This window comes from Ixodes scapularis, unplaced genomic scaffold, assembly GCF_016920785.2.
Source record: "Ixodes scapularis isolate PalLabHiFi unplaced genomic scaffold, ASM1692078v2 PGA_scaffold12__126_contigs__length_90152505, whole genome shotgun sequence".
Classification (NCBI taxonomy): domain Eukaryota; kingdom Metazoa; phylum Arthropoda; class Arachnida; order Ixodida; family Ixodidae; genus Ixodes; species Ixodes scapularis.
Window position 1 is genome coordinate 60,271,349 of NW_024609838.1, and position 72,089 is coordinate 60,343,437.

At 45.8% G+C, this 72,089-nt stretch overlaps 1 protein-coding gene and 1 pseudogene across 1 annotated transcript; both read right to left on the bottom strand.

The window, feature by feature from the left end:
- Positions 1–15,307: 15,307 nt before the first annotated feature.
- LOC115331274 lies at positions 15,308–16,403 on the bottom strand (annotated as a pseudogene).
- A 21,178-nt stretch (positions 16,404–37,581) lies between these two features.
- On the bottom strand, positions 37,582–39,725 carry LOC120843266. The gene is made up of 2 exons (XM_042289212.1): positions 38,442–39,725; positions 37,582–37,740 (listed from the first exon to the last, which is right to left on the bottom strand). The coding sequence occupies exons 1-2, from the start codon at positions 39,723–39,725 to the stop codon at positions 37,582–37,584; spliced, it is 1,443 nt and encodes a 480-aa protein (XP_042145146.1).
- Positions 39,726–72,089: the final 32,364 nt, after the last annotated feature.

Consider the following 72,089-nt stretch of genomic DNA (forward strand, 5'->3'; position numbering starts at 1 on the left):
ATACCAATAACCGCATACTATATCGGGATATTGTGCTCCGATATGAATTCCCATCGTGCGTATTGGGTTAATCGGATAACAATAACTTTTTATTGGTTTCCATCATCTTAATTGGAATACAATATTTTTAATAAGCCGAGTTCATAATGACCTTTTTCAATATGGATGCCATTAGAGTGTGGATTTAAGTATGTAGGACAAACGTCACGCTGCATAAATGATAGATTTAACGAACATAAAAGAAATGTAATGAACAATGCACAAAACTCGGAAATAGCAAAACATATTCATGAATGTAACAACTGCACGGCGCACTGGTCGGAGACGGAAATAATACACAAAGAGAGGAACGATGTAAAGAGAGTAATAAGGGAGACCGTGCGGATAAAGTCACTAGGCAACTGCGTAAGTCAGGCTTCACTACACTTTTGAAGAAACTCAAAAAGCTTTCTAAAAATGTATTTTTTTTATTTAGGTTGTTTGTGATTTTTCTAAAAACCTGTAAAACTTTTTGCTTTGTGGTTATCCACGTGTTTTGGCCCAGCTATCGTTACAGTGTTTTTTTGTGTTTTTTTTTTGTGGAGAGGGTATATTATGTTTTAATATAATGGCACTGTGTAGAAAATAATAGAGGAAGAGATCCTTTCGTTCAAGTCTGAAGGTGGATGAATGTTGCCTTATCGCGTCGACCTGTAAACGTTGTCGACGTTCTTGCATTGTTTCACGAAGGCTGTGGCTCTTGAGCTGTTTAAACTTCATCCTTTTGTGTTGGTGGAGATGTCCTTGAGGTTGGGACTATATAAGGAAGTGGACAAAATAAATGAAGTTAGCTGAGTTTGAGACATTGTCTTGTCTATTTCCTGTCCCTTCTACGCTTTGATGCCTCTTCTCTGCCCCAGTCTCAGGTTATTTCAACATGGTTACGATGAATGAGCATTTCTTTTTGTTGCATTTTATGACCTTCTATTTCAGCCTCTTCACATAAAAGGAATCCTTAGAATCCCTGTATTGGTGGTTTGGGCAACCTAGGTAATAAGGAGAGAATTATGTTACTAGTTCATTATGTTTTAATTGAACAAGGCAGAAACAGCTTGTGCTGCAGTGCCGTCACATGATGCCGATTGCACGTGACATGCGACGCATTGACGATGCCTCATAAATCAACAGCGATGGGTCAGACTCTTCTTTAAAAAAAATGAATATTATAAACGGGGAGCTGCACCAGTTCTTTATTAAGGTAGTTTTTATTTAATAGCGCGGATACACGAGGAACATCTAAAGTTATGAAGTATGGAATTATTAAGCAAGGATGACATGACATCATACACACACGACATGAAGTGGTGGAACAGGGGGCGCACCAGTGCACGGCTGGTGGCAGTAGCTCTCAGCAGTAAAAGCACTCTTGAACAGTTGTCACAGCTGTGCAGTGGCGGCAATTACACCTGTGTGATTGCAGGAAACATTGCTTAGAATCAATCTCCTTAATTTTGTACAACAGGTGGTAATGGGACTAACTGCAACAAATGCTCGTCAATCTGTGCCTTCGACTTGCCGGGCGCTGTAAGTAGGCGTGCTCGGAACATTAGCGTGGTCTTGGTCGTCTTATGCTGCCCCTGATACCGGCTGGAGCCAAGAGGCTTCGCCAGTGCGCGCTTTAGACGCTTACAAGGAGTATGGGCAAGCGCCGCGGAGGGCGAGCCCTCCACGGCGCCAAGGGCATGAAAACTGCAGAGAATTTTTACTAACCTTATACTGGAACGGTGCTACTATTTTTCAGACACCTTGGCGGTAGCAGCTACGATGATCGTGGTTTACAATGTCGAGGAAACCATGGCACTGTCACATATGTCTGTTGGAGAGGAGGTAAGCTCTCAACTATCTTTCCTAGCATAGGTTTCAGAATATAACCTAGCACTTTTATGAATTTCCTTGCGCACAATCTTTCTAAGCAAATATTTAGGCAACATTGGTGCACATCTGCGATTGTGAACGTATCCATCTTATTAAAGTTTTTCTTTTTTTTTAATGGCAGCCAAGCGTTTAGTACATTACAAACTAGCACCTTTCTTGCACAACAGATAGAGCCATGTTCCATGCTTGTAGTTAGTTTAGCCTTCATCTATATCAGAGTTTAGCAAACTTATGCAGTTGGAGGTGATGTTTAGGAGTCGCATGGTCTCAGGAGAGCCAATACGGTGCCTATGGCACTGCTTCACATGTTTGTCTACAACGTCGACAAGCAAGCTTTCTATTCACTGCACGGCACACTTTTCTAGAAAGGTACAAACAATCCAGTGGCTGTCTTTCCTGACACACTGATGGTTGGAAATATCATGGCCAAAAGTAGTTTCCACAAGATTTCTAACCATCTAAAGCAAAATATTTTTGCCCAGATATTCATGGGAGGTGAAGTAATTGCAGATCTGGAGATCACACAAGGAGAATGTGGGCTCCTGTTGACTGATTATGGCTTTTTAGAGCGCAGCTCTTAGGGGCTTGTTTCCGGCTTGAGCGGCGTCGGCGTCACCGTCGCCGTCGGCGTAACCGCGCGGTGCATCATGGGAAATGTCCCATAATGCACCGCGCGAGCCCCCCACCGGGGTCACGTGACCTCGTGGGGGGGCACGTGACCCCCCGAGGTCACGTTACCCCCGGTGCATCATGGGAAATATCCCATAATGCACCGCGCGAGCCCCCACCGGGGTCACGTGACCTCGTGGGGGGCACGTGACCCCTCCCGAGGTCACGTGACCCCCCGAAGTCACGTGACTCCCCTGAGGTCACGTGACCGCCGCCGATGTCGCGTGACCCCCAATGACGTCATCGTCACTGATGACGTCACCGGCATCCACATCGTCATCGTCATCATCACTGATGACGTCACCGGCATCCACATCGTCATCGTCATCATCACTGATGACGTCACCGTCATCCACATCGTCATCGTCATCATCACTGATGACGTCACCGGCATCCGCATCGTCATCGTCATCATCACTGATGACGTTACCGACATCCGCATCGTCATCGTCATCATCACTGATGACGTCATCAGTGACGTCACTGATGTCGTCACCGGCATCCACATCGTCATCGTCATCGTCACTGATGACGTCACCGGCATCCGCATCGTCATCGTCATCACCACTGATGACGTCACCGGCATCCGCATCGTCATCATCACTGATGACGTTACCGACATCCGCATCGTCATCGTAATCATCACTGATGACGTCATCAGCGACGTCACTGATGACGTCACCGACATTCGCATCGTCATCGTCATCATCACTGGTGAAGTCATCAGTGACGTCACTAATGACGTCATCGGTACCCGCATCGTCATCGTCACTGATGACGTCATCAGTGACGTCAGTGATGACATCATCGGCATTGGCGGTCACGTGACACCCCAAGGTCACGTGACCCCCCCTGGTTAGTTTAACCCCCCCCCCCTGTGCCCTTCCCTCCTCCTCAGAGAGCTGCGCTCTAATTCGGCGTTACAGGGAGTTGTAAGCAGCTTTCACTTTTTTTTTTTGCAATGAGCAAGCCAAAGCAACGTTTACGTCTCTATATGAAACCATACTTCTGGCTAGCATTGCCGAAATTTCACTAATCGTAGAGAAAATGCAGATGTCCCTGTTGCACTGATGATCTTGCATATTTCTCAGTGCTGGGAAAGCATGATTTACTGTCACTTGTCTAGGCTGCATTGTGTACAAGTAAAATCAGACCTGCAGGGGGTGGGGGCATTACATGTTTCACGTAGATCGAGTAAATATAGCAAATAACACTGGACCAGCTTGCTGGTAGATAGTGATGCGTTAACTGTGATGATATAGAGAAGACTATCACACAAGGTTCCTGCATTACCAGTGCATTGATTTTGTTTGCTAACACAGGAGCAAGACATCCCGGCAATGCTGTCCGTCGCGTACTCTGGCAATGACGCCGAGGGGTCTGACTTTTTGTACCTCGCTGTCGATAGGCAGCGGTTTCTGTCCGTGAAGAATGCAGAGGACGGCATTGTTGCCATCATGGTGGCTTACTGGCTTTTTTTAATATAAAGTACTTGAAAAAGGCAGCAAACACAGTTGCTGTAATAGAACGGTTGTTTGTCGCCTTCAGCAGCAGTACTCCGAGGCCAGTTGTGACGAAATTCCTGAACAAAGTCGCACGATAGTAAAATCAATGAGGCCGACAAACCACCGTTTTAGTACCAAAGGGATGCTGAACCGAGATTTGGATGGCACGAAACCAGGCAGGAGCACTATATGGGATACTGCAAACCTTAGAACATAACTCATATGACGGTATCTTGTACAGATGGCAGTAGTTTTTGGAAAATATGAGCATGATTGAACAAAGCTTGCGACATCTGTATTCTCCTCTTCCCTTCTTTTTCGAAAATATAGCCATCCAGTTGAGATACTGCTGCATGAGTGATGTTTTGGGGTCTGTAGCATCCCACTGTGTGTTTCTGGTGCCGTGTTTTATGAAGTCAATTTTCAGTACAGTACCCATTTAACTGTCTAACTCTGAACTAAGATAAATGTACCATACTTTCTAGACTATAGTGCATAACTCTCCATGTCTGAAAGTTTATATTTTACAACGTACGGTCTATCTACAGGTGTGGACTCTACATTTTTTGTTTCCAGATTTTTCATTATTACAAAACTGGTTAGGCCAGATTGCCGTGTTTTGGATATTTTACGCTGGAGTAAAGTAATCAAGACAACCTCTTACTGTCAGTCTGTTTCCCAGGCTTTCGATACCTCGCACCTGACTTGTTGTTTGCTTGGGAGCCCACCAGCAACCAACTTGGGTCAAGCTTAATCTTGAGGAGCTCTGCGATTGGCTGACGAGCGGATTACAGAAAGCCCCCTGACATTCATCCACAGATATCCCTTTTGTGGAGTTCTCCAGTCTGAAGTTTTCCCTGAAAACCATACACCGAGTGCGGACTGTCTAAGAAAATACTTTTTCTTTTTAGCCGAAATTTAACCTTGCGCATTATTCACCGGGTTGTGTACTATAGTCTAAAATATGGTAGCTTATTTTATTGTTTTAAGCCCTCAACTAAAAAAATTGTTGCTTGATTTTTATGCAACTTTAGGTCCTAAATGAAAGTCGCATCTGCAATGGAACAAAAAGTATACACTTGAAACGGAAGGCATCTAAGTTGTTCTTCTGTTCTAGACATTTTATCAAGAAACATTGTGATAAACAGAAATAATCTGTATTGATTTTTGTTTTTTTTTTCTTCTTTTTGCTAGCATCTTAAGCCTACGCTGTGATATTTAAAAAAATATATTTGATTTTTTTTGCATGGAGGACATAGCTGGTTATTTTGTTGTGCTCGCATAATAGTTCAATAAATGATTATTCATTTATTTTGGCTTTTATTGACTCAAACCCTCCAATTTTTTGCTCGATTTTTGCTAGCTGTGATATTTGATAGATGCCTCAAGTATTGTATTTTGATATGTGTGTGGAGGACATACCTCATTATTTTTTGTGGTTACATAATAGCTCAATAAATAGTTATTAATTTAGTGTTCCTTTCGGTTTTGCTTCTCATTTTATAACAACTTTTATTTACTTGCAGCTTAATCACATGCTGTTTCTATGATGCTGATGCCACTCGCCATGCTTTGGGCGAGTGACATCAGCCACTCGCACAAAGCATGGCACCCTACAGGGTCTTTAAGTGGCGTATTACTGTCCAGGTGTGATAGAGGCAGAGCCGGAAAATTAGGGAGTGACATTATCCGTGTATTTAGGTACGTAGATGACTTTTTGGTGTTGTTCTGAAATGGTTCTGGCCGGAACAGAGAGGGTGTGGTTGCATACATGTCGGACGTGTTGAAGTTCACCAGGAAAGACCCTGTTGGGAGTGTTCTCCAGTTTTTAGACATTAAACTAACTTTCTCGGACTCCCACGTATGTTGGTGCTACTGTCCTAGGTCAAAGCAAGGTGTGCTTCCGCTCCACTCGAGTCATTCAAACATAATCACTCATCAGGTCATGTCCTCAACAAACGACGACGAGTTTTCGTAGCCAGGCCAACAAACTTTTGGAGGGCGGCTATCCTGGCAATCTCCTGGTAGGTGTGGCCGAGTGCCTCTTGATGAGGGTGAGAAATCCGGAGGTAGTTATGGGTAGGAAGTCTACCAAATATCAGTGGTGGAGCCCCATATCCATAAGGTGGCGCATAGGTTAAAGAAAGTAGAGCAACGCCACGATGTTCCTGTCGTTTTCTCAGCACCGGCCAAGCTGGGACGTTTAATGTGCGAGGGTGGAGGTGATCGGATGTCAGGGCCGCATGTGATAAGAAGCATATAAACAAGTTTGTCTTATAACTGCGGGGGGTTTACAGTATTCCCCTGACTTGTAAAAAAGTTTACATCGGCCAGACCGGGCGCTGCATTAATGATAGATTACGTGACCATGCGTGTTCGATTACGGCATCTCCGTCAGGAATCTGGCGGTTCACTGTGACAGATGTGGCTGCTCTCCGGTTTTGGAAGATACCACAGTCCTGGGAAGACACACTCACAACGAACGAGGCAGACAACTGAGGCCTTTCACATTTCCAAGTTCAAAGACAAATGTGTCAGTGCACCTTCGATAGCTCTTTATGATTGTGAGTTGGCTTTTCTGAGGGACTGTAACTTGTGACGATCATGTGACGGTCATGTGTCGTGGTATAATTGTTGTTTGGTGTGACCACGCTGTTCGGCGTTTCTTTGAGAATAAACAGTTGGCAGAAAGCGCTCCGTCTGTCTACATCTTCTCTCTCCTGTGGCCTTGTTCCTGCTGTTTTACCCGTAAACATACAATGAGCTGTCTGCGTCAAGAGAAGAGCAATCTCGATAGCCCAAAGGGTAACCTGCGGTTGCGGGGAGACTTGATGTAAACGGACCCAGAATTCGTGAGTTTGGAGAGAGGTACAAAAACTATGTGATATTAAACAGAAAAGTCGATAATCTCAAATTAATATCCTATTTAAGCCCAAATTTTATGATTCGCACATGCCTATTTTTTCAGTATGAAGCCAAAGGCAAACCAGGTAGTAGTCCGTTGAATTTATGGCCGAATAGAATACATTTTGAGTACCAAACTCGATGCTTTGCTTATGTTTGAAAGGTTGCGAAAAAAATGCAATACTTCATTTGGTGAAAAGCAAAGCTTTGTAACAATTATGTGCATGATTACATTCTACAACTCGTTTTACATGTAGACACAGCATTCTATTTGAAAGCTAAAAGAAATTTTAAAACAGGCCATGACAGTTATGTCACTGTCTTCTTCACTGTGTGTTCGTGGGACTCCGCGGACATTAGTAAAGGGTCTATCCGTCACAGTATGTTGACTAATTGATTAAAATCTGTTAGCTTTGTAATTAATGGCTTTATGGGCCATGTTGCAACTCCAGCGTTAAACGCCAGTCAGTATTAAAGGCTATCCCGATTTAAACGATTCACGAAAAGCCAAGCGGCTACGAGATAGTCCAACTTTTGCATTTTTAATGTCAGATGCAAAAATCGCGCTCTGTTTGAGCTCAAGGATTCGTGCCGTTAATGGTGGGTAGAAGAGTGACAGTCCTACCAGGCACGTCGTCACTATCTCGACAGTGTACCCTTGGTGAATGCATCGGCGTCATACTTCCAAGATAGAAAGGTGCGTTCGAAGCCACCCCATCTGTACAACATCCTGAGGTGCTCTGAGGGTAAGATTTTGGAATTGGGTGATGAAAAGGTCGATTTTTAGCATTGAATATCTCGAACCTTATTGCCATTCGCAAATTGTGTCAATTGGGTGAGTCTTTATTATTCACCGCCTTTGAAACTAAAATTGAAACATGCCATATAAAATCATTAATTAAAAATATTATTAAAACATTTTGGTAGATCAGCTTTGATTAACATTCTGCAACGGTTATCCCTTTATCTAATGTCTTCCGAGCCCTACAAACACACAGTGAAGGCAGCATCCAGGTAACAGTTATGCCGTTTTTTGTTTTTTTTTAATTTCGTTCGAATCAAAACAGGAAGTTTTATATATATATATACATAAATACCGAGTGTATGCGCATGCAGCCCAGCACCATCCTACTATAGAGGTCCACTTTTTATTACGTAACACTGGATCAAACTGGACAAAGTCAGTTTTACGTAAACCCCCACCACGGCATGTACCAATGACCGCCAGAAATGATTGCTCACCTCATAGAGCACTCTGTGCGGCTTGAAGAGTGTAGCCTGCGGTCTTTGACGGTGGGTCTACCCGTTTGGTTCAGCTGGGACCTGCAATAAATTTAATACAGCTTGCCATATACCACAAAGTAACAAAGAGAAAGCCAGTAATATATGAGACTACAGCACGGCATGTCCCAAGGGCTGCTAGAAATGCTAGATCATTTCATAGAACACTTCTGTAAGGATCGACGAGAGCTCCGCGGGTGGGCCGTTAGCACCAGGGAGATTTGGCTGGGGGGAAAGCGCTGTTGTAAACACTTCCCCTGGCGGGCGACCTCGAGAGACAGGCGTACTTTACGACGCGAGGTTCGGAACGCGCGTTTTCTGCCGAGAGAATCGGAGCGTGCGTTCCGGGCCGGAAAAGTAAAGTTACACCACCACCGCCACCAGAGCGCAGTGGCTCTGGCCGGCGCTGTTTACACGGCGCGTTTACATCGGTTTAGTCTTTCTCGCCCGAGTGTGGGGGGTCGCGGCAGAACGGCAACGTCAGACCGCCTCTGGCAGAATGAATTGCGGCATGGCTCACTTAGTCGGCGCTATCTACACTGGGGTCGGTTGTCCGCTTTGCCATGCGAGAAATGGCTTTGCTTGCATCCGAACCGGCCCCACCTTTGACCGTGAGATGAACGCAGACCGCGGGTTTCCACCCGGGAATACAGGCAATTCCCACGTGGCGAGAAAGTGAGCCGATTGGTTGGCGGTGGGAAACGCCTGTCTCACGACGCATCGAGGATTCGCCGGTCCACTAAAAGGGGACGGACCAACGAGTAACTTGGATTAGAAACTCAGGGAGTGAGTTTAGTTCGTGCTGGGGCTCGAGAGCTGCCGCTCCGTAATCGAGTCAGGTCGTGGGATTCCGAGGGACCTCTGTCCCCGTAATCGGGACGTAATCCCACGAGCCAGCCAACTCCCGAGCTTGGATAAGCTAACACCCGACCACCTCCTTCCCGACCCCGTACAGGGGAAGTTATCATTTCGCAGTATTGTTTATCTTTGTATTTTCATTCTCTACCAAAGTATTAAATTGTCTATTGAAAAGTAATCCCCAAATTCAACTGAATTAGTCGTCGACGGCTAAGGGAAGCAACTTCGTCTCCGACAAGACCCGCCCAGCTTCCCACAACGAAGCCCGTCACCCCATCCGGACCTGGCAGTCCGGACGGCGCAAGGTGACCGAGCAACGAAAGAACCCGTACTGGCGCAGTCGACAGGATTGGCTTCGACGACATTAAAATTCAAGAAACATCATCGAGCGGCAACAGAACGACTACCGCAGAGAGCCCACGCATCAGAGACCGACTAGCGTTAAGGGAGCCCACTGTCACCCCGTTCCATCCAGTCCAAGGGAGACTCCGCGGCGCCGGTGAGTGGAACCTTCACGTTCCTTTGGTGTGAGCGCAGACGTAGGAGTCAGTCGGCAGGAAAGGATGAAGAAATCAGGGGTTAAGGTGAAAACTGCGGAAAAGGACAAAGGGACCGACGAGGGGCGGAAGGGTCAGAAAGTCGGTCCGCCGACGAGCGCGCTGCCCATGCGCACGCGGAAGCCATGCGGCGCATGGAGCACGAGCACGAAATTGCCATATTAAAACTCAAGCTTGAGAGCGAGGAAAGAATCGCGGCAATGCGTGGACCGAGCTACCGCGACGACGGGAATGGGCAGGCTGGACCCTGTTTCGCAATGCGCGAAACTTCTTAAAAGCCAGAAACTGCCACCTGACGCGGAAGTTCCTGTTTCGTTCGACGGTGTCGAAAAGGTGTTCGCGGCCTATGGAGTGCCGAATGAGAGCCGAGTACATCTGATAATGCCGGCGTTGTCAGAAAGAGTGAAATATCTTTTTACGAGGTTATCTGCGGAGGAGATAGCTAGTGTAGTAATCTCCTCTACACGGCGGTACGAAAGGAGAGGACGCTAACAGCACTCACATGATGTGGCCGGGTAGGAAGCCGCGGCCCCGCGCGTTCGGGGCTTACGAAGAATGAGACAAAGACATGTTGCCTGCTGGGTGTCCCGTAGTTCTCTGACGTCGCTGAAGGACGGCGGCTCTTTTATTAACATATGTCACGTGACATCATAGATGCATAAACACACATAACAACAAGATAAGACAACCCGATAAACTCACCATCAAAGCATACTAAACAGAACACACGTTGCGCCATCTGGTGGCAAAATCACTTATCACAGATCACTACACACTTCCCTCCTTAAAATTTTTAAAAACGGAGGGAAACAAAGCACAAAACACAATTCGAATTTCACCACAATAAAGACAACGCTTTCCCCTTGTCTGTTAAAAAAATTGTAACATATGGAACCGGGTATCGGCTCACAGCGGCGTTCCTGGCAATGAGACGGCAGATCGTCTGATCGACGCTGAGCAGTACCGTAGCTCTTTCATCCATGTCGCCACAGTATGACAAAAACCATGGACAGTTTCTACATCAGATACAAAAACAGTCTCCGATTCCCTATAGCCTACCTCGAGTTGCTACAGATTTGGACTGAAGTTTGTTTGCCTTTGTTTTCCTGTTTTGATGTCCATGACACAGGTGTAGTGTATGTTAGTAATTGTTAGTGGTTAGGTGTTGTCAAGAGTTGGTGTTTGTCATGGACATCTTTTTACCTTGGCCAAGGATACCTAAAGCATTTTCATTATTACATGCTATGACATAGTGCTATGTAAGGATGCAAAACAAAGACTCATTGAAGACATTTGGAGGAATATAAGAAACACATGAAAAGACATCTCCAAAAACAAGCTCTTGGACCTGAAGACTACACTCCACACGGGAACTCCAAACAGTCTCCAAAACAACAACTATGCGTTAAACAATGTCGATAAATGAATTCTGTTCACTTTCCATATTTGAGTCATCTGAAGAAATGAAAGACATGACATAGTCTTTCAACTTTGCTGGGAGACGTTTCTTTCGTTGTGGTCGTAGGGGAGTACTAGTAGCCAATGGGGTTGCCAAAGTCACTGACGGCTGGGATACGAAAAAAAAATCACGGCTTGAAGGGTCGCACTGCACAACCACTGGGTCACAGGGTACCTCCACCTGCTGGGGAGCCCAACTTGGTTCGCCAGGACTTGGTTCCTCTGGGGAAGCAGGCTGCACGGAATCTCCGAGCGCAGCCGGAGGCTCGGTGTCGGGCCACCAGGAACATCCAGGTTGCCCAGGCGTCGGCCCAGACTCGCCAGTCAGTGGAGATTGAGGAGGCCCAGGGTCAAAAGCACCGGGGACGAGCAGTGGCCCCCTGATCAGGAACTGTATGACTTTCAGGTATACTGTGTGGAATACTATCATTTTGATCTATATATGGTGCGAGGACATTTGGAAGCGGAAGTGAAGGAATACTATTGGAGAGTTCACGAAAATCTTCCTCGTCCGAGTAGATGTCGGAATCTCCCTCACGAGGCCGTGCAGACGCCTTCGTCAATTTACTGACATTCCAGGTCCTTCCATCATCGAGCCTGTACGTGGCTGACCCCAGCTGGGCTTCAACCCTTTTCGACTGTGTATACCTTGATTGAAGTTTGCCACGATGTGTGGGCTTGAACACGCGCACGGCTTGACCGGCGGAGAACTGTGGCCGTTTGGCAGCCTTCCGGTGATCCCAATATGACTTCATGTTTTGTTGATAACTTTGAACCCTCTCGGGGAGAAGAGCACGTTGTTGTAAAACGAAATCAGGAACCTGCCTTGTAGGCATCCCTTAGAGGTTTAGTTTAGACCGGTGGATCCGGCCATGCAATAAAAGTGAAGGGGCAAACCCCGTCGCAGGATGTACCGTACGGCGGTACGCTTCGAGATGGTCTCGAACAGCGTCTATAAGAGGACGGCCTTGAACTATAGCTGCCTGAAGGCACGTCTTGAGAACACGGTTAAATCTCTCCACCTGACCGTTACATTGTGGATGATACAAGGACGTTTTCAAATGTTTTATGCCATTTTCACGAAGGAAGTCTTGAAATTCTTCGGACATAAACTGTACCCCGTTGTCTGTAACAAGCTCACAGGGAAGTCCTTCATGGGCAAACACATTTCTCAAAAAGGAAATGACAGTTGAAGACGTTACTGCTGCGGCAGACTGCACCTCAGGCCACTTCGAATGATAGTCTATCAAGACAATAAAAAACCGTTGACTCTGTGGCGCCCTGTCGATAGGGCCTACGATATCGACAGCAAGTTTTTCCCAAGGCTGGTCGGGGAACTTTATAGGCTGCAACGGAGCGGGTGCGGCCTTTACAGGTTTATCAGTCGAATGACACACCGCACAATTTTCCACTTTTGTTTTGATGTCCTGGTTCATGCGGGCCGCCAATAGTGTTCACGTATGAGGCTTGTTGTTCGTGATATTCCTTGGTGTGTCTCGTGTGCAAGATGGATGATGTCACGGAGTGTTGATGGCGGCACGAGCCTTCCTCCACGGTACAAGATACTTTCATACAGTGAAAGTTGCTCACGCACTTGAAAGAACGGTCGTAAGTCGGTGTGGATGTCATTACCCTCCGGCCAGGACGTGGTAGTGTACCGGATTACAGATGGAAGGATAGTGTCATTAGCCGTAGCCTGTTGAAATGCGAGTTTGGACATGGGGACTGTGATGAGAGAAACGACCTCCTCGGTAAATTCCATACCATTCTCCGTGTCGTTAACGGGTAGCCGTGAAAAAGCATCGGCAACCAGGTTCGCAGATCCCTTCTGATATTCAATAGTGAAATTATAATTAAGCAGTCTGGCTGTCCACCGGGTGATCCTCAAAGGGCGGATCCCAGACCCCTTGCTAGAAAGCAGGGCGACTAGAGCTTGGTGGTCTGTTCGTATCACAAAGGACCGACCCCACAGATACACATGCCACCTCTCACAGGCCCACAAAAAGGCCAGCGCCTCCTTTTCACCTGTTGAATACCTCTGCTCGGCATCAGTCAACGAGCGCGAAGCGAAAGCGACAGGACGCAATTGACATCCGTACTGTTGTTGTAACACAGCCCCAAGACCATAGTTAGATGCATCCGTAGCCAAAACGATAGGAAGTGTTGGATCAAACATCGACAAAATCGGAGCACTTTTTATGGAAGCCTTTACATTTTGGAAACTGGCCTCGGCTTCCGGGGACCAGTGAAAGCGAACTCCTTTACGGAGAAGACGACGCATGGGCTCTACGACAGTTGAGCAATGAGGGATAAATTTACTGTAATATTCAACAAGTCCCAGAAATGCTTTCAGCTTTGCTGGTTCGGTAGGGGTTTCAAAATTCAGGACTGCATCTACCTTAGCGGAAAAGGGTGATAGTCCTTCCGCGGAAAGATGATGTCCCAGAAACGAAAGTTCTGTAACTCGAAAAACACCTTTACGATTTAGCTTCATCCCGGCTCGGGAGATACAAGAGAGGACCGGACGCAGATTCTCGTCGTGTTCTGCCTGCGTAGCACCGTAGACTATTATATCAACAAGGTAAAACTGGACTCCTTTGCAATCCTTCAGGATTTTTGACATGATGTTTTGAAACGCTGCAGGTGCCGAAGCCAACCCGAAACAAACGCGCTTGAATCTGAACAGTCCCTCATGCGTGATAAAAGCAGTGAGATCACGACTCACCGGGTCGGGACGAACTTGGTGGTAAGCGGACGCCAGGTCCAGCTTGGAGAAGCAACTGGCACCACGCAAGGAACCCAGTAGTTCATCGATGTGGGGTAGCGGGAAAGAATCGATGACTACCGCTTGATTTGGCGCACGGAGGTCAACACACATCCGGATACGTCCGTCAGTCCGCCGAACGACGACGATAGGTGAAACCCACTCGGAGGCATCCACTCTCTCGATCACACCTTCTCTCTCCAGTCTGAAAATCTCTTCCGAGACAGCATCCCTCAGGGTCATCGGAAGACGGCGCAGCTTGGACTGTACAGGTGGCACGTTGCAACGCTGCTTGATAGTATGGGTGGAATTCTTGACCAAACCCAAACCTGGACTAAAGAGATGTTCAAATTCTTCGAAACCTTTGGGCAACTTGGACTGATCTGGAAGAAAAGGACTTGAAACTTGAGATGCATTTGTATTTTCATGGTGTAGCAGTTGTGCTGTGATTTCATGTCTTGCATTCTCAGGACTTGTGTTTTCAGGAAGATGTGGTTGATGGAGCCCATGGCTCTCAGGATGGCGTCGCGGAATCGCGGCTGTCGACGAATCGTGGTCAAAGTCCGCGGGAACTTTCGGAGTGGTCTCTTCCGAGACCGATGACGATGTAGACACGTTGGCACCCGAAGGTACAAAAGAATATGACCGGGACCTTGCATCTCTGGATCCGGCCGCTTGGCGGTTTTGGCAGGACGTGATGGTGAACGGCCGTCGCTGCAGGGGGACCGCCGACTTCACATACTGCCGTGGAACTCCTCCTCCCTGAGCTGCATCAACATGTGAACAAACATAATCATTTTCATCTCCTGATAATCTCATGCGCAACGCTCGGACGGCGTCGACGCCAAGTAGCGATCGTCCAGTCCGGGTGACAAAAAACTCCAACGGTGCATAACGATCCTTAAAAACAACTTGAGCGGTGAAGCATCCAAGCACAGGGATAGTGTCTTGCATGTAGTGAACGAGAGTTTTCGAGGGCGGACATAGTCGAATGTCGGAACTCCGTTGTACTTCATTAAACTCTCGTTCATTCAGAATGGACACAAAAGAGCCAGTGTCGACAAGGAGACGAAGAGGGGTTGTATTTACCTTGATGTCAGCCATGAAGGCATCCCGACGATAAACACCTCTTGCTGCTTGCTCGGCCGACTCAACGGGGACGCTCGGCAGCATCTCCGGCACCGGGGGTGCTATGCTGCGCTCTTCGGACTCCCAGGAGACTTGGAAGAGGGAAGTGACGTCAACGACTAGAGCAAACGCAGATTGGATGTTGACAGAAGAAAACGAAATCAACACCCAATCTGCGCTTGCTGTGTCGTTGACGTCACTTCCCTCTCCCTAGTCTTCTGGGAGTCCAAAAAACGCAACATAGCACCCCAGGGATGGCCCAACAATGTTCACAGGATCGTTACCTCCTGACGGCACATTCCGTGAAAACGGTCGGGCAGCGAAGTAACGGCCGGAGCCCTGGCCACGGCTCGGGAACGACGTTCGCCGCGGGTCACTGACGAAGGCCGCCGACGGTGGGCGGCGACTCCGACAAACCACCGCAAAGTGGCCCGTCTTTCCACACAAAAAACATGCCACACCAGACGCTGGACACTCGTTGCGGTTGTGGCCGCGTCGACCACAGAAGTTGCAGGGAACACCAACTCCTTCATCTCCGTGCCTTGAAGGAGGAGGGTAGCGCAGACGCTGGGGTGGGTGGTGTTGTAAAGTCCGGGGCACGTGACTGAAAGTGAGGCCGGACCGGCCATCTTGCCACCGACTTCGGGAAGGAGCCGGCCATGGACCTCCATCTTGGACGTCCGGCGTTCCAATGGGCACGTGCGCAAAGACGCGCTCAACGGCTGCCGGCGCCGCACCGCTAGCACTGGGAGCTCGCAGGTTTAAGCTTTCTGTGGTGCGCGCAAGTTGCTCGTATTGCAGAGCGAGCTGAACGACACGGGTTAAAGTGGGTACCCCCGTCCCCACACACTCTCGAAGGATGCGGTCTTGGACCCGCTTAGAGTCCAACCCCTCCAAAAAGACCTCAGCAAGCCTCTCTTCCAAAGCGTTTCCATAAGAACAAAAAGACCCTTGGCGTCGCAGAGCGGTCAAGTACTCCGAGACGGTTTCTCCTGGGCGTTAGACGCGAGCGCGAAGCTTTTGGCGTTCCAGCGCGATACACCCAGAAAACTCAAAGTGCTTCTCGATAGCACTCAAAAAGACTTCAAAAACATCGCCTTCCTCGGAAACGGGAGTCTCATCGAGCTGAAAAGCGTCAACAATTCTCTGGCCCTCAGCCCCAAGCATGGAAAACAAGATCGCCTTTTTTCGACTAGGCGCAACACTGTCCAAGCCGGACGCCTCAAGGAACATCAAGAAAGCATGTTTCCACGTGGGCCATGCACGCTCGGGCTTGCCCGGAACTGGCAAGAAGTCGGGCGGTGATGAAACCGGCGCGAGCGCTGACGTGCCGGCAGCTACAGGAGGCTGTGTTCCATTATTCATTATATATATGTTGTAGAAGGTTGTAAGAAACGATGCAAAAACAGTGCAAACTCACATCTTACGTTGTCACGAGAAGCATGCTGAAGGGAAGCAGCTGTCAGGGCCCATTCTGACTAGCCATGGAAAGTGTTCCAAGTGAAACGAAATGGATCGAAGAAGAAAAAAAAATCGCGTCGGCTCTCACGGCCAGTGCACCGAGACGCGGAGAGAACTACGGTTAACCACCTCGTCGCCAAAATTTGTAGTAATCTCCTCTACACGGCGGTACGAAAGGAGAGGACGCTAACAGCACTCACATGATGTGGCCGGGTAGGAAGCCGCGGCCCCGCGCGTTCGGGGCTTACGAAGAATGAGACAAAGACATGTTGCCTGCTGGGTGTCCCGTAGTTCTCTGACGTCGCTGACGGACGGCGGCTCTTTTAATAACATATGTCACGTGACATCATAGATGCATAAACACACATAACAACAAGATAAGACAACACGATAAGCTCACCATCAAAGCATACTAAACAGAACACACGTTGCGCCATCTGGTGGCAAAATCACTTATCACAGATCACTACAGCTAGCTACGACACGGTCAAGGCCGCCGTCCTGGACGAGCTCCGACTCACCCCTGGCGAGTACCGGAAGCGGTTTGCCGGCGCGCGTAAGCAAAAAGACGAGGGGTGGGCGCAGTTCGCCTCGAGGACGGTGAGCTATTTCAGCTACTACCTGGAGGCGCGCAATGTAGAGAGTAAAGAGGACCTGATTCATCTGATGGTCGCAGACCAGGTGAAGTCGAGCCTCAGTGAGGAGTGTCTCCGGCACGTCACGCTGCGTGAGGAGACAAAGTGGCTGCAGCGCACGAGCTAGCTAAGGTGGTACAGATGTACGAGGAGGCAGAGAGAGACGGACGAACGGCGAGGGGCATAGAAGTCAGAGGCGACGGCTCGAAGCCAGAGACGGACGCTTCTAAGCAGAGCCCTCTTCGCACTTCGCCTCGTTGCTTTGGCTGTAACCAAAGCGGTTGTAACCAGAGCAAGACAAAACGGCTCGAAAGCCACTCGTACAGGGAGTGATGGTAGGGGACAGACCTGCCGTTTTGAGTTTCCCTCAACAGCCAACGGCTGCAGTAGATAAGAATGACAAGTGGGGACCCAGAAGTTCAGGGCTGATCCTAGTCGAACTTTTCTCCGGCGACCAAGAGCTAACGGCCGTGCTAGACACCGGAAGTGGAATAACAGTCGTCAGAGAGAGCGCGGTTCCGCCGGAACTGGTCGAGCATAGCGGCACAGTTCGCCTTGTTTCTGCCTTTGGGCAACAGGTGATAGCAAAACTCGTGCGCTTGCCGCTGCAGGCCAGGCTCCGGGGAGGGGTTGCTCAGAGTGATCCGGTCACCGTACAGTGTGCGGTTACCTATACACTGACTATCACGGCAGATTGCTTACTTTCATCGTATGACTGGAAGTTGCTGAACCGGCACAAAGACCAGGATTTCGATGGGGGTGAACACAGGATAGCATCACCGAATGCTTTCGTGGCGGCTTCAGGTCCTGTGACTCGGGAGGGCGGAACCAAAGTGGTTCGTGCGAGCCGGCTGAGAAACAGCCGTGCTCGAGTGGGACATGTGCGAGTCATGCTTCACGAAGATGCTAACTTTGGAGAGGTAAACTGCGCGCCCCCCGAAAACGGCGCGACTGAAAAAACAGGTGAGCTCATTCACGAGGAGTGTCAGGTTGCCGGGGGGTCAGTCACCCTTCCCGGGCACGTCGTGGGGTCTGGAACGAATAAACACGACCCAAATAAGGACGCCGCGACTGAGGGTTTAGATTACCCGCGTAATAAAAGGGAACCGCAGAGTGTCCTGGGACCGTGTGGCTACTTCCGAGAGTACGCAAAAGGCTACGCTGCTATCGCCGAGCTCTGCACGGCCCTTGCCAAAAAGGGCGAACTGAACGAAATACCTAGGCCGGAGGGGGCGGAGGGCGCATTCCCGCAGCTAAAGACAGCACTCTGTGAGGCGGCGATCTTTTCGACCCCGAGCTTGCAGGAGCCTTGCTGGCTTTTGACAGACGCGTCAGCAGTGGCACCAGGGTCGTGCCTGGGCCAGATCGGGAGTGGCGGAGCCGAGAAGCCGATCGCGTTCGCCAGCCATGCGTTCACTCCTACTCAAACACGCTGGTCCACCATTGGGTGCGAGGCGTTCGCTCCCGTCTGGGCGCTTGTCACATTTTATGGCGGGCTCTTGGGCGCAAAAGTGCACATCGTCTCGGACCACAACCCTCTGTCCTTCCTGACGTCCGGCAGACCGCATGGGGCAAAGCTATCAAAGTGGGCTCTAGCGCTACTGCGCTATGATGTGATCATGACCCGCAGAAAGGGGTCCGCTAGCGGTAACGCAGACGCTTTGTCTCGCTTGCTGAACAGATTTTGGGGTACCACTGACTCAGCGCTGCGCCCACCCGAGAGCATAGGTGGTTCCGCCTACCGCGCGGCCTGACTTGTACAACCCAGGTGTGTGGTCTTGCTGCTGTGTCCGTGCGTGAAGAGACTTCGTCGAACTTCGTGGCTGCTGTGACTTAAGATTTTCCACTGCACGAGCCTAGAGACAATTGCTTTGCGAAGCATTTTTTTTTTTGTGTTCCGATGCGCGGTTATTGCAGCAGGCGTGTTCCGTTCAGCGTTCTTCTTTTTTTTCTTGTTCCTGGCGTCAACGTTGATGCCTGCATTGTGACATGTGCGCGTATTTTCTTTTATAGCGACGTACTGTCATTCAATATGGTGACATTGCAGGGCGCGTGTCTAATGGCGTTTTTTTTTTGTCTTTTTGGTTTTGCAGCGTTGAAGAGCTCGGTCATGTCACTTGTATACGTATTCATCTTCAGTATTATGCACTGATGTTTACGAAGATAACCTTTTTTTTTTACAACGCCACTTGCGTTTTTTTTTTTGTGCATCGTATGTAGAAATGCGACTGATGTCTTCGATCCTTTTTATCATGTTTGACTCTTAGATGTTCTTTCAGTATAGCATGAGTCTTAAGGGGGGAGGTGTAAGGATCGACGAGAGCTCCGCGGGTGGGCCGTTAGCACCGGGGAGATTTGACTAGGGGAAAGCGCTGTTGTAAACACTTCCCTTGGCGGGCGACCTCGAGTGACAGGCGTACTTTACGACGCGGGGCTCGGGGCGCGCGTTTTCTGCCGAGAGAATCGAAGCGTGCGTTCCGGGCCGGAAAAGTAAAGTTACACCACCACCGCCACCAGAGCGCAGTGGCTCTGGCCGGCGCTGTTTACACGGCGCGTTTACATCGGTTTAGTCTTTCTCGCCCGAGTGTGGGGGGTCGCGGCAGAACGGCAACGTCAGACCGCCTCTGGCAGAATGAATTGCGGGATGGCTCACTTAGTCGGCGCTATCCACACTGGGGTCGGCTGTCCGCTTCGCCATTCGAGAAATGGCTTTGCTTGCATCCGAAAAAGCCCGACCTTTGACCGTGAGATGAACGCAGACCGCGGGTTCCCACCCGGGAATACAGGCAATTCCCACGTGGCGAGAAAGTGAGCCGATTGGTTGGCGGTGGGAAACGCCTGTCTCACGACGCATCGAGGATTCGCCGGTCCACTAAAAGGGGACGGACCAACGAGTAACTTGGATTAGAAACTCAGCGAGTGAGTTTAGTTCGTGCTGGGGCTCGAGAGCTGCCGCTCCGTAATCGAGTCAGGTCGTGGGATTCCGAGGGACCTCTGTCCCCGTAATCGGGACGTAATCCCACGAGCCAGCCAACTCCCGAGCTTGGATAAGCTAACACCCGACCACCTCCTTCCCAACCCCGTACAGGGGAAGTTATCATTTCGCAGTATTGTTTATCTTTGTATTTTCATTCTCTACCAAAGTATTAAATTGTCTATTGAAAAGTAATCCCCAAATTCAACTGAATTAGTCGTCGACGGCCAAGGGAAGCAACTTCGTCTCCGGCAAGACCTGCCCAGCTTCCCACAACGAAGCCCGTCACCCCATCCGGACCTGGCAGTCCGGACGGCGCAAGGTGACCGAGCAACGAAAGAACCCGTACTACTTCATACGACAAAACCCTGCATTAACGACCGACTGAACTTAGTATAAATATTGCAGGAGGATAAGGATCTGTATTCAGCTGTGTCAAAGCACGTGATCTAATGTAATAATTTGTGTCCTTATAGAACACTAAAATAATTTTGACTAAAGAGAATGACCACAAGTACATACTGAAAGAATCAGTAACAACTATAAAACCTAGAAATCTGTTGAATGCCTTCCCTGTGTTTCGCCATCGAGTGGAAGAAGCTTCGTGGCCTATATTTATTTTAAAAACAGGCGTGATTTCCATGTGTTTTTGTTTATTTTTTTAGCTTGATGTTGTGCGTATTTTTTATTTCCTAGGTTGAAAGCTCAAGGGCAATTCCTGTTGTTTGTTAAATCACAATTACCCAGATGTTAGTAGGTTGCTTTGCGTTCTTTGTCTTTGGGTATATTAGGGGTTGTGAACAGTGTAACGCTGTAATGTCCAGGAAGAAATTCCCTTCGTAGAAAAATTGTAAGCAGAAAAGAAATTGTAAAGAGTAACTTTCTGTCTTTCCGTACGTTTCCTCTTTTAGGTCGCCTATTCATTTTTTTTGAACATGGTTAAAATGGCGAACGTATAGAAATGAACATAGAAGAGGGAAGAGAGAAGAGACAAGCAGTTTGCGCTTGTCTCTTCTCTCTTCCCTCTTCTCTGTTCCTTTCTATTTGTGCGCAATTTTAACCATGTTCTATCATTACCAACTCGCCCAATTAACCACTTTACTTCATTTTTTGTCTCCTATAACTCAGCTGTGTTTCACACTTTTCTGCGTGTGTGTCATCTTTCAGCAAACCAGTCTTGAAAATTTTTTTTGTGTTTAGCCTGTATAGCTATCTTGCACCCTTGTTTCTGTTCATTAATAAATGCCTGTAGGATTCAGCTGTAAGCACAGTGTTAATGCAAACAAATAAATAGCAGCATAGTAGTGTTGACTAGTGCTGATGATTGAACCAGTTGGTAGTCAATATTTAGTAAGAGATCATGAGAATATCAGAACAGAGGATACGAACGCAACACAGCGCTGTGTTGTTCTCCTCCTTGTCCGTGCAATTCATATTCCATGTTTTAATAATACAGTTTTTAATATTTTCTGCTTGGTATCATCTATATAGGGGTTCACTGGAACGACTCACCTGTCACTGTATTCACCTCAGGGCAGCCTCCCCGTCCTCATGGTGTCATCGTTGAGGAGGTGCTGGCCGAGTGTCACTCTCACTCTTGTGGTGCAGTTCCCCAGGTTCCCATAGGTTTCAAGCTGCTAGCCAAACTGAGTCGGGCCTGCCAGCCCTGCAGGAAATGTCAATTTCACTCTTTGTAGACACCCACATTTTGTCGAATACCTGAAAGAAGCTCTATCAGAGAGGAAACAATATGATTGGCCCTTTTTGAATGCATTATTTTCTTTCGCTAAGGACATATATACAGGTCACACGCTATTGTACGTTCAGTGGTGCGGCTTAATTTATGAAGAACACTTTTTTTATGTAACTTCGAGCTCTTTGAGAAACGATTAAATATAATGGGTCAGACATAAATGGCTGCTATGAACTGTCTTTTACATTTACACATTACCTGATATCATAAAAAACAGTAAAGCATAGCATGGCCGTACTGCATCAACTACGAAATTGCAACAAATTAATAGTTGGCAGTTGTTTATTTATTACTCTTGGCGATTAGCCTTTGACAGAAAGAAGAACCGGGCGAGTTGGTAGGGTGGTAGGTTTTCAATTCCATCGAATATTCAGGTTTGACATTAGCGTCTCAGTTAATTTGTATTTAATTTTTTTATGTTTTTGCTCTTTCTAGCTGCTCTGCTTTTTGTAAGGGCATTCGCCACCACTAAAAAACGTAACATCTAAACTTTTTTTTTTTATCAAACGATTGTAAACTTGGAAAGTGTGCCGGTTCGGGAAACGCGAAGAGACCGCGCGTGTGTACGGCACAGGCCTTAGCTCAGGCAAAAAATCATGCTGCTCGCTCTTGTACCGGTTTTCTCGCTCCCGCTTTATGAAACAAATCTGTCGCGAGCGGCTGATGGTACAAGACGTCAGAACTAGCATGACCTATGATTAACATTTTTGGACGGCGACTGAATGCTTGAACGTCCATCAGACGGCACTTGAAGGTTCCGCAAAAGCGCCGTCGGAGGAGCGTCGTGTGACGGCGGCCGGAACATGCCCAAGGTTTCGCGGCACGGGAATCTTCACACAGCGGAAAGAGCCGCAGGTTTTAAAGAATATACGCTCTTTCCAAGTAACGAGATCACACAGGGCAGAAGCATAGCTTAGCAAGCACACGGTACACAACAAAGTTTGAAACAGCCGCCTACTTTGAAGAAAAAGAAAATAAAGTTGCTTACCGGCGTTTGCACGAGTCGTCCATGCTGTCTTGAAATTACGGGCGTTGGCAAGACGCAGCGACTCGCAGCTCTCAGTCATTGCTTGCTATTCTTGAACACGGTATTCATAAGGAAGATATCTAAAATATCCGCTAAAACGTCTACAACGAAAAACGAAAAAAAAAAAGATTTCCAAAGCATCTGGAACTCTAGCGGCCATTCAACCGCAGCCCAACTGGCCCAATGGAAGCTGATTGCAATAGCGATGGTCTTGCGCAGTTTTCAAGAGTCTCGTTTCCTTTTTTTATTTTTGAGAGCGATACTAAGGAAATCATTATTATATTAGTAACAATAAGAACGTCACTATAATAATAATGTAAAAAATGATAAAAAGTTAGTATATATTAGGTTTTATTTAAACTTTAGGTTATTGCTTTTCTGTGTGAAACCGAAACTAATCGTTCGGAGTAGTTCTCCACGCAGCTTTTCTCGCAGGAGTGCGATCTGTAGTCACTTGCAGCATTTCAGTTTCGTTATCACCGTTCCTATGGGGAAGTGAAGTAGTTTCGCGGCTTTCTTTGCTTCGATTGCTGGGCGAGCTCTCTTGCTGTGCTTGCTTTCGTCCCTTTCGCCATGGCCGACTCTCCCGAGTATACTGCAGTGATGACTGCGTTGCAGTTAATTTCAGGAGAACTAATAAAACGCAGTGACAGAGAAATAAGCTACAGCGAAAAAGATCGCTTGACTCCAGCTCAGTGACGTGACGACGAGGCAGCCGTGCTCAGCGAAGTGTTTCATTTCATTTCATTTATCGACGTCAAAAGCATCTATTGATGCATTACATGAGGGGGGAATGACAAGAATGGGGGAGGAGTCGTGACTGACACATATATAAGAAACTTTGAAAAAAAAAAACTTATTCACCAATGCAACAACAAAAACGCCAAATGTACAAAAAGGAATACGTGCAATGAATCGCACACGCATTGTGGAACTCGGACAGTACAAACACTGAAGTTAGCAATAATACAAAAACCGTCATAGACCCTAGCATGTAAACAAAACAACTCTTCACAAATCTGTTTAAACAATATCGGGTCAGATAAAACCACAACATCACTGGAGAGAGTGTTCTATTCTTTTATGGCTAAAGGGAGTGGAGAAAACATGAACAGGTTAGTACGTGACTTAATGGGCTCAATTTTGAAAGAATGAGATATGAACCGTGCCAATGAGCAGGGAAATGTTTTGAACAATGATCCATCGTAGTATATTTGTTGAAAAAAACATAAACCAGCATTTTACCGCCGAATCTCTAAAGGGTCTAAGCCCAAGCTTCTCTTTAAGTCTGTTACACATGTGAAGGTAGAGTACTCGTGGCTAATAAATCGCGTAGATTTAGTCTGCAGAGCTTCTAGTTTTAAAGTTAAATAGCTTTGGTGCGAATTCCATAGAATAGTGGCAAATTCGAGTTTGGAAAGGATGATTGATTTATAAGCTAGTAGCTTCGTTGTTTGTGGAGCGGAATAAACGTTAAGTTTTAAAAAACCGAGCTTCTTAAATGCGTTAGCGAGTGTGCTCTCTGTGTGTTTTCCAGGACAAGTTGCTGGTAAGATGGACCCCTAAATTCTTATATACAATAGCGCATTTTCAATAACCTGGATTAAAATTGAGTATTGGATAGATGATAATGTGTTTTGTTTGTAACTGTTAATACGCGACATTTACTAAAATTTATTTTCATTTGCCAGGTAACACACCACTCGCTGAATATGTTCAGGTTATTTTGAAGAATTAAGTGATCGGCTGGGGAAGATATTTTTCGATAGATAGCACAATCTTCGGTAAAGAGCCTAATTGTTGACGTAATACTTTCTGGGAGGTCGTAAATATATGCTTAAAAAAGTAAGGGCCCGAGAACTCTTCCTTGCGGCACTCCAGAGATCACAGGCAGCTGAGAAGAACCACTATCATTAACCATCACTGATTGGGTTTTGTTGGTAAGAAAAGCCGATGTCCAATCAAATATCAAGGGGTCAATCTGAAGGTGACGAAGCTTTGGAATTAAACGCACATGAGGTGCTGTATCAAAAGCTTTTGCGAAATCAATAATTGTAATATCAGTTTGCGCTACAGCATGGGTGTCTAAGTGTAAATCATGTACAAATTCGAAAAGCTGCGTGTTACATGAGCAGTCTAACCTGAAACCATGTTGATTGGAAACGAAAAAGTTGATTTGATCGAAGTGTGCCATGAGGTTTGTAAAAATAACATGTCCCATTAATTTGCAAGGCACACTTGTCATGAAAATTGTACGGTAATTAGAAGGTTTGGATGCGTTTCCAGATTCGAAAATGGGCTTAACCATTGCAGACCGCCAATCGGGTGGAACACTTCTCGAGTCAAGACTTTGTTGAAATAGATTAGAAAAAAGAGTGGATACAAACCTTTTATCATCTTAAGAAACTTTCCTAGTATGAAATCTTCACCCGGGGGACTGTTGGTTGGGAGTGTTCCTATTATCTTCATAATGCCATCACTAATAAATTTAATGGGAGACATAACAATAATTGGGCGTTCAGAAATAGGCGGAAGGGGGAAGACTTCCTCCGTGAAAATTCTCGAAAAAAAACAAAACAAGTTAAGCAAATCTGCAGCCTCACTGTCGTTCATGTGGCGTGAATCGTCCCCCATGAACACGGGGTCAGTACGGCCATGACTCGGATTGGTAGCCTTCCAAAACCTGCGCCGATCGGAACGGGGAAGGAGCGATAGCTTGGGACCAAACAATTCCTTCTTAGCTTTCTTTATTTCCCTTTTAGTCCTTGGCAAAAACAGGTGATAAGACGACCAATCGTAATCCTCACCACTACTTCTAACTTTAGCAAACAGACGTTTCTCTTTGTTCAGTAAGCGCTTTAGTTGGTCGCAAACCAAGGTGAAAGGACGTTTGATCTAATTTTGGTTATGGGTACGTAGGATGAAAGCAGGCGCTGCAGCGTAGTTTTAATATTCATCCAATTGTGTTCCACCACACGACCCGCGCAAGTTATAAAATATTGGTCAAAGAACAAAGCTAGTTCAGCATTTAAGCCGTCATCATTTGCACGAGTGTAATCATGAATCGGGTTAAGGCAGTTTCCGAAGCACTTTAAAGTGATAGATGTTTCAACGTGCACAATGGCGTGGTCACTAATGAGGTCAATGACGTTAGTTGAATTTACATATTCAGCATTAGATATCAAGAACAAATCTAAAGTTGCGAGATCCCGAGTTGGAACGTTCACCATCTGTGTTAGTTCAAACGCTTCTTACGTACAAAGAAACTCGTTGTAGTGACTTGAATGCGCAGAGTTTAGGAACGACTGGAGTGTCTTCCAATCTATTCCTGGATAATTAAAGTCTTCAGCAAGTATCATAATGTATTTTGGGTAAGGACTCTTTGCTGTGCCTAGGCAGGTGTACAAGCTATCGTTAAAGTCATCAGGGTTAGTGTTCGGTGGACGGTGAGAGGCACCAATCAAAGCGTGGCGAAAGTCCAACTCTACCCGGATACAGATTATCTCCAAGCTGGAATCGCACTTACCAAGAAAACAAGGGATGTAATTTTACCTGCAATGAGTGCGCTCCTCCCCTCATAGAAATTCGGTCCTTTTGGAAAAGTTTGTACTTCTTACTTAAGATTAGTTCTGAGTTTTCGACACTGAATGTCAACCAAGTTTCTGTACCGAGAATAATATATGGGTCGCATGACGAAGTGATGCACTCAAAATCGTCTTGTTTGGAAACGAAGCTGCGAAAGTTCGCTACAAAAAAGATAACGTTGGTACATTTCTAGGATAAGGTACCGATGAAGATAGTTCGTGCCGAGTCGTTCGCCTTGCCAGTGAAGAGGCCCAAAGTATCGCGTTAAGTGATGACGTTGTGCACGCCTATTCGAAAGAAGGCGGTAAGCTGGGCGAGTTGGTTGATAAAAGGAATAAAAGTAAGACCGCCAGAGAGGTTGAAGAGGCATATTTAATTTTATCAAAAGGGGAACGGGAATGTGTCAGCGCACCGTCGGTGCACTTGGGGGATCACGAAGTCCCCTTTATTAAGGAAAATGGCAGGCACGTCTGAAGGTGATGACGTGGTAGAAATCTTGTCGGTTGGGTTGCATTTTTGTGTCTTGATTGGTTCTTTCTATCCTTCCTGTGTTTAGTTTCTGGTTCGCTTGAAAATTAAACTTTAGTTGATAGTCAGCGCTTTGTTCGTGCACTTCTTTCACTCGTCCTTTGTCATATTTTCCGCTGTTTTCACGTTCGAAGATGTTCAACCAACTCGCCGAACTTAGCGCCATGTTGAACTTCATTTCTTGTAAATCGGGCCCTTTTTTGTGTGCTTCAATTATAACCCATCAAGACGTTTTCTACATTAACGCCATCGCTTCTGCAACATACAAGGCTCGTCACTACGGTTACGCTGAAAGAAAAGGTACGCTCCCTCCGGAGGTTGTCGGCCTTTTTGTTATGGCGCAACCATCCGCCGCACACGCCAAGAGCGTATGCAAGATTCTTCGTTCGGAGTCGTGGAGACAAGTCAGACTGCTGCAAGAAGGTTTTAAAGGCTGGTGTTTTCGAACCTCGGAGGATGCGGGTGTGGCGGAAAGGAAGTTTCGTGCATGCAAGCGAGAGGTTGTGCGGGTCACCGAGTTCCTGTGGGAGCGGCAACGCGCCTTATTGCTTAAGCATTTTCAAGGTCAGCCGGGAGTCAAAGACAACGTGGTGTTGCTGGGAGGTGCCACCGTTCCGACACCGGTAATGAGCATTCTGGAAAAGAGTCCTTAATTCGGCACGGAACCGTCGGTCAGGTTTTCGGAACTGCTAGCCCTGGTGCGGCAGGTATCTGCGAAGACGTCAGGTGACAACAGGAACCGGTGCGTTCATGATTGTGTGCAAGGGTTGATAAAAGGGAAAGACCGAAGGCCTTTACCTAGGATGAAGCGGGGTCCGGTGTTCTAGTTGTTCAATGGCTCGAAGTTGAAACTGTTCCAGCCAAAAGAAGTGGGAGGTTTTGTTTTTGTGCCTGAATGCTTGTTTCAAAAAAGAGCGAGACAGGCAGTGCTGAAGAATTTCAGAGGTGTGCCGGGGGTGGAGCTGAAGAAGGTTAAGGCGCGGGCCGTGAGGCTTTGCGGCCAGCTTCGGCTGGACTGACGAAAATAATCCCTGGAGAAGGAGAACGAGAGGGACAATTCGGCTGGACAACCTTAAGAAGTCTGTGTCGGGCGCTAAATCCCTCAATCTCGAGGTCTTCTTTCTTTATTTATTTATCAATACTGTCAGCCTTCTCTCGAAGGCTATTACAGGAGAGGGAGAAATAAAAGGGAAAAACATACAATCTTAACATTTAACAGCAATAAGGACACACAAAATACTATTACATTTTCAAATAACAACAATCAACTACAATTTCTTTTAATTTGAAAACAGCTCTTCCAAGGAAGACTCAAAATGAGACACGTCTGTTAAATTTATGACACACTCCGGGAGACTATTTCATTCTTCAATTGTTTGCGCGAAAAAAAAAGTATTTAAAGACGTCTATTCTACTACAATAAGGTTGGACCGTTTTCGTATGATTTAGTCTTCTTGATCGCTTATGCACTTCTTTCAGATACAATGCTGGGTCGATTTTTAATTGTCCGTTATAGAGGAAAAAAAACAACTTCAACCTTGTAATCTTCCGTCTAGTTTCTAGTAGTTGCAAGCCGCACTCATGCAACATTTTAGTTACAGAGTCTGTTCTTTTATAACTAGATAGAATAACACGTACAGCCAACCTTTGATTCTTTTCTAATTTTTCTTTGTCAACTTTTTTGTTGGGACTCCATACCACACTGGCATATTCCAAAATAGGCTGTACCATTGCTTTATAGGCAGTCAACTTTGCGTCTCTAGTAGCATCTTTTAATTTCCGGCGTATAAAACCAAGACTCCGATAGGCCGACGAGGAAACATTTTCAATATGGGCCCGCCACTGTAGGTCATTTGAGATCGTGACACTAAGGTACTTGAAACTGTCCACATTATTCAAATTCATATCCCCCATTTTGTAGGAAAATTCTAAAACGTTCCTCTTGTTCATTATGTGCATGTATGCCGACTTACGAAAATTTATCTGCATTTTCCAATCATTACACCACTGCCTTAATATTTCCAAATTCCTGTTTAAGTTCAATTGATCAACGGAATTTTTTACGGGAGCATAAAGTAAGCAGTCATCTGCAAAGAGCTTCAGTTTAGTTGGAGCTTGAATATGAGTAGCGATATCATTTATATTGATCAAAAACAACACTGGACCTAGGACTGAGCCCTGAGGGACTCTTGAGGACACAGTAATGGCACAGATAGACTTCCATTAATTTTGCATTTTTGTGTCTTGATTGGTTCTTTCTATCCTTCCTGTGTTTAGTTTCTGGTTCGCTTGAAAATTAAACTTTAGTTGATAGTCAGCGCTTTGTTCGTGCACTTCTTTCACTCGTCCTTTGTCATATTTTCCGCTGTTTTCACGTTCGAAGATGTTCAACCAACTCGCCGAACTTAGCGCCATGTTGAACTTCATTTCTTGTAAATCGGGCCCTTTTTTGTGTGCTTCAATTATAACCCATCAAGACGTTTTCTACATTAACGCCATCGCTTCTGCAACATACAAGGCTCGTCACTACGGTTACGCTGAAAGAAAAGGTACGCTCCCTCCGGAGGTTGTCGGCCTTTTTGTTATGGCGCAACCATCCGCCGCACATGCCAAGAGCGTATGCAAGATTCTTCGTTCGGAGTCGTGGAGACAAGTCAGACTGCTGCAAGAAGGTTTTAAAGGCTGGTGTTTTCGAACCTCGGAGGATGCGGGTGTGGCGGAAAGGAAGTTTCGTGCATGCAAGCGAGAGGTTGTGCGGGTCACCGAGTTCCTGTGGGAGCGGCAACGCGCCTTATTGCTTAAGCATTTTCAAGGTCAGCCGGGAGTCAAAGACAACGTGGTGTTGCTGGGAGGTGCCACCGTTCCGACACCGGTAATGAGCATTCTGGAAAAGAGTCCTTAATTCGCCACGGAACCGTCGGTCAGGTTTTCGGAACTGCTAGCCCTGGTGCGGCAGGTATCTGCGAAGACGTCAGGTGACAACAGGAACCGGTGCGTTCATGATTGTGTGCAAGGGTTGATAAAAGGGAAAGACCGAAGGCCTTTACCTAGGATGAAGCGGGGTCCGGTGTTCTAGTTGTTCAATGGCTCGAAGTTGAAACTGTTCCAGCCAAAAGAAGTGGGAGGTTTTGTTTTTGTGCCTGAATGCTTGTTTCAAAAAAGAGCGAGACAGGCAGTGCTGAAGAATTTCAGAGGTGTGCCGGGGGTGGAGCTGAAGAAGGTTAAGGCGCGGGCCGTGAGGCTTTGCGGCCAGCTTCGGCTGGACTGACGAAAATAATCCCTGGAGAAGGAGAACGAGAGGGACAATTCGGCTGGACAACCTTAAGAAGTCTGTGTCGGGCGCTAAATCCCTCAATCTCGAGGTCTTCTTTCTTTATTTATTTATCAATACTGTCAGCCTTCTCTCGAAGGCTATTACAGGAGAGGGAGAAATAAAAGGGAAAAACATACAATCTTAACATTTAACAGCAATAAGGACACACAAAATACTATTACATTTTCAAATAACAACAATCAACTACAATTTCTTTTAATTTGAAAACAGCTCTTCCAAGGAAGACTCAAAATGAGACACGTCTGTTAAATTTATGACACACTCCGGGAGACTATTTCATTCTTCAATTGTTTGCGCGAAAAAAAAGTATTTAAAGACGTCTATTCTACTACAATAAGGTTGGACCGTTTTCGTATGATTTAGTCTTCTTGATCGCTTATGCACTTCTTTCAGATACAATGCTGGGTCGATTTTTAATTGTCCGTTATAGAGGAAAAAAAACAACTTCAACCTTGTAATCTTCCGTCTAGTTTCTAGTAGTTGCAAGCCGCACTCATGCAACATTTTAGTTACAGAGTCTGTTCTTTTATAACTAGATAGAATAACACGTACAGCCAACCTTTGATTCTTTTCTAATTTTTCTTTGTCAACTTTTTTGTTGGGACTCCATACCACACTGGCATATTCCAAAATAGGCTGTACCATTGTTTTATAGGCAGTCAACTTTGCGTCTCTAGTAGCATCTTTTAATTTCCGGCGTATAAAACCAAGACTCCGATAGGCCGACGAGGAAACATTTTCAATATGGGCCCGCCACTGTAGGTCATTTGAGATCGTGACACTAAGGTACTTGAAACTGTCCACATTATTCAAATTCATATCCCCCATTTTGTAGGAAAATTCTAAAACGTTCCTCTTGTTCATTATGTGCATGTATGCCGACTTACGAAAATTTATCTGCATTTTCCAATCATTACACCACTGCCTTAATATTTCCAAATTCCTGTTTAAGTTCAATTGATCAACGGAATTTTTTACGGGAGCATAAAGTAAGCAGTCATCTGCAAAGAGCTTCAGTTTAGTTGGAGCTTGAATATGAGTAGCGATATCATTTATATTGATCAAAAACAACACTGGACCTAGGACTGAGCCCTGAGGGACTCTTGAGGACACAGTAATGGCACAGATAGACTTCCATTAATTTCAACTCTTTGACTTCGGTTTGATAGATAGGCTTCAATCCAATTAATAATGATAGAACCTAGACCTAGTGCTTTTAATTTCCATATCAATTTTTCATGTGGTATACGGTCAAACGCCTTTGAAAAATCGACGCAAATAACATCTACCTGTTGCTTATTATTAACGGCGAAAGAAAAATCATGAAACGTTTCTACAAGTTGGGTTACCGTTGACAGGCCACATCTAAAACCGTGCTGGTGGGGATAGAACATGCTTCGGTCCTCTAGGAAAGTGAATATGTGTTTTGAAATAATATGTTCTATTACTTTACAACAAACACTTGTCAAAGAAATGGGCCTGTAATTATCTACCCTGAGACGGCTTCCGTCCTTAAATACTGGTACAACACAGGCAGATAACCAGTCTTGTGGAAGAGTGTGCATGCGTAATGATGTGTCAAAAATAATTTTAAGATAGTGGGATAGCCACTCAGCATATCTTTTTAGAAATTCATTCGGTATTTTATCCGGTCAAGTTGATTTCTTCGTATCAAGAGATAACAACTTCGCCAATATTCCTGATTGGGTTATCACCACGCCCGGTGTGCTTATTTCAGTATTGTCACTTGAGGCTTCACGCATGACATGTGACTCATGCGCTGAAAAAACTGGCTGGAAAAAAAGATTGAAGTGCCCTGCCATTTTTACATTGTCTGTAATAACTATGTCACCGTCAACGATTTGCTCAATCGGCTCCTTTCGTCCCTTTAAAAAACGCCAAAACTTTTCGGGGGCAGTTTTTATAAAATTGTGCAGAGTTACTGAAAAAAAAGCTTTCCTTTGCTTCCCTAAGTGCCGTTTTTAAACTGCTCTTTAAGGCGTTCACGCTTTGTTTGTTATTTTTTCTATGCCTTCTGATTCGTCGTCGCTAGGTACATAGCGATCTATACAAAAATGAATAGTGGTCTTTAAAAATTTCCAGAGGTCGTCAATTGTACTAGTAGTGCTAAGTTGCTCCAATGCTTCCAACGATGTCTCTAAGTAATCTAAAATACTTGTATCGTCTGCGCGAGCAAAGTCTTTAACAGTAATGGGCTTGGAGGCCCGGCAAGGCCCATGGCGTGGTAAGGGGGTTGAGAACACAACCATTTTGTGATCTGAAATACCTTCATAAACTGAAACTTCGTACTCAGATATACTGTCTGAAATAAAGACCAAGTCCAATAGTGATTGAGATTGCTCAGTAATTCTAGTGCAGTCTTTGACTATTTGTGTAAGATTGTGATTAAACATAATTTCGAGCATTTTTTCTCCGTTGGGAATATCAATACTACCAGCTACCAATAGATCCCAATCCACATGCGGTAAATTAAAGTCTCCAGTTAGAATTACCTTGGTGTCACTTTTTACATGTTTACAGAGAAAATCATTCAGACGTTTTAAGAAGTCAATTGGAGCGTTTGCTGGCCTGTAGACTACCCCTATAAGAAACACACGATTGCAATAAAATATTCGGCACCAGACAGTTTCATTACACTCGCACTCAAGTTCTACACAGTTTATGTCATTTCGCAAAGCAATTGCTATGCCTCCGCCTCTGGTGGTTCTATCACGCCTTATTAATTTATAATTAGGGGGAACAATGCAGTCGCTCACAATATCAGAAGAAAGCCATGTTTCTGTGATCGCCACCACGTGAGGACTCTAAGCAATTAACAAAAATTCCAGAGTGTCAACTTTATTTACCACACTTCGCGCGTTTAGGTTTATAACATTCAGTTCGGGAGGATCGTTTCGGTAAAGACCCATAAGGAGCTCAGACCGTTCAGTGTGATTGTTACCCGGAAAGACTCTTGGCAGCTCCATGTATCGAATTTTCTTCAGTGTCACCTGTCGCTGCTTAAGTTGGACGACCCTTTTTCTATTTGCAATCCTGAGGCCCCAGTGGATTTCCTAAAAAGAAGAAAATCCGGGAGGCTGTGAGTTTGTGTCCTTCGATGTTGAGGACATGTTTTCTTCGATCCCTTATGGTGAATTAATGCTAGCTGTGGGAGAGTGCACACAGGCAAGTGGTTTGGTGGCCTTCATGAATTCGACTGGGTGTTGCGGTGGATTCCTTTTTGGAATTATTGAGTTTTTACATTAGATAGACCTATGTCACCTTTGAAAGTGAAATTTACTTGCAAAACAGTGGGATCTGTATCGGATCGAGTGTGGCACCGGTCCTCAGTGATACATATCTGGCGAGATGTGACAGGCCTATAGCAGGGTCCTTGGGTTTTCGGATTTTGAGAGTGTTTCGGTATGTGGACGACTACCTAGTGCTGTACAATGGTAACCACAGCCTTAGCCCTCAAGGCGTGCCTTCGGATTTCTTGGCCTGCTTTACGAAGTGCTCCCCCGGTTTATCCTTTAAGTTCCAGACACCCACGGGAGGAGCACTACAGTTTTTGGACATGAGGCCTACTATGCAGCTGTCACATACATGTTGGTCCTATGAGCCACGTACAAAGAAGGGGGTTCTTCTATTACGAAAATATACCCAGAGGGGAGTAAATCGCTTGTCCTCTAGCGCATTCCCATCTGCGAGTTTTTATACTCCGTCGGATCAAAGTTTACTCCCACGCATGCCAATTTTTTTTTTTGGGGGGGGGGGGGAGGGGTGCAAAGGAGTAAGCGCAGAACTAGCACGAGTACGGGATTCCGTTCGCGGATCAATGGGAGTATTTATTTACTTCTATAAGAGTGTTCCTAGGTGGACCCATGGGAGTATTATTTCACATTGTCATGGGAGTGTTTACGTGGACTCGCTGGAATATTTATTTACATCCATATGGGAGATTTTACGTGCACTTATGGGACTATTCTTTGATATCCACATGGGAGTTTTTTACGTGCACTTATGGGATATTTTTTCGCATCCATGTGGGAGTTTCTGAGTGCATTTATGGGACTATTCTTTCACATCCATGTGGTAGTTTTTACGCGTATTTATGAAACTATTCCTTCACATACATATGGGAGTCTTTATGTACACTTATGGGACTATTCTCTCACATCCATTTGAGAGTTACTGCCTGGACCTAAGGGAGTAATCTTTCACATTCATTTGGGAGTTATTACGTGGACCCACGGAAGTCTTCTTTCACATCCTCCTGAAAGTATTCCTTTGCATCCACCTAGCCGTTTCAATGGTGATTTCTGAGAGTATTTTCGTGCTATCTTTAAGAAATTTCTTCAAAGTGGGGAAGTGTGAAAGGAAAGGCAGAAGGAGGTGGCAGCATGCACGAAATAAGTTTATTCCAGAGATCATCTACGTTTCTGGCACACGTCGTGTGGCAAGAGCTCATGTTGCCTTGGGCGCAAACTAGCTTATACACCGTCAGACTGTCATTCAAATGGCCTTCAGAGGAAATTACTTAAAAATATCTGCGGACAAGCGAACACTGAAGGGCACAGGCAGAGTAGAGATCGTGAGCTGATTCTTTGAAGGAGTTCATTCTGAAGACCATTTAAATGCCCGTCTGACAGGAGTATTTATTATAGTGTAGGGTACGCTAGGCTAACTGTGGTAAAGAAACCACGATCGCACGGTTCCCAAAACCAAGCTCAGTGAAAGACGGCATCGTATGTGCCTTCTTCGCATATTGGATGTGAAAAATCCAATAGGCGGCAATGAGGTACACGACACCCTGACAGAGCCATCTGTTCAAAGTTTTTTTAATCAGTCCTAAAATAGTAAAATAAATCATCTCTAAATTTTCAGAATTTTATCAGACATAATATAAGAGTCAGATTTTTCACCTCACTTAATTATGTTAGACATTCTGACTGCTCTTTCTTAGACGTCGCAGCTTGTTCGTTATCTGTGGTAGCGGCAGATGCAATTACTCTTCCTCCAATCAGTTTGCTGTTGCCATTCTCTGCCCTGCGTAGTGCTGGAGGGGACCTGTAACCAAAAAAGCACACGCGTTTAAGTTAAAATGTGCTGACCATCAACAAAGCAGAGGTTTCCGACGTCATCGTATGAACCCTGCAAACCAGGTGGGGAGTGGAATTTTCTCAAAAAGTGAATTGAAGAAAGTTTCTTTAAAGCAATACCAATACTACTGATATTGAAAATATGGTAAAAGAGTAGAATGGTTTTAAAGTGATACTCCAATGAAATTGTAGAACCTATTTTATTGTTGAAATGTCAACCACGTTCTGACCATACCATGGAGACACCAATAGACCGATCTCACCAAGTGTTCGACGGATGCGTGACGCCACCATAACTGTAGTTCGCGAAGGCAGACGCCAGTTCCCGCGACAGCTCATGCCGCCTCGGGCTCTGCTCGCGCAGACCTCCAGCAGGGTTGTCGCGCGTGCAGAAAAACTACAGCTCCCACGATGCATATCGGCATGGTGGCGTACTCAAACTAGCTGGTGAGATCGGTCTATTGTTTGCTCAAAAAGATACGAAAACATTATATAAAACTAATGTCTCAGAAGATCTCCCGATACGCATCGCGTTTGTGACGTCTGGTTCTTCTTCAGTCAAGGCTACAGGGGGGCTGGCGTGGTTGTGTGCTTACGCGTTCGTGACGTCTGGTTCTCCTTCAGTCAAGGCTATATGGGGGCTGCGTGGCTGGGCTTCGCCACTTAATGGCGTCAATGCATTACAAGCTAGCCGTTCGAGTTGTCCCTCCCCGCTCTCCGCAGGAAGTAAGGAACATACTTTATTTACAGCAGCTCAATGTCCGAGCCGCGTTTTTTGGTTTTACCAATTCCACATGGTGTTTGTAGTCGGGGTACGAGAGGTGTCCTTCCTAGCTTGCATGTTCGTTGTTGTTGCATGTTGTTAATCCGAGGACATGTTTGACATGGTTCTGCAGTTGTTGCCGTAAGGTAGCTTGCAGGTCCTGTGGCGGTGCTGCCCAGCTCTCCCACGTGTGGGGATGAGCAGTGGTAGCTGAGTTTCTTCAAGAAAGTATGGCGAGTTCTGTGCCCTCGGGACTCCCAGTATGTATGCGTCTTATCGGGAAGATGCGCTCCGCAGACTTGACATCTGGACAGTCCTCTGAGGTTGTGTATGTAGTGTAGCGTCATATCACATGGGAGTGAGTTTGTTTGTGTTTGAGTATGAACGTGGCTTGTGTGCGCGATGTACTGTGTAGTGGAGTGGGGAATTTGCGTTGCTCCTCTCTCATCTCCTTGAGCAAGGTCCTTCGTTTTTTTTCTCTGCTCCGCTTTATATTCTCTTGGGTCGTAGGCCTGCGGCCAACCGATCGGTACGCTCGGTTCTGCGTTATCTCGAGACAGGGCGTGCGCCCTTTTGTTCCCTTCGATTGCCTGGTGGCCTGGTACCCACTCGAGGTAAATGCGCAGGTGGGCGTGATTGGTCATGTATTGGGTGAGGAGTCCTAATATGTGTTCAGGTAAGTCGTTTTTAGCGTACGCCCAGAGCGCGTCCTGGCTGTTCATTCTAATCGTGAGCTCATTCGTTGTGTGTGAGTGCAGGGTTACGGCTTCAGCGATCGCCTGTATTTCGGCTGCTATCACCGAAGGGACGTTGGAATGACGCCTGACGACGTGGCCTTTGGGACCCACCGATGCGGTGGTGGCATTGCTGTTTGTGAAGCTTGCGTCCGTGTAGTAGATATCATGGCCAGGGTCTTTTAGATGCGTCGCTCCGCTCTTTCTTTTTTCTGAGTCTACTTCTGGGTGCATATGTTTGGCGATCGGGCGTACTGTTAGATGTAGGATGGACTCCCACGGTGGTGGCGGGGTGGGGATCTCTGGGTGTCGCTCAGTTGAATGTCCAAGACTGCTCAAGATTTTCCGCCCTAGTTGGGATGCGTTCAACCTGTGTCTCTGCGCCTTTTGTTGCACTTCGGATACTTTCCTCAAGGGTGTTGTGGATAACTGTGGAGTTCACTAGCGCATTTGCTACGTACTTGGGCGTTCCTTGTTCTAGACGATGACATTTCCGCAGCCCTGCTTTAATCTTCCTCTTGCGTTTGGGTTAGTTGTGTGTATGGATAAGAGTACATGACTCTAGAGTACGCCGTCGCTTCACCTATTTTCCTGAGTTCGTGCTCTTTCATTCCGCGATTGTAGCGCGTGATACGTGCTATCATGTTTTAGATCTGATTGAGCTGTTTTACCGTCTTTGCGGTCCACTCCGTGCTTTTGCCGTCCTGTTGCCAGATAAAACCTAGTCTTTTTATGGCTGGCCGACGGGGTGTTAACGTGCCTCCTATGTGGAGGTTCATAAGTTTACGCTGTTCCTCTGCCATTTCCTGTTGTGGGTGGTTTATGACTATGACATATTCCGATTTGTCTGGTGAGCACTGGAGCCCTATGGAGTTTGCGTGTTCGTGCATGATGTTTAGCCCCGTTTGTATGTTTTTTTCTTGTTGTTCCGGGTCGGAGCTGTCGTACACCAGATGGAAAAGTCATCCCCGTATATAGCGTGGTGGAGATTTGGGACGGCATTGATTTTAGTCGGGAGGTTCTTAATTGTTATCTTAAAGAGCATCGGCGATAGTATGGAGCCCTGTGGTGTTCCTCTACATAGGGAATACGGTTGAGAGGGTTGACCCTCAGGGTCCAGTAGTCTCACTGTTCTGTCCTTGAGGAAGTTCTTAACGTTTCTGTTCATTCTATATCCAGGGTTCGTTTCGCGAAGGTTTCTGAGGATAGCAACGTGCGTGACGTTATCGAATGCTCTTTTTAGGTCCACCGCAACTATGGTGCGCTGTTAAACCGTGCTGGGACTGTCGTACACCTGTTCTTTGATCATTTTTGCTATGCCTTGCGTACTGACGTGCTTTCGGAACCTCAATAGGGCGTGCGCCAGCTGATTCGTGGCTTCCAAGTCCCATTCTAGCCTGTTTAATGCCATCTTTTCCGTTAGTTTCCCCATGCAGGACGTCTTGGATATGGGTCGAAGGTTTGCTGGTGTGTTGGGAAGTTTGCCTGGTTTGGGAAGCATGATTACGTGCGCTTTTTTCCATTCTTCTTGCAACTCTCCCGTCGCCCACGTCTCGTTGATGTGTTGTAGGAGGTCGTCGAGCTTGTTGTCAGGGATGTTTTTGAGCATTACGTATGCTATTTTGTCCGGCCCCGGCGCCGTGTTGCGCTTCAGCTGGAATAAGACCGTTTGAAGTTCTGCATCGGTGAAGTCCGAGTCTATCCCTTTGATCTCCTCGCTTTTCAGTGCGGTTTGGACTTCTCGATCTAAGCGGGTTTCTGCCGTTGGTATTGGCTGTGCCATTGTCTGCGTTTCGTCTGGGTAGAATGTGCCCCTGATTTCTTCAATGAGGTCCTTCACGGTGGCTCCTGTACTCAGCATGAGTTTCTTGAGCGTGCTCCTCGGTTTACGGTGCCCCATGATCGCGCGGAATATGTGCCAGGCTCTGACCGTGTGTAACTGACCGTTCACTTCACCGCAGAGTTGCATCCAGTTTTGGCTGGCCAATTTCTCCGCGTATTCCTGGCTCTCCTGAGTTAAGGCCAGTACTCTCGCCTTGAAGGTTCTGTTGCTCTCTCTCTTTTGGAGGCGTTTTGTGAGGTTTCGTCGCTTAGTCCATAAAGTCATTAGGTATTGATCGACCGTTGGGTGGTCTTCTGTGTTCGTGATGTGTTTGGTGTGACGGTTAACCGTCTCTTGGATCGCTTCGTTCAAATCTTTGCATCCGAGGTGCTTCCAATCCACACCTTGGTGTTCCTCTCTGTCCTTGTGCCATGCCGCCAGCTTCGTCGTTCTGAGACGTTCTTTCCGTCCCCTTTTCTTTGGAGTGATTTTTATTTCTATTATTTGGTGATCGCTACCAAGCGCGTCTCCTGTGTTTTCCCACGTCGCCCTGAGTGGGCCCTGAATCCACGTTAAGTCCGGAGAGGTGTCCGTTTGGAGTGGCCCACCAGTGGGCGTTGGCTGCGTCGTGTCATTTAGGTGGGTCATACCATGATTGACTGAGAAGTTCTGTAACTTTCTACCTAGTGGCGACGTGACCGCATATCCCCAAGATGGGTGTTGACAATTGAAATCTCCTAGCGTTACCACCATGTCCCTATCCCGGTTGGGTCCTAGTTTCATGTCCAAGGGTGGGACGGGTGCAGTAGGTTGCTTAGGTAGCAAGTAACTGTTGATTGTGTCGAGCCTGTGGTCTCCCAGAAGTGTGCTGGTTGCCACATGCTCCATTGTGGGTGTGTTGATTGCCGTTGTATCATTCTGTATAGAGGGAAGATTGGCATCTCGTCTCCTGATGTACGTGGCTACCATAGTAGGGGTTATCATCACTTTCTGCCCGGTAACCCGTTGATTGTGTTGAATACTCGATTGCGTGTACATGTCGTACCCCTGTATAGCGTGAGCTCCGTTTGTTTTCTGCGGGACTATTATGTCCGGTTGTGTTCCAATTATTTGCATGTGTTGCAAGAGGTGGCTCTTCTTTCGTCGGACCGCTCTGCAATTCCATTGCCATATGAATATTTCGTCGTTTTTGTCTCTTGAGGTTGTTTTTGCTTGCTACGTCGTTGGTGCGCTGCTGTGTGGCGGGTTGCATTGTTGTTCCGCGTTTGTGTTATTCATTGTCATGTTGTTCACTGTTCGCGTTCACGGGTGCGGGCAAAGCGGCGCGCTTGTGTGGTCTGAGTTGCTGCTGGTGGGCCGCTAGTTCTGCTTGTATTGGGGCTAGTGCCTGTTGGATCATTTTTTGGAGCATCGGGGCAAGTGCGGTTAAGATGGTGGGTATGGACTTCGCTATCATAGGGGATATCTATCGGCGTAGTTCGGTGTACTCATTTGTATTGGTTTTCTGGTATTCTTCCGAGGGCCATGGGCTTAGTGCTTGCATTGTGGCGGGTTTTAGAACCGTTAGTGAGAAGGGAGAGGGTTGTGAGGCCGTGCCACTCAACTGGTTCTGCATGGTTGTGCCACTTCCTGCACGTTCGGGATCACCCGTGGGTAGCTGCTACTGTTATTTTCCTGGTGGGCTCCTGTTGTTTGTCCTCCTTGGCCGTGTGCTCTGGATGCCTGTTTTTGGTGCCACGGGTTGTGTGAGGGTCCTTGGAACCTGGTCCGTTTTTGTTTGTCGTGTTGTAGCTGTTGTGGTTTTCTTTGATTTGCCCTACAGCGGCTTCTGGCTCGTTTGTCGACGTTTATATTTTGCTTGGCAGTGTTGGATCCCCTTCCCCTGCTGTAGCTTCGGTTGCGGCTCCTGCCTCTACTGACGCTGCGCGATGGGGTATCTAGTAGCTCGAATCTGTTGCTTATTGGGAGGTCCGGCTATTCCTGCGGGTTCTGATTCGGGTTTGTTTCGTGTTCGTGTTCAGTTGTTGGGCTCTTGCTTGACGTGCTTGACGTGCTTCGAAGCGTTCCTTTATAGCTTCCGCTACCCCGTGCTTGGCTGAGCATTGCGGGTCCGTGGCGGCGTGATCACCTTTGCAGTTGGTGCATCGCAGCTCGCTATCGTGCGGCGTCTCGCTTGGATTTTGTGGCGGGAATTGTTTTCCGCATGCTGTGCAGCATATGTACTCGTTTTTACACGGACATACGTCTGAGTTATGTTGGAGACTGAGGCAGTGCGCACACTGCCTATTCCGCTGTCGCGGTGGGTACATGCGGTACACTCCCGAGTCGTATATGGCGTGCCTTGGAAGTGACGGGCCCTCCATGGTGATGAGAATGGTTTCGTCGTACCGAGTCGTCTCAATCCCAAGACCGTTCGGTTCTGCTCTCTGGGGTTCTCCTTGATGAAGTCGTCAGTTGCGTCCAGTGGGATGCCGTGAATCACTCATTTCGCGTTTTCTGCCGCGTTCGCGACGTATGCGCAGATGGAGTGTGTAGTGCCCCGTGCTTCAATTTGTTGCGTTGTCATGATTTTTTGTACTGCCGTGGCTCTGTAACGGCCCACGATGAGGAGATTCTGCGGCGGTCGGAGTTTGAAGTAGATGTCTGCACACTCTTGTTTGGTGAGGGCTGCCGCCATTTTGAGGGCGTTGGTTAGTGCGGCAAGGCCTATCGAGGCGAGGTGCTCGTTGTTCGTCAGCTTCAGCACAATCTTAGTCGCCTTGATCTGTCTTGGTGCCGGAGTGGCGAGTTTCCACTCCGTTGTTCGAGAAGTTGATGAACCCTGCACGTCCATGATGAATAGGTGAGCGCTATCGGCGGTGCCGACTGTTAGAGGTGTGCGGGGGACGCCCTGGGCCGTCCCGGGTGAAGCTCCGTTGGCGTTAGGCCTCGCTGCACAGCTGTGCAGCTGACAGACTTAGCTTGGTGGGCCGGTGTGGCCAGTGATCGAGGGCTGATTGCTCACTCGAAAGTGATCGCTCGGTTGGAAGTTTCAGTTTCTAGGTTGTCGATGATCTCCACTCACCTCCCTGCTGCTTTCCTGTAGATTCCGCGGGTTCGAATGGGGAATATTCGACCTTGAATCGGGAACTTGACATGGGCTACATGTTTCACATCGCCTCGTCGTCGTTGTTTTCCTCCGCAGGTGTTGAATAGGCACGGGAGAAAAAAGAAATCCGGTACAGCCAAGTTAGGCAGGGCTCGGGCGCACGCAGCCTGCCACCATGTTTTCGTGTAACAGTGCTGCTTTTATGCAGTGTGATGTGACAGTATTTGGTTTATTTAAACAATGTTTCGGCGTCTTTTTGAGCAAAACAAAATGGTATTTTTTGGTGTCGGCCGAACATGGTTGACATTTACGCAATAAAATTACTGCTAAAATTTTGTTGCAGGAACCCCTTAAAAAGAAAACAAAGTACACCCTTACTTTCAACAGTTCACACCAAACATGTTTATAACTATCTACCCTTTTGTGCTAGTTTCATTTTCTATCGTTTCATGGTCTCAGTAACTTTAGGAGTAAGTGACAGTCCCGCAAAAATGTCGCCAAGCATGTAATAAAAAAATTCAAAGCCTGAAAAATTGACAGCGTAATACAAGCTTTTGAAAAGTCAGACCAAACCCATAGCAAAAACTGTAGTATACCTGTATTGCTCCATGCAAGCTTAAGAAATTGAAATTAATATAAATTTCTAGAAATTTGATCCTACAAACTATATTTTTCTTCACTCTCGCACAATCACTAGGCGGAAGAAGCAAAAACGCTTCAATTATCATAATCGAATGCACTGCATACATGCAAAAGTTATGAACTTTTTGAGAAATGACTATAAAGGATAATTCACATATACGGCAAAGAGCTAAATCAAAAGTAAAACAGTGCTGACTTGAACTTAACTTAGCACCGATACAGCAGTGTATCAGTGCCAGATCATTACCAAAGAGCAAAATCAACACTATACCCAGCACTTACTAATTGTACTAGTCTATCGTAAGGTCCCCAATGCGGGTAAAGTTTTTCAAATCACCTCATAAATTGGCTTCACAATGTATCGCGCTACGATTTACCACAGAGGTGCCTGAAGGTAGTGAAAGCATCGTAGAAAAAATTTCAAAGAATGAACTTATCCCGAGTAAAGAGTAAAGAAAAAACTGGTTTTGTTTACCTATGGCACCTGTGTGCTATATGCGCATCCTCCGACTGGCACAACAACAGACAGATGGCGGCAACGGCACAGACGCCTTATGGCAGCTCAGTAGCTCCCCGGTCACGCCACAAGCACACCACATGTAGCTGAAATTATTCGACGAACCATCGGTTTGATTAGTTTTGTGTCCATTTAATCTGTTTTATTGAAAGTGAAAATAAAATAAAAAAGTGTGCACCGTTTATGACTCAAAAAGTTTGTATGCTCTTGGTGCTACCGGGCGGCTGCTGAGCAGCGACGAGCTGCGGGAGCAGATGTCGCCATCTGCCGGTTATCAAGCCGGTCAGAGGGTGCACAGTTAGCAGACGGGCGCCGTAGGTGGGAAAAAATAGTTATAATTTTTTTACGTTTTACTCGGGTAAGTTTGTTCTTTGAACTTTTAATGCAGTGATTCCACTACCTTCGGGGACCTCCGTCGTAAAGCGTAGCGTGATGCATCCCCAAACCAACATATGCGGTAACTTTAAAGGCTTCACCAACAGGCCTTAAAGCGTTGCTGAACGGAAATTCGGATTTCACAAAATAAGGTAGCCGCAACAAACCCCAAAACACCACTCACAAAGCGATATCTTGAACAGACTGGCCGTATTATTGTAAAATAAGGATGCAATTGAGTGAGAATCGCAACGTCGCGTTTCCTGCAGAACAGTTGAGGAGGAGGGGAAACGGCCTTGCTTCCTTCCCTTTTCGCGTCCTCGCGGAGTCAATGCGAGAAGACGAGGAATCGAGAATCGGCGACGGTCAGGGGCCTTTTTGGCTAATGTTCAAGCAAGCTCTTTTTTCACAAATATACGACCACACGTTAGAGATATCACTTTATGGGTGATGCTTTCGGCTTTGTAACGTCCCGCCTAGCGCTTCTGCGTTGTTTTCTGAAATGAAAATTTCGCTTCAGCATCCCTTTAAAGGATGTACACCTAACAATTATAGTTGGAAGATATTGAACAAGAAATTACCTAACTTATACAAATAATTTCAATTTTTTTTTTTTACTTGTAATAGACCGATTTTACAGGCAAGTTTGGCGAAGCCACCGCTACCGCAATGCATAGAGGAAACTTTCGTCTATCAGCACGTGCCCCAACCTCTCTGGAGCTCTGCGCGTGCAAAGGACGAGACGGCACGTGGTGTCTCAAGCACTGCCGCCTGCCTCTTGTGAACCAAAGTTATTGCGGCTTCACTCATGCACCGAACACAAGGTGAAATCGTTCAATTCCACAAATCATGAAAAATAAACATACCAACTGGGTCTTATCAACATTTCACGAGACTTGATTGTTTCAAAAAGCAACATGTTCTCTATACTCTGTTTCAATATAGTAAGTAACAGCTCAAGAAGATAGGGCGAGGGGAAGGAAGGCCGTGCAGGAGGAAACAGACGGAATCTGCAAAGGAAAGCAGATGGAATGCTAGAGAGGAGAGGGGGAAACTTCCTCCTCACCTTTTCAGCATGTCGTCTGCTTCCCCCTCCTCGGCCTTCCTTTCCCTCGCCTTACCCTCTTGTATTGTAACAAACGATAGTTACGTGAAGTACAGACGAAGGCAAAGCCAGACGAGGGGAAAAAGCCCAAGGACTAGGAAGGCTGGGAAGGAGAGAAACCTAGACTCCTCTCTAACGTTCCCAGCGCTCTCCCTTTCTCCCTAGATTCGAAAAGCGCCAGAAAACAAGGACAACAGAAGGAATAGACGAAACGATCGCTCTCCCTTTCTCCCCTCGTTCTCTTCTCCTGTCCCGACTTCCTAGTGCTTGCCTTTTTTTTTTATGCTAGCGTTGCTTCGCCTACACTGCACGTTGTACAACTAGAGACTTGTTCTTAAACGTGGATACGCACAGAAGCTTGATTTTGCGGACAAATAAGTCGCATGGTAAGGCATGCGAGTTATCTGAAAATTACTCTTGGTGGAACAATTCTGTAGTCATCGCCGCCTTCCTTAGATGATCAAAACCAATGTTGCGGAGTTGCCACTCCGGAGTTGGAATGATTCCGGAATGATTCCGCATTTCCGCGACTCCGGAATCAAGTGGGAATGGAGTGGCGGTAACGATGAGGGGAATGGAATGGGAATGGAATTAGATGTCTCTTGTCCAGTTCTTTATTGTTTTTTTTTAAGGGGGGGGGGGGGGGGGAGGGGGGTTACGTTTAGCTAAACGGAGCCAGTCAGCGAGTCAGTTGCTCAGAAAAAGAAATGCGCGGGAAACTGCTAGCAATACGAAAATAAGCGTCAGAGCAACGACCAAGGGGGGGAGGGGGGAAAGATGTGGCGGTGGCGCTTTTCTTGGACGCGCAGACGAAGGGCTTTACTGGTGTTACATGAGAGCGAAACAAGAAACCAAACACCAAGCAAAAGAAACGAAGGAGGCGGCAAAGAAAGAAGCCGCCATGTACGGCTCCTCATCGTGCTTCTTGTTTTACTTTTTTTTTCCGACAGCATGGAGAATGGACGCGCGCGCACAGACAGATCTGGGAGCGGGGGGCAACTCATAACTCGCAGAGCTCTGATAACTCGTTGACTCCCACGCAGCCGCAGAAAGATGATCAGTTATTGTTTTCTTGTAGTTCGAGGAGCATCGTTTAGCAGGTGGTCAACCCTGCTGCCTTCCACGTTCATTCGCGACCACTCCTTTGAAGTGCGAAATCAGGATTTGCTTCGGCATTAAAACAAAGCAAGATTCACTTCACACTTCTCCTCTTGCGCTTTGCTCCGACGCTTGTTTTTTTATACCGCATTTTTACGTGCAAGTCCGCCTTTTATTTGGTCTTTGTTCCGATGCTTGTTTTCAGTGTAATATGTTTTACATTCAAGTTGGTTGGGGTTACAAACAACCTAGCGGATGCCCGCTCATTTGCTTCGACTTTAAACTCTGCATACCTTGTTTCACCTACCGATGGACCACTGCGGACGCTTCGAGTCACCCCAGGCAATCCAGCACCGCGACCTTAGTAAGATCAGAGATTTTTTGAGGCATTTAGCATTTTTTTGCAATTGTCTATGCGTTTGGCAATGTTAGCTTTATGCTGCTTAGGCCGGAAACATTGCACAGTGTCGCTATCAAGTGCCAATTTTCACGTTTAGGAATTAGAGGAATGGAATGGAACGATCGAGCCATTCCAGGAGTGGGATTGGGCCCAGTGTCCGCAATCCTAGGAGTTGAAAGGAATGGAATTATCGAAAACTCTAATTCCTGGAATGGAATTGGAATGGAAGGGGGGGGGGGGTGCCCATTCCGCAACACTGATCAAAACTAACGAGTCTATGGCCGTCTCCCCGGAGCCCATAGTTTCGGTTTTGAACGAAGTCTCCGAAACGAAAGTTTGACATGAAAATAACGAAAAACACCGGCAAAACAAAACTATGAATTGCAAGTTTAGGTGCACCGGCTACACTTAACCGTCTCAGTTCAAACACCTATAAAATTGGGCATGAAACAAAAAAAAACTTTTAAATTGACTGCGCCACCCGTTCAGGCGGCTCGGCCGAGCCGACGCAACCTGGACCCAGCCGCCAAGTTTGTTTAAGGGTGGCGCCTCCTATAGGTCGCTGGAGTCGCGAATAGGATTCCCTGGTGACGTCATCGTCGTTTTCTGATGATGATTCTAGTCGATGTAACTAGCGAACCGGGAGTGAAGCCACAGTGATTCAGCGTTTGGTGGATGATCGACGCAGCCGGTTCCAGATGTTTCGCAGTTGATTAGCGGCGGCAGTATCTGTCAGGCGATCCATCCGGTTTTCAGTCACGTGACTCTGGGAAAGCTGCCGCCCCCACTCACTTGGCGTGAGAGTCGATGTGATAGTGACGGACATGGGAGGAAATTACCTGTGCGTCGGAAAGGAGTTTTCTATCACCGTCAGTAGGCATGGACGTCACAGGGGGTCCTGCCTTCATCAATGCGACGCCTCCAGGTAGCTTTTTTTTATGGAGAATGTACCACACCTCTTGAAAAACCTCCGCAACCACCTCACGAAAAGTCAGGTTATCTACCTCCCAGACGACGTTGTTAAAAAACACATGTTGCCCACAAGCGAGGCGAAAATTGAATATGCGAAACAGCTGGTTGAACTTGACTCCTCCTCAGAGCTCAAGATAGCTGCGCACTTAAAACAGCCTTCAGTAAACCCTGGACACTTCGAAAAAATAAGGGTGGGTCTCGCATTCTCTCTCTTCAACAACGACACTGCTGCTGCCTTGCGCTTCCTGATGGAACGGCAGATTTTGAACAGGGACGCTCTTACAACGGCATGGTTTTTCGAAACTATTTTGAAATGGTTTCGCCTCATGACATGTGAAACTGCAAAGCTGGCTGTGAGCGCATTTGACTCAGTTAAGCATGACGAGGCAGTTGCTTTTTTGACCAGCATCACAAACCTGCTTGAAGCTATTTTTATTGAAAGCTTGGAGAAGCCAATGTGGAGACCTATCCAGACAGGCATTATCCTTTCGACGACATCTGGTCTACAGGTTTAGGAGCTCTACCTAAACGAGATGGACTTTAAGTTTCTACTTTTAAATCGCTTGACGCAGAAATCCCTTGAAAACTAGTTTTCAACTCTCTGCTTTAAGAATCCTGTCTCCAGGCCCACCGAATTTTGGTGTGCCCTTCGACATGCCGCAATGACCCAGTTTCTGCGTCCCAGCAAAGACGGCAGTTACACAGACGACCAAGAATTCCTGCTCGCAGGAATACAATGAAAGGATGCTCTAAAAGCTGGAGATCCCTATTGGAAAACCCCGATATAAACAGCGTATTATGGATATTGGTAAACAATATCTTTTTATTGTATTGCAATACAATATAGACAGTGTATTGGAAAACATTACATTTATTGTATTGTATCACAATAAGGATTTGTTATGGGATTCCAATATCCATAATACGCTGAAAATATTGGAATCCAATACCGTATAAACCCTTATTGGATCCCCATATGTCGTATGGGGATCCAATAAGGGTTTACGATTCCAATATACTCAGCGTATTATGGATATTCGAATCCAATATATTATATCGGCTACCAATAAAACTATATAGGAGTTGGAATATCACGTTTAGCGCAACATTTCTCTGCAACGCAGTCTCTTCTTGAGTGTATTTCTGAGTGATAAATTAAAAAAATGTTGCTGTTGTCAAATTGTGAATAAAGAAGCAAAACACTGGACTTATCCATTCCAAATATATTTAACATATTCCTGAACTGGAGGATCTGGCATTTACTGCAAAAGAAAGTTAATTGTTTAGGACTCTCATTCAAAAACTTGATGTTTGAAAACAGAATGTGAAATCCTCACCTTAATGAAAACAGCACCTGCTAGCTGTAGCCATATAGAAACTGCAAAATAAAAATTTGTGATTAGTTTGCGACAAGTAGCAATCCTTCCCCAAGCCGGATAGATTCAAAATTATGTCTGCGTTTGATTGTGGAATAATAAGCTTCAATGCCACTGCCACAGGTCATTCTGAGCTCGGTCAATTAAATATACGTATCCGCTCGTCTGGCTTCACTATTCATGCTTCGCACCTAACTAGAGTATCTGGAATGCTCACCTTTGAGGAAAAACGAACTGGTGCTTGCTTGCTTGTAGGCCGTGGAAACTGGAAGAGAGATTTGCGGTTAGTTGCGTCCAAGTAGCAGTTACTTTGAGTACCCACGTAAAGTACACCAAGTCTGAAAGATTCAAAATTACATGCGCGAGACATAGATATCCTCTTGCGACGTAACTGGGCACGTGTCAATGTCGCCCGCTTGTATTACAGAAAAATAAGCTTCAATGCAGGAGCTCCCAGTCGTTCTGAGCTCCGTCAATTAAAAATGCTGTACCGGTCATATGGCCTCAGTATTCCTGCTTCCGGAATCTGGAATTCTCACCTTTAAAGAAAAGCAAACTGGGACCCGCTGGCTCTTAGGCTGTGGAAACTGCCAGAAAGATTTGCGATTAGCTGCGTCTAAGTATCAATTTCTTTGACCAGCCACCTACAGCACACTGAGCCAGATAAATTCAAAATTACATGTGCGTGACATAATATGCCTCTTGTGACAAAACTGGGCACACGTTTTGTCGCCTACAGCAACACTGAAGCCAGACAGACAAGCGGTACGGCACCTTTATTTGACGGAGCTCAGAACGAGTAGGGACGCTTTCAATGAAGCTTGTTTTGCTGCAATACACACGTGTATTGCAGCAAAACAAGCTTCAGTGAAAGCGTCCCCAGTCGTTCTGTCAATTAAATATGCCGTACCGCTTGTCTGGCTTCAGTATTGCTGCTTCAGAGCAATCTAGGAAATCTAGAATCCTCACCTTTGAACGAGAACGAACTGGCGCCGGCTGGCTTGTGGGCCATGGAAACTGCAAGAGGGGTTTGCGATTAGTTACGTCCAAGTAGCAATTTTTTTGGGTAGCCACCTACAGCACACTCAAAATTACATGAACGGGACACAGGAACTCCCTTCGTCCTTATTTTCTGTTAACTCTGCTCACCTTCACCACTCCAATTTCTGCGCTACTTCTTTAATCTCGATTCCCTGGTTCCCAAAGGCCATGCCATGGCTTGCGCCAGTCACGGATCTGTCAGCTCTGCGACTGGCGCTATTGTGGCAAAGACGCCACAGCACCTGGCGCTTGATGTGCTCTTTCAATATTTTGAGCACGGCTCAAAACAGGTGGATGGGTGTCTGGTATGCCCTTTGCTTATTTGCGGATCGTTCCGAATCAGAGGGTAGGCGCTTCTGCGACCTGGGCGCATGCTCGGTATTTTAGATAGTTGAAACCGAATTCTGCAGGAATCTTGAAACATAACAAACAGAATGTGCATGCCAAAAGGCTTAGCAATTGAAACACTTACTATCTATCTATTTTCGTTTCTTGTCCGCAAGAAGCTGTCGTATATGTAGCCTCCCTTGCTTAAGCCGTTCCTCCCTAGTGTCCCGGTTGGTCTTGTCCTGATGAATCGTCGGTGGAGACCTGAGGAGCGGTCAACATCAGATTAGACCTTTTTGAGACAGAACCATATACTTGCTGAGAGGAAGTACACCCAAACGAATCTCAGGCATGTCATTTATAGTGCGTTTTAAATTGAGACGCATGATGTAAAATGAGACGTCAATACTGTCGCACCCCTTTTACGAACTCAAAATTTTGAAGGCCTTGTCCCCCTTAGCTAGGGGGACAAGGCACATGAATCCCGGCATGTGGATGAAATTTTTACCTTAAAACCCGACTCAATGCCCATCCCTGAATATTCAACCGCCACACTTTTAGAAAAACAAAATATTTTTTTTAGAAAACACCGGGTCATCTACCACCCCTACAAACGCCTGAACCAAGCATACTCGTACCGTGTCTTGTTTGCTCCGTGCCGCCCCCGAGTTAATTCGGGCTGACAATGTTGTTGTTTTTTTTCAAATGGAACCCACATTCTTAGTTTTGGTTTGTGTTGTAGAAGCAGGTGGAGACTTTTATAAAGCTTCCTCCCTATGCGCTTCCGAGTCAACATTTTTGCAATGGCCAACCCCCGGGCTTTGATTTTGCGCTCCTTGATGAATGCTGAAACTCATATAGGCGGGCAATAGCTCGCCTTGAAAATACTTGCTTTTGGTGGCCGAGAACAAACTCGTGTTCCTGATCGGCAGCCACTTGCTGCCAAGAATTGCTGCACAGATCCTAAAGATTAGTCTAACACAGATGCTTTGGCCGGACAGAGACACAAAAACCTGAAACAAGGCCACTATACAGACAGGAAATAGAGTGTCTGTGAGGAATGAAACACATAACTCAGATAGGCGTCAATCACTCACCTTGAAAACACTTGCCATGCGCGGCAAAGAGCAAACTTCTGGCCTTGATTGGCTGGTGCTTGCCACCAAGACCTGCATGTATAAGAAAGAACCCGGTCTTAGTCAAACTTGGGTGTTTTGCAGAAGAGAGACAACAAAATACTAATGCAAGACCACTACACATAGGTTATGGCATTCAAGAGGAATGAAATACAAAACTCATATAGGCGGGCAATAGCTCACCTTGAAAACACTTGCTCTCGGTGGCCGAGAACAAACTCGTGTTCCTGATTGGAAGCCATTTGCTGCGAAGAATACCTGTAGATATCCTAAAGAACCCAGTCTTAGTGTAACACAGATGCTTTGGCCGGACAAAATACAAAAGTCTGATACAAACCACAAAAAGCAGGAAATAGTGTCTGCGAGAGATGAAAAAAGACCCAAGTGGAGAGGCTCGTTCTGTTTCACGTTAGTCAAATAGTGTAGCTCATTTTGCTAAAACGATGCATATTTGCTAAAAAAAGTATCTATATTTTGCCCCATTTAGAAGAGTTTACTGCCAAGGGTACCTGCAAACCAGAATAAGTCAGAATTAGTCAGTTTTTTTTTCTTCTTTTGATGAGCGACTACAGAATCCTAAACAGGTGATGAAACAAAATATGAACCCAGCAAGACAGGCTAGATTGCCTTGATGCAAGCACAGTGCCTCGGCCAACCAAATGAGGTTCTATTCTTTATCACTTGTCATATTTGGTGGGAATAGTAAAGTAAATGAAAATAAGGCAACCTCCCTTCTAGCCGACAGCTGCAAACAAAATTCATATACCTCGATGAACGACCTGGAAATAAAATTGGGTGGTTACCAAGTGGTTTAAGGTGTCAAATTTCAAACTTACACAATGTAGTTTTGGTTTAAGTCCTCCTGGTGTATATTTTTATCCTTATATCTATATTTACATTGTTTTTTTGTATTTTTGAGGCACAAGTACTTAATTTACACGCTAATTCACCTTTAGAAGCGTTTTAATAACACTCCATGCCTTTCTAGTGCTCGTAATTGATTCTTGGTGAAAGCGGTCTTAAGTTTTTCTTTTCTTGCTGTCGCTGCGGCTTGCTTTCTCACCTTTAGAATGCTGACAACTCGACACAAAAGTAATGAAAAATGTGTTAAAAATGTCATGAATATCAGCATTTCCAAGCTGTACCCCTGCTTCATGCCCCGACCATGCCACCATATCATAGCTGAGTGCAGTGACAAATGGTCCCAGGTTTGTCACCCGACCGTTTTTTGGGCTTACGGTGTGGCGCGACTCATGAAGCACCTACGCTTCGCGATGGAGCCAGTGAGCGAGGTGTGACACACTAGAGCTGTGCAAGCCACAGCTTTACAGCCTGCAAAGCGTGGGAAGATCCCTCTCCCTTTGCAGAGCTGGCATTAGCTCACCGAGAAGCTATTGCAAGCACTAGAAAGCCACAGAGTGTGAATAAAAGCGCTTCTGAAAATGAATTAGTGTGTAAATTATGCATCTATATGTTAAAACTTAAAAAAAAGTATGTATGTATATATATATATATATCTATTTAAATACTAAAAAAGGCAAAAAAGAAAACAAAAAGTTTCCAGGTGGGTTTGCACCCAGAGCTCCACGGCCCTTGAATTCAGTTCCCTAAAGCCCGCTTCAGACGGAACAATTTCGCCCAGCAACTTCATGTCGCAACACCAGCAACACGGGTCGCCTGCGTTCACAAGCAGCAACCGAATTGCCACGACTTGCCATCATCATCATGAAATTTTATTTTTCTTACAGTATTTAGACGTACAGTTATATGCTAAAAACATGTTTTTATATCTTTAAATTGCGCTGAGAATACTAACTCATCTTTTTGAAACAGTGTATTTTCAAAAATGATCCATTTCAAACCAGAACTAAGTCCTCAGTTCTCATCGTCACGACCACAGGGGTGTCACGTGAAAATATTGCATTCCTGATTGGCTGCTGCCGCTTCAAACATCTCCGAGTAGTCAAAGTTGCTCGTCCGCTTCGAGCCGGACCCAATCTCAGCAATTCGTGTCGATCTAGGGAAAACTAGGGAACAACCCATCACCAGCCGCAAAATTGCTGGAAAGGTTGCCCCGTCTGAAGCGATCCTATACTCTGTTTCATACATAGAGTGCAACGCAGTCAAAGCTAGCGCACTGGTTTGCATTGCTGACCGTGCCTACGTTCGCCCCATAATATAGTGCATCCCCTGCAAAAAAGTTTTTAAAAGTCGGGAAATGTGCCTCCTCGGGGCTAGTAACTGATAGTGGCGTTATGATTTATACGGAGCACAAATGTTTTTCAAGAAAAAGGAAAAGATAATGTAATCCACCTTAAATTGTTTTCGTGTTCATCCGTGTGGCAGCCGCTGTGGGTTTTCGGGTTGTGTGGCACTGGCTGGTTTTGAAAAGATGGCATCTTATGCAGCCAGCTCAAGTACCTCTCCTGCTTGGATGTTTTCGAAGATGCGTTGTGCGAAAATCTTGAAAGAGTGCAAGCAGATGATCGCCAATGTGTACGGGAGTATAAAAACACATTCCCCGGAGAATTCGGTCGTGAAGTCCTGGAGACGGCCAGTAACGACACTGAAGTGTGCCCTGTACTGTCGCGAAGTGCAAGGCGCAGTGCCTATCTGGCAAGGTGGCGTCCCCGAAGCAAAGACCTCGCAACGTGAAAGTTTCGAGCACGGAGACCGTCAAGCATGACGAGTTCACACAGAACGCCATTCGCCTGAAGGTGAATCGCAAGTGCTCCGAGAGGGAGATTCCTACCCTTGACAGCTATTTCAAAATAAACTGTACAGGCCACAACTATTGTCGATTAACGTTTTATTATAAACTTTGGGACAAGGCCGCTATCAGGGCGATTCCTCATTCCACGCTGCACGAAAGAAAAATATAACTCGGTGCTGGAGGCAAATAACACTTGCAAAGCGGCAGACCAGATGGTAGAAATCTGGCCTCTCGGCGACTTATAAATTAAAATCAAGAAGGAGGAACTGAAATATGCACTTCGTCAATGCGCACAATCTTGCACAAAAAGTATGTCTAAAAAAGAAAAAAAAAAAAAAACTTTGCGCGTAAAATGGGTTCGAACCACGGCCACCTAAACGTCAATATCGCCAGAGCAGCGCCTTCTACCACTCGTCCACGAAACGTGTGGAGTAACACTTTTTCTATTTTTTCATGCGCACCACTTTAGTACCTTTGACAGCGTTGCACGCTAAGTATGAAACAGAGTATAAGACACCTATTGTCTGGTACAAAGACAATTAATGAACGCTTGGGTGTTTAAACGATCTACTACACATTTTACAGAAATGAAAAAAAAAACATTGGGTGTTTAAACGTTGTACTACCCCTTTTTCAATAGAAAAAAACAACAATAAAAAAACATATTTCAGAAGAAAAGGTTAAGGAAAGGGAATGTACCATTATGTTCAGTGAACTTTGGTGACAAGACTCGGGACTCGAGCAGGAATGCAGTTATCCTTGGTGTGACCCCATGAGACTGTCTTGCTGCCTTTGCTGGGGTTTATCTAACTGAAGTACCTGTACGAAAAGTAGAACACACGTGCATAACACTCATTATTCACAAGAAAATTTGTCAATGTCCAAAATGACCCATGAAGAAAATTATGGGAGGAATTTTCAGGCTGCGTTGGCCGAGTCACCTCTCGTGGCCAATATTTCATAGTAACTTTAATTGTAGTGAACAGTTATAGGGTATATTACAAACAAAGTGCAATTTGGTTTCGTAGGAAACTATAACACACAAAACGACACTTGAATGCAGTATGATGAGGTACCTCTAAACAAATTCCAGGGTTTCATGGCGCCTCCTTCAGATACTGATATTGAACATGAAATATGTACACCAAGAAGTGAGCAAACAGCGACTTCAGATTTGTCTCTAACACCAGCGACATGTCGACAAGGAGTGCAACGTGTAGAAGGTCGTCTAGAAGTGTGCCAAGATGAAAAAGCAAGATGTAACGATATCAGAATAAGATCACACCATTGTGGTGAGACAATCTACGATGTAGAGACAGTAATCGGGAGTCAACCGACGTACGGCCGCGATTTACTTTGCGGCGACTAAAATAAAACATGGCAAAAAAAAAAAAATTGAAAATTATAAAACGCGTTTTTTTTTTCGTTTTTTTTACCTTATTCTTTGAGCGCAGCCGATAGCAGAGCAGTTAGGCGGCGTCACGAAAATCTGACAGACTCGCTAGCTTTTCTCAACTTCGTACGGCGCCAGTCGGCACCACAGATGAATGGTCGGCACTCTTAGTCTACCAGGGACGAAAAAAGTACGAGCTCAGAGCCCAGCGTCGATCGCGACTTTCGTAAAGAGAAGCTCCGGTAACACTTCGGCGACTCGCGAGCATTAAACAACGCCTCTTCGAACGAGCCCACGAATTCAACACGTCGAACGGTTTGCGCCGGTAAGCACGCTGGGAGCCAGGGGCTGGAGGTTCAATATCCGAAAGAGACGAGGCGCTGGTTTCTACGTCTATTTCGCACACGAGATAACAAGCCGAGTGATAGCTAGCCGAGTGTAAACACTGACTGAAGTTACATCAGAGTACACGCAGTCGAAATGACGTCTGCAACAGAGCACAGCCAGACGCTTTCAGCAGGGGACGCATGCGTTCAAATAAGCTGCGATTTCAAAACATAATGTCTCCCTTCTGTCCTTCGGTGTTCACTTTGATCTGTGTATACCAAAGCACTCAATGCTGCAAGTAATAAAGTCGTCTATACGTACCTTTCGAAGCGATTGAAAGCGAGTTGGTTTCACTTGGAACCCACAAGCAAAGTGCGCGACGAACTTGACGAGCTGTTATCCGTCGGTCCCGCCATCGCCGCCGTCTCGCTGGGTTGGCGCGGTCGCGGTCGTTGCGCAATGGCGCAATCGCGTAATCTCGGCGGCTTGGCTAGGCTTGGCTGGATCGGCGGATTCGGCCACTCGGCGGCTCGCTCAGCCAGCTCAGCCGCTTGTCTGGCTCGATGGGCTACTCGCGGCTTGCTCGGCTCGCCTCCCTTCGGAATTCGAACTGCCTCCGAAGCTCGAGCGCTCGAGCTTTCGCGCGCGCGGGGTGACGATGGAAACTTTTCTCATAAAACGAGTCTGTAACGTATCGTTTGATGGCGCAAATGCACGTATTTTCCCCGTCGTTTTTTACAGTGGGTGAATCTTGCGAAACAGGCGACGAAGAATGGTGGGTGAAATGTGCTCGTGTGTGGTTGTGGATTTTGTGTACGACGTAGGATTACCCAGAAAGGTGGGTCAATATCGATAAATGTGCGGGTAAGAAGCACGTGACCTGTTAAGCCCATTAATCCTCATTATTTTATCGTGCGAACTGACATTGTCACGTATCGCGTTCGATTTGGGTTCCAACATCGGTAACCTAACTTTTGTTGCATTAAAACTGCAATAAACATTTGTTTGAAAACGATCACTCCAATGAGCACGTCGTTATTGGGCTTTCTCATTGAAAGGTAGGTCGCGAGTGTCCCAGCTAGTTATTCTGAATGGTTTGGTGGTTGTCTAGCATTTCAAGCGCTCGAGGCTGTCTGTACTGTGTGCCGTACGTACACTTGCGCTTTCGATCAATGTGAATGTGTTTGCAACGCGGAACGTTTGTGTTCTGTGCGTATCCACCTCCAATATCGTTCTCTCTCGTATTGCCGTATGGTAACTCCTGCTGTTCTACAATATCATTCACGCGATGTCGTATATGTGAGCGTACCGATATCCACATGTTGCTTTACGGGCGATCAAGACTGTGTTACGTATCCTCTTAGTCCGCGGTATATGCCGACGTAATTCATGTTGGTAACTTGGAATTCGTTCTGAGTTTTATCCACGCGATATTGTATTCTCCTTTGGGCCCGTGATTGACGACCGATATTTATATATCGTGTGGCCGCGCGGTATGTCCATGTCGGTCACCAATATGCACGCGGTGTCGTATTCTATTCCAATAACCGTAAGTTCTGTCGGGATATTGTGCTTCGATATCGTGTTGTATACCAATAACCGCAAGTTATATCGGGATATTGTGCTCCAATATCCTGTTGTATACCAATAACCACATACTATATCGGGATATTGTGTTCCGATATGAATTCCCATCGTGCGCATTGGGTTAATCGGATAACAATAAGTTTTTATTGGTTTCCATCAACTTCATTGGAATACAATATTTCCAATAAGCCGAGTTCATATTGGCCTTTTTCAATAGGGATGGCAGCATTGCCACTCCAGAGGAGCTTCTAGACCTTGAGCTGCCCGAGCAGCAATCCTTACAGTACCTTGCAGGGTAGGTCGTCCGCAAGGCAAAGCAGAATTTGACGTGCTATCTTTGCATAGCATCTTTAACTGGGGACGGTGAAGCAAATCGGCTTACCCAACTGAAATCCTACATAAAGCAAAGAATGTCCCTTACAGTCCCTTCTGCACCGGTGGTGCAGGTGGTTGAGCATGCAGAGGCGTACTTCCGGAATAACCAATCAAGCCTCGTAATGAACGAGATCACAATAAAAGATCTCTAGGAGGAAATCTTGACTTCAATGTCTCTGAGTAATTGCCTTTTAAGATTCCCATGAAATCCTGAAAAAAACTACTGAAACTGTTTCTAACGATCAGGCTGCGCATTGTTCTTCGAAAAGACAACGAGGCATTGAAGGAAAAAAACAAAAAAAAAAAATCAGCTAACTGTGGCAGCCGGAGTGTTGGTATGCGCACCCCCACGACCAACATGAAATAAAATGCAAACGGTGCAAGTCAACCCAGCGCTTATCAAAGTTGGTGTAATTCTGGCATTCTAAACTATCTTACTCTATTGGAAAACCGTACAAGAAACAAACCTGCTGCTTACACAGTTCTGGTATGACACCAACGTAAATTCTTGTTATTATGGATGCAGCTAGTTTCGTTTGGCTTTCTGCATAACTGGAGATACGGGCACCGCTATGGCTCCGGGTCTGTCTATACTGGCAGCCAGTTTGCTCGCCGATATGATTCGGTGTGGCTGGTATGATTTTGCGTCCGACGACGTAGGCGACCGCCATCTTTCCAACAAAAACGCTTATACCACAGGACCACCGGTATAACCAAATCATACATGCAGAAAGACGACCGCCATCTTCCATTAGAAGCGTCCATCGTTCACCACCGGTATCGTTACATACACCATGCATGTCGAAAAGCACATAAGCTGCGTTTAGATGAATGCGACTTAGTTGCATTGAATCCAGTTGCCGCATTCAATATGCCGTCATGTAAACGGCATAATGCGCAAGGCGCATCGCATTTTGGAATGGGGAGGATAATCGCAAGGCGCTCGCTGCGGCAGCGAGTGAACAGCTGAAAACATGGCGGCAGCCAACCTCGTCGGCGGCGCGGAGAGCGATGCCGCTGTATTTTTTTCCCGAGAATAAACGCAAGCTTTTATTGCGATCATAAGTAAGCGGAATATAGCGGAGCTGCTCGGTGAGGACGCGCAAGTACGACTTGCGCGTCCGAAGGGGTCACAAAGGCTTCATTCAGTGCAAGCACGAATGACACCGAGATCTCCGAGCACTGTAGAGCACTTCATGGTAGCGCAGAACGAGCAGCTCCTACCTCAGCGCCGTTCCTGGCTGCGCAAGAGCCCCTCGGACTCGGGGTCCGGTTGGTCCGGTCGCGATCGGCGAGGTTTGGCTCGGCGAAACGCGGAGGCTTCCTCAAAGCGTGCACACACACGTTGCCTCTCGTTCAGAGTGAACCGGCGGCCCGCCCTGGAGTCCTACACGCCTTGGTTTTGATGCTTCTTCCGTCTCCCACCTTCTTCCACAGCACCGAAGACAGCGGGCACGACCTTTACGTTCGCTGAAAGCGTCGAAAGGCCTCCACGTGCGATGCACCGGAAAACGTGGTGCGGCTGGTGCCGGAACGGAACTGCATAACTTCGAGCTTTCAGTCAACGTGCACGGCAACAAACCGATCGTGACACCAAGCCGCGGATACCGCATCGCCGGTCGACAGTGGCAAACGGCCCGTTGCTCGTATCGTGAACCGTGACTCGTACTCGGCCAACTCGGCGTCTTTTCGTGGCCCCTCGCGTCGTCGTAACCAGCCGCAAACTCAACAGCCCGCAGCCGTAGCCGGCGTCGGACAAAAGCGAAACCGAAACGTAAAGCTTCCGCCCAGTGGCCTTCGTTGCCGCGCCTTTTCTAACTTCCCGGCTTCCACGCTTCCGGTCGTCGCAGAGATCGCGACGTAGCGGTTTTGGCGTCGCTGGCTCGTTCTGCGTTTTACGGGACAGATGTTTTACGGACCGTTTCTACTGCGTCTCTGGCTCTCAACTCGACGGCGCCTCTCATAGTTCAACCAGGCGTGGTCAGCCTGGGTCAGGCCGGCTCGACTCGTCCGATCGCCGGACCGCAGGCAACTTCCAAGTTCGGCCGTGCGGCCCAGGATCGGAAGGCGTCTGTCTTCGTGAAGCGGTAAGCGAATCTCGTCCCGTTTTTTTTCTACTTTTAAATAACGTTAGGTGCGCTACAGTGTAAGCATGCGTGCCAAGAGTTCGTGACAATTTTGAACAAAAATAATTGTGCTACATTGCGGTTTGTCATTTACCGAAAATGTAAATCGAGCAATCAACGAGGAGCCTTGCTTGAAAACGATGTATGTACTCGATGTTAACTTCTACCTGGGCGGCTTTAAAAAAAGTCAAGACTGGTTAGGGTTGGATGTGAGGCTGGTTGGTCCCAATGCAATGGCACGAAGCAATATAGCAATCAACGAGACGAGCGACGGCGAGAAGCTACGAGTGCCGGCTCCGAGCGACAAGATTTCTCACTCTCGCTGCTTGCGGCGCTCGGTTCTTGGGCTTCTAGAAAACGTCGCTCATCGCCTTGGTCGCTCGCACCAATCGCGTTCATAATCTGTGTCTCGTCGCGCGGCTGACTACCGTGTTTATTCGGATATAAGTCGACCTTTTTTCTTTTTCGGAAATCGTGACCAAAGAATTTCGACCTACATTCACGACCAAATTTTGCGACCTACCGGAGGCATGAAGCTTTCGAGTCACCGAGCCGGCGTTGCCGTAGAGCCGCGCCGCTTCTTGTTTCCAAAAGCTTTTGGTGCACGAAGACAACCGAAATGAGCCGCCCGCGGTGGCCGGTGCCGCTATCGCGGGCATCTCTCGGGCGTCTGGTTTCACCATCGCGCCTCTTGCCACTAGCGTTCCCCTTGCTGGGCGGCGGGGACGGAGAGGAACGCGATGCGCCAAGCACTTTGCCCTCCATCCTCGCAAACGCGCACAAAAAAAAGAAAAAAGAAACAATATTTTTTGTTTGTTGCTTGAGGCGGCTCGGCCAACACTCGGCTCGCGTGTTGCTCATGGCGACACGGCGGCTTTGCTTGCGTCTTTGTAGTTTGTCTTTCGTCGCTTCGCAGCTTCTTTCGTTTCTTCTTGTCGTCATTTTACAACGGTGTCAGTGAAGTATTGTTGCGAATTTGCGTGGATGTCTACCAAGCTGACGAAGCTTCGGACGACGATGACATGTCCAGAAGTTCTGACGGTGATAAAGTTTTTTGGCATCGCCCCGTGATTTAGCTGAGAGTGATGTAAAGAAAGGTTTGTTTCTTTCTTTTGCCCAAAATTTTCCCTGTTCTTAAAAATAAAAAGAAGGTCGACCTATATATGAATTTTTTTTTATTCTCTGTGGGTCCAATAAATAGGGTTTGACCTATTTTCGAGTTAATACGGTAACTTGATTTTTATCTTGGGTTACGTCGGACGTAACTCGAATGCTTGACAGTTACGTTGGGCGTAACTAATTTTTATTTCGGGTTCCTTCAGACGTAACGTTTGACACTGCGTTACACTTAAGCAAAAAAGGGGCTGCTGGTTCATCATATAAACCCACCATTTGTGTTTAATTAAAACGCATCACTAGCCTAAAAAAAATATTGTTATCCTATAGGAACGTAGCGCTTTCGATAAATTTGTTAATTTTTCCTTTTAGTTCCTGCCCCACCAGATACAACATCTGGCCTAAAGCAGTGTTCCGGATCTCCTTCCAAGACATCAGGCGGGTCGTCATTCAATCCAGGAGTCGGCGGCGTCTCATGGGCGTGTTGCTGGTGCTTACTGGATGGTGTTACCGAGGGAAAAGTGGTCATGCTTGGGAAAGGCAAGTATGGCCGCCGTAAGTATACATATTGTCTTTACCTTTGCTCGAATCCACTTTTAAGAAATGCACAGTTCGCATGTGTGCATCTCTCAATGCTTCTACAGTCGGCTGTTATTATTTGGAGTGCTCCAACAGTGTCAGCGCTAGTTTCTCTGGATCATGCAAATGGGATGCAACAATAAACCACATATGCTCTCGCAACAAACAGTGCTGTGCTGAAGCACTGTGGAATCTACTCTAGCTTTATAATGCAGCACAAAATAGTTGACGCCAAGTATAGCTACTTTTGTGACTCCGTTTTACCAAAAGCTCTGCCGAAACAAACTTGCCACCTTATAGGTAGTGCAAAAAAACCTCGCGTGCTTAACCTGGAGAAGGGCATTTTTTTTCATAGGTCAATTTTTTCTTAAACCAATACCTTCAGCCTCCATGAAATGTTATCATCATGTGACACATGGAAGAACAGTAAACCCCTTAATGTTGGCAAACCTTTAATTTTCGCAGCGTTTAATTTTGCAGGATTCAGTGGCTACGATTGTGTTCTCTGTGACCGATTCAAGAACAAAGAGGAGCCACGAAGATAAGGGGGTTTTACTGTACAGCGGAGGAAAGAGGAAGTCACTTTTTTTTGTATGCAAAAGTAAAACCAACAACAACAATCATGGTGTCGACACTGTGAGCCTATCTGTGTCTATTGAATGATATCAGTTTTGTTTTAGTTCGTTAAACATTGTTGCCTGTACACTGTGGGGTGTCGTCTTCAACACGAGGAGTGCTTTTCCTCTGAAGCAGCAAGCATGGACGCGTGCCACAGCAAAACATAATTTATTTGCAGGTGGTACCGCAGTTTGAAGGATGGTTCGCACAATATGGGGGAATCACAATTCAATGTTCTACCTCGGGCGCAGACAAGATTTGCTCATTCTAAATCATTTTGTCTAGAAACCGGGGATTTGTGACGAATTTACCCACATGATCGGAAGGGACAGACAAGCCTTGTGAGCGCTTCGTTTTCTAGCCCCTCAGTCCTGAATCCACTCACGCAAAACATGTGGAGATGTTCCGATAGATTAGAGCACTTATTTGGAAAATGGTGAATGGCAACTGTTGTTATCTTTAAGGTGGACTGCATATTTTCAATACTTTTGTTTCACTTAAAAATATGTCTTATTAAAAATATGTAGTATAGCCGATGACAAAAAGAGAATGGCTGGGCGTCTCCAGCACCTGCTCGTGCTTTTCACCCCGCTTTGGACAGATGTGCTCGCTCCAGGCTCATGAGGCGCTGAAACGTCATCGAAGGTAGCAGACGGGCTGGAGGTGGAACAACGGAGACTTCTCCCTGCCTTTCTCATGGTGTCAGTGAGCGTGTACTTCTAAGCTCTAAGTTAGCTTAACCTGCACAGAGCTGAGGAGAATAGGCTTGGCAAGTGCCCTTATTGCATATGCGTTTGTACAGCTGAGGCACTTTCTGAATCAAAGAACATTGTGTACCTTAGCTTCAAAAACACATCGTTTCGAGGGTGCAAAAGGAATTCTAAGGCATATTTGTTTTTGTATTGTCCTATTACGCATCGACTCCTTCAACTTAATGCGGAGTCAACCCAGCCTCTTGAAAAATTTAATGCTTTCCAGGTAATTGTTTTTCATTTAGTTGATATATCAGTATTCAGTTAGGTATCCCAAGTCATTAGTCGTTGAGGTGGAGTCTCTCTGTAAGTCAGTCATGTTTAACATTCATAAAAATGCTTGTCAAATAATGGCACTGTCGAGGACATGCACTCAGCTCGAACAATCGCTGGGCACAAGCTGGTCGTGTTGTTACAGGCAGCAAACATCCCGGTTGTAACGTCCTATTTCGCAATGTAGCTGCAGACTAGGTGAGGGCCCCACTCACAAACGTCTATACTTTGAGTCTCTTTAAGCTGGACCACTTTTGCCACTACAAGTCATTGCAGCAAAAACAGCATGACACATGATTATAAGCTGGACGTACCATGGCGTCCAACTAGTAGGTCACACGGCTTGCTTTGTGCACTGAATTTGCAAGATGGCTTGAAGCTTCTGTCGTGTTTAACTTTAAGCTGAGATAGTTTAAAATAATGCTCTCGGTTTTTAGTGTTGCCCGGCATGGTTAACAAGTTGGTGATATAGCGCTGCATTGAAAAGTCTGCATTCATGACTGTATCACCTTATGAATGCATACTAGCTATTAAACTCTTCGTTCTGCAGAGAAATGAAATGCACTTTGCTTCCAATTGCACCCGCTTCTGTAACTTCATGGTATGAAGCACCTTATGGCTGCAAGTTGTGGCCGATCTTGTTCTGTGGTCTGCGCGGGCCCGTTGCAGGGAGTCGCTCCGAGAGCGTCACCAGAGTTTCCTTTTTTTGTTGTAGGAATGCATCCTTTCTGTCCTTCCTTTAATTGTACTCAAACGTCTTCTTTTCATTGCCACCGATTTGCCTCAAAATTGGTTAAGCACACAAATGGACGCTGTACAACTGTATCGTACATATTTGTTCAATGTAACTTTTCTTTGCCAAAGTTACAGATTTTTTTTTTATGAAGGTTAGTGTTTTTTGTATTTATTTACAAATTTATGTGAGTTTTCATGGGCAACACTAAAACGTTATGCCAGGAGCAAGGACAAGTTCACTGCTCTAATTTGTTCTCAACTGATTGCAAACAATTTCGTTAATGTCCTGAAACCTCCTTTCAGCGCTTGCTCTGCAGCATAAAAAAATATACATAGAACATACTCTGTGTTTTAAACTGCTTGCTTATTCTGCAGTTCTGCCTGCCATAGATGTCGTGCTACTGGAGAGCAGGCGAATTCGATTGTTGGTTTTGCCATTGCTTTTTTTTTTAGCCGTTGTCTTAATAGTTCTTGTAAATTTAGAGATTTTCCTCAAAAAGCAAGCCGGGAAGAATATTTAGTTTATTAGGTAGCTGAAAATAATGATTTAGTACCCCTTTGTCAGTAAAATAGATTATGTGTGCCAGTGTTAGTGTCAAGCAGAGTTCCACGTTTGTTGGCATTTTGCTCAGAGTAGTACCCATTTTTATTCGTTAGCCTTTTGGTGTGCCAACTAAACTCTTTCCATCCAGACACCTGCCCTCTGCTGGTACACTCTACCCTGATGTTCAGCGAGTGTATGAACAGGAGATGTATCCCCAGTCGACACTCGCTGAGCACGAGGGTAGGAAAATCTTTCCATTGCAGCAGAGCCATATATAGGGAGAGTTTGGCAGTCTCATGATTTCGCTGCCGTAACGTCTCCCATCCGAGTGAGCTAATCAGCCCGCGGCAAGGAGCAAGAGGCGTGAGCGCATGTGCGTGAACTCTAGGCTGCTCCCAACTGAGCGGGGAGGGCGGCCATTTTCATTCATTCGCCCGGCATGGGATCGATATTCAAATTTCGGATCTTTCCTTGTATTTGGCAAGCTCTGGCAATAAAATAATATAGTGTTATTCCTTGGTGGCTTAAAAACCTAAAGAAAGAAAATCCTCCATGTTTGAACACAAACTTTTATTCAAGCAAAAAAAAAAGAAATAAGCCCGTAGCAGACGACGCGTAGCCTCAACAGTGCTCCGTGCCGACAGCTTTGCGTCAAAATGGCGGTCGTCTCCTCTTTGCCTCTTTGCTGCCTTCTCTCTCCCTCCTTCAGCGTTCTCCTGCCTTTCCTCCTCTCCGGCACCTTCGTCACCACACCCACTGGCTGAACTCTCCCACAATACGGTTCTGCATTGCAGCAGTAGTTTTATTTATAGTCTTTACAGTTGAATGTGAATATTTGACGGAAATCCCTCAGGTTGGGGCGAAAGACGGTTAAATGAATGCATTCGATCATTCGCCTTCATTCGGTACCCATCATTTTAACGCCTACGTGGCTTTGTCGTGGGAATGACTATGACTATAATAAGAGGATCTATGTGCTGATCACGAAAGAATATGCTAGCCATTCTAATGTATTTCTGCGAAGCACTTGATTGTGATTTGTTTTTATTTTCAGCTACTTGGGTGCCTCAAGATCTGGAGACCCTAGTGGCCACAAGCTTGGACTCAATCTTTTTCTGTGGTCTGGCCAGGACCGTGGGGGAGGTAATCCCAGCAACAAGAGCATCGCAGTATCTCCCTGCCTGTGACCTTCGATCAGCGTCACGACAAGGGAGTCCTCGTGCCACCAGGTGTTAGGTATGCCACTTGAAATAAGCATTCTTCTTACCTAATAATAGAACAGCAAAAGCACTACTAAGCCTAAAATGCAAAAAAAAAACATATTCAAATCTTGGGTTGGATGGAGTTCCAGTTACAAAAAGGAGTCTGCAGACATGATTAACATGTGAACTTAAAGCCCGCGGATGTAGGTTCAATGGTGTCACAGAAATAACTTCCCGCAGATCGCTTTGCTCGTGCTATACCCAAACAAATTCTGAAAATAATCATTTTGTTACGTTGGTGCCATCAATCTTATGTACCTACCACACCCAACAGTCGGGACATGAGAAATATAAAAAAACAGCAACTTGCACATTGTCAGCTCTGCAAAGATTTATATAGTAAACAGAGCATAGCACGTTCAACTTAAGAAAACAATTCTGTGCAGGCCTCTATTCATGGTTTACATATGTGTAATTGCTCTTCATAATGAAATGAAAACAGCTTAAGTTGTGGCCCTCTACAGCCTTTCTATTAGTGTTAAAAAGTGCGTTAGAAAACATGATTCCGCTTTGAAGACGGAGACATAGGAAGGACAAACACAACAGAGCGCTAACTTTCAACTAATTTAATTCAGAACATCAGCGTGGAAACGCACTGCGTCACCGCACCACATCACAACCAATCCGTGGCAATGCCACGGACCGCAAGTACGCCAACTCCTCATCCGCCAAGTCAATTGACGCCTCACTGGCACAACACGTGCCGGAACTATTTATAGCGTCAGCCTCCATAATCTCCCTAAAAGTCCTATCTTTGTGCCTAGCAAGAACAGTAGACGAAGCAAATAATGGTTTGCACCCGCAGTCATGACAGTTACACGACAGATCATGACTCCGGGTGCAAACCATTGTTTGCTGTAGATATAGATGTCTGTATCTATTTGTAGATGTTGGCAGACAGTCAGGGTGAGGCCAATCTTTAATTCCAACTGGTCCACTCATTCAGAGTTGGTTGAGTCTGTAAATATTGTAGGTCGCAAATTAAATATGTATGGTATGCAATGGGCACAATCATCCGTAATGACCAGCTCTACCTAGGGGAACTTCATACGTTTAATACCGCAAGATGGTTTCGCAAAACGAAGTATTTAGTTTATTCAACTCCTGAACTAACCTTGTCTTTGGAAACTTTTTTTATATTCTTTACGATGCTGAGATAAGATTCTGGAAATAGTTTTTCTAGAACTACTCTAGATATTTCCAGTTCATCATTTTTCTCGCAAAGTATTCGAGAGAGCCAAACCCTGTAATGTACAGAGGGAACTCACAGAATGAAGCGACTGACAGTTTGAAACATTCGGCACTGTAACAGTAATAATGACATGTCACTTATGTAATGCTCATTGTCGCCGATCAAACTGCTTTTTCCGTCTACACTCATTTTCGGTAGACTCATTCAGCGAACTCCCACCTGAGACTGCAGCGCTGGGTTCTGCAAAGTAATTTGAATGAATATAGATGCAACAGGTTTCTTTGAGCGTGCGTCTAACAGATATTCTTCATATTGAATCTGCTAACTGTATTCACAACCATATCCATAATTGTATCCACATTCTACCTAATTTTTATTCTGACATTTGAGTTTTCGACAGTACTTTTTTTCAAACATCTGTGCTTGTTCAGCCGTACTCAAGCTCATACAACTTGTCTTTGGCTATTACATCAATATATAAAACTGTTGATGCCGAGTGAGAATTCAAGGTACCGAATCTGTCGCGCGAGTTACGAACCAATAAAAAGCGCTACAAAGGAATTTTTTTAAAGCAGGTTGTATGGGTATAAGAATAGCACATGCCATGCTAAAAAAATGCAAATTATTTTTAGGTATGCAAGGACGAAAATGCTGTACCGTTTCTGATGTGTCACAAAAAAGCCTGCCATAGAGTGTTCCTTATGGAATTTCAAACTCTTGAATTCGAAGGCTAGAAGTTTTATTCAAAAATGTTCCTCACTACAAGTGTATTTGAGATCTGAGCCACCGACTCATACATGCCTATGTGGCAAACATTCATTTTCATGTGCATTATAGTTCACAAGGTCTAGTCTGCATTGATTTATTGCATTCATGCTGAAACTAGGAGGGTTTCCCTGGGTATGAATAAAGAGATAAACATTTCTTCAAATCAAAATATTTGAGAACGGACAAAAGGAAGGATCTGAGAACGGCATCTTAGATTCTCTTTTTTTGTCTTATCTCTAATTTTCACTTTATTTCACCCGAGGCATTTAGTTTTTTGAGCGCAGCTCTTGGGCACCCGTTTCCGCGCTTTCGTGGCGTCGCTGTCGGCGTGACCGCCCCATTAAACTTGGCAGGAAATTGAATTAATGTTGAGGTCATGTGACGTTAATATTTCCGCTAAGTCTAGCTGAGAAACTGAATCTTTTATGGATGACGTGACACGGTCATGCGACGTCATTTTCCCCGCTACTTTTAGCGGGAAAGCTGCATTGGTCTTGAGGTCACGTGACATCAATTTCCGCGCTAAATATAGTGGGAAACTTAACCCGCTAAATTTAGTGGGGAAATTTTCCCGCTAAATGGGAGGGAGAAAAAGAGTAGGAGGAGAGGGCGAGGAGGGGCCATACCCCCCCATCTTCTCTTTCAAGATCTGTGCTCTAATTTCACATTACAGAGAATTGTAAACGTCTCATTTTTCACCTCATGTTTATTGAACTTTTATATTGCAGGTGCGCTCGCAGCACAAATCTGGGTTGTGCTGATCCTCTGCGCACGAGTTAGGACCTCCTGAGGGGCAAGAGTGGGAGTTTGGTCTGACAGCTCAAGAGACACCATTGTTCAGTATTAAATTTATAATTATCTTCTTCTGAGCAAAGTTAAACTTTGCTGCATGCGATTCTTCTAAAAATAAATACCTGCAACCAAATTTACCAGGTGACTACATTTCGCCTCTGCTTTTAGTGCTCCTGGGCTGGATGCCCGCAAGTCCTTGAACAATAGAAGCGGGGAAGGAACCATACAATCGTATCGTATTGGGGCACATTCTATAGGGTGTTTTTTTGCATGTTTTACAGATTTTTTTTTAAAGCCGTAAAAGCTATAATTACGCGGTCTGTGCACGTGAGTTATATGGCCAGGGCGGAATATTATAAAAGACTAAGTCGTAATGATCATTTGGCTTATTGCAGAGAAGTGCCTGACTTCTTTCGGAAAACTAAATGGAGGTTCATTCTAGCGTAGTTTTATCCCGCGAATCTGAATATACCGTTTGTTTTCCACAACGATATAACTAAACGTGAGAAAACACAAAAAAAAAAACATCCTGCCAATAGTGACATCGTAAGAAGACCTTTCGGCCGCCAAGCGTGTGTCGCTTAAGAACCGTTCGTCCAGTCGCAAGTTTTCTAGGTATATTCTCCCGCACTGGCACCAGTCGTGACACATTTTTCTGCCCTTTTAAAAAATAGCATGTGCGTGCATAGCTTTGATAGGCGATGAAGATGCGTGAGCAAAGTTTTTTTTGTGAAAAAAACAAAACACACAAAATCAACTTTCTTTGTGAAGATATAAGACAAGAGCAGCATTTTATGGCGTTCTAAAAAAATAGTCATTTTGGACGCGTTTCTAGACTTCGGTTTCTTACCAGAACGCATCTTTGCGGCTGCGATCCTGCTGCCCGGTGGCCGCAGTGCAAAGCCACCCCCTCGCCTCCCTCGTAGGATGGAGGGAAGCAAGGCGCAGGTGTGTTGCGCAGCTAAACTCCTGGGGAACAGGACCGTGGGCGCAGAGATGCACTCCGATAAGAAACCAAAACCTAGAAACGGATCCAAATAAAGCGTTTTTACAGAACGCGTAAAATGCTACGCTTGCGTTATATCCTTCTAAAAAGAGTTGATTTAGTGGTTTTCGATGACTCTCAGCAAGTTGCTAATTGAAACCATATGTTCATTTTCACTACTTAAAAAGTTGATTAACAAATTGTATTTAATTATGCGACTGATCGTTACGATTAGGTCCCTGTGCTACCTACGCCTGGCCGTGCAACTCGCCTACACAAACCGCATTAATTTAGTTTTCACGACCTTTCTAAACATATATGTACAGCTTAAAACTAAATTGCCCTGTACAACAGTGAAAAGGCGATACCAGCATGTTGGAGTCATATGGCTCCACCATGCTGGTATTGCCTTCTCGCTGGTATAGGATGTCCCATATTACGTTATGCATGTATGGTTCCGTCCGCCTATATCGTTCCGCAATAATCCACTCTGCTGGTATGGGATGTCCCATAATACGACAGGCTTGTATTGTTCCACCCACCTGTATCGTTCGGACTTAATCCACTATACTGGAGCCGCCTTTTCGCTTGTGTGGGATGTCCCATATTACGGTTACGCTTGTATGAGCCTTTTCCATCATCTTTCCGTTATCTAAATTTTCCAAAAGGGTAGGGATAGATCACAAACACTCTTTAGTGTCTTAGTTGTCCATGGTGAACCAATCTCCAAATCGGTGCAAACCCCAACTAAAGTTACAGATCCCTGGAGGTCCATGGACGAGTTCGATAACTACTGTATTAACCTAACCCTTATCTTCCATTTCGTTTTTTTTTTTTAATTTATTTCAGCTATCGGAAAGTAGCTCACCCAAAAACACAAATTGTTTAACACTAGTAACAAGTTTAGTCATGTTTTCTTAAAGAACCAACAAGTCCTTTCAACTTCGTTTTGCTTGTACTGTCTTTTAAGGCCTCGGTAAGATTATACCTCCTTGTTTGCCATGCTTTCCTTGAATGAGGTTATAATGTCATATTTGTTTTTTTTTTCTCTTGTTTTCTTCAACCTCATGTGTGCTTGTTCATTTTCTTTGTAACCTCATGCTTGCATGTGCTTTGCCGTGCTCTCTTCCGACGATGTTTTAGGTTCATATTTGCGTTAATTGCATTGACCTTTAACCTCAAATGTGCTTGCTCATTTTTATGAAGATCAACTGTTGCCTCATGTTTGTATGTGCTTTGTCATGTACTCTTCCACTGAAATTTTAATTTCATATTTGCTTTGCCTTGTTCTCTTTCGAGACTGTAACGTCATGCTCGCACGTCTTTTTCTGTGTTCTCTTCTAATGATGTTTTAGGTTCATATTTGCTTTAATTGTATTGTCCTTTACCCTCACATATGCTTGCTCATTTTCATGAGGGTCGCTTGTAACCTTGTGTTTGCATGTGCTTTGTCATGTACTCATCCAGTGAAAATTTAATTTCATATTTGCTTTGATCATTCTTAGTTATGTGCTTGTTCACTTTCATCGAGACTGTAATGTGATGTTCGCATGTGCTTTGCCATGTTCCCTTGGAATTAAGTTTTAATTTCACGTTTGTTCTATTTGCCTTATTCTCTCTGTCCTCATCAGTGCCTGTGGATTTTCATGGAGATATTAATATTGCATTAGTGTGTCTTGCAATGTTCTCTGGATCAAATTTGATTATAAAATTTGTTGTATTTTGCCCATTCCCTTTCACTGAAATAACAACCTGCAATTGGTTGACTCCTTTCTTAGATTTGAAGTAGAATCTAGAATCATTATGTGTGAATGTTAGAGAACTTTCGGGTCTCCATTAAATGGTATAAGAGTAAAATTGATAAACACTCAAATAGGTGCTGAAACCGAGAGCTGGTTGCCAAGTCTGCACCCGGCCCTAGGACGTTGGCCCGGGAGTCTAAAAGCAGCGAGAATCGTGGTTCTTGCCAACCACGGGGTTGACTCTTTTAGTACTTTCAGTATGAAATAATTAACAGAAAAGATACAAACAAGGCGATCGGAAAATACGAAAAGTAAAAAAAAAAAAACTGAGTTTTTATTTTTAGTAAATGCCCTTGCGAGCTAAATAATGCAAATATTATTTATCGAACTCTGAAGAGTTGCAGCACTGAGTACCTTGTACGGAAGCGTCCGACGGCGTGCCTCCGGCGTCAAAATTTTACAGCTTGCACACAACACACCCACAACGGTACGTATAGCGATTTTTACCATGAATATAGTACTGCAGTCAGCCTCAAAATGCTGGGTTAGCTGCTGGTTCCAACCACGTCACTGCTTCCCCGTTAAAAATACAAACCAAACCGATTGCTTTCCATGCCTTCCAATGCTTTTAAAGCCCGTAAACCAAACACCCCCGAAAGCTCGCAAGGAACACATTAAAAAAGGTACTCAATCATCTGAAATCGTCGAGAATAGAATTACGAATTGGCGGTTTCATATGATGATTAAAAGCGACTTGATTAACGACTTCGTACCTGTGGAGCCAAAGATGGGTGAGACACTTAAGAGAACACTGACTGATAACGCAACTGGGTCGGAACGATTATCCAAAGCACTTTCCGGATCCACGGTTGGGCGAACAGATTTAGAGCGGCTTCAGGACGGTCGGGTGAGAGTGCGGGCTCAAAATGAAGTTATTGCCACACTTATTAGATGAGAAAACTTCACACGACAAGGCATCACGCCACTTCAGCTGACCGAGACGTCGAGACCGCTTGGGAAATTCCAGAGGGCGCCTCTGTCGCAAACCGGAAGTTAGGCGTAGGGTAAGGAGGGTGTTTAGGACAAAGAGGGAAGATAATGCGCCACTTTTCCCAGGCACAGGAACTTTAGTTCGGTCGCCGCTCCGGCGCTCCGTTTTATTTTGAAAGGACCTCTACACAAGCACAAACATACATTCTAAAAGAGCAGGGCCATGGTGCATGGTTTGCGCTCGATTGCTGTAACGGGTAACACACGCACTAAAAGACCTCGTGCTCCGTGACGTAGTGCTTCTTGACTCTGCTTGATTGGCCTCATTGGCCTGTTATGTTGGCTGCGCTCTGACTTAGCTAACATGAATTAAAATGTTTGCATCGC

Bases quoted from the DNA above. Each gene is read 5' to 3' on its own strand.
- LOC120843266 (XM_042289212.1), bottom strand. From the start codon at position 39,725: ATGGTAGCCACGTACATCAGGAGACGAGATGCCAATCTTCCCTCTATA. The intron at 37,741-38,441 runs GTAATCATGCTT...CACCCACAACAG, and splicing joins AAGAATGGAAAAAAGCGCAC to GAAATGGCAGAGGAACAGCG.